The following is a 72,089-nucleotide window of genomic DNA, read 5'->3' on the forward strand; positions in this document are numbered from 1 at the left end:
AAAAAAGGCACATTCTGAATATATGACAGGAAACGGAAATTTTTAGATACAAAAAAGGAAATGCACAGTCCACGTTGAATAGCCAATTAGAATTAATGCAGCATAGCATTCTAGCTAATTTTGATTGTTTATACTATTAGGTATTAGTACGTAATAGAATTCTGTATTATTCTCTGTTGTAAAAGTAGCGACCCAGCGCTCCTAGTTAGTTCACTCTTGTAAAGGTAGCGACCCAGTGCTCCTAGTTAGGAGTATATGACGTCACACTGTCGACATGAACAGTTTCCGTTCCGCCAGCCAAGTAGTCTCTCTTTGTCCTTCGTGAGGTCTGGTATTACTTTGCCCTACACCGGGACGCTCTGCCATCGCACCAGTGAGACTCTGCCACCTGATATGTTCCACATAGAAAATAGTGCCACGACTTTTTAAAAAATTTAGCGTCTTCTCACTGTAGAATTTTTTGTTTTCTTTTTACACGCAGGAAAATTTTAAAACATGGCTCTGTAACAGCAACTTTCACCAATCAGCAGTTTGTCCTAAATGAATGGTGTACGCCTTCGTTAGCTTTTGCTCGCCATAGGATCGAGGGATAAACCTATGATGGTTTAACGTTGTGAGTATATTTTAGACATTCCTTTATTAATCTTAACATCCAAAAAAGGTAGTGACACTGAACTTTGGCCTTTACCTTGTGAGTTGCACGTGACGATGCGATTTTAGGCCATGAAACAACTATTTCGTCAGCTGTTAGCGGAGTTCTTACTAATATCACTCCAACAGATGTTTAGTGAGCTCACGGAACAAAACGTTAGTCAACCCTTTACAACATCACACTGGTCGCTTTGGACCATCCCAGAAATTTCTAATCTGTAGTCGTCTCTGAGTGGCTTCGGCTGAAGAAATTTGTGGACCCTCATCCTCGTGGAAATGAGGCCCTTACCGAAGCTAGAGGCTGTGAGGATTACTATCTTATGTGCTGTGCACTTATGTCTGTCTATCGAAAATGACGCCATTCCGTATCATAGGAAGAGGTAAAAAGTATTTTAGTTGTTAACAGGAAACGCGGAAATGATTTCAGAGAAAACCGAGCGAGGTGGCCCGTAGATTAAAGCATCGTGCCTACCCAAAATCGCTCAAAACAAATGCCGGGATGGTTTCTTTGTAAGGGAGCGACCGATTTCGTTCCCCATTCTTGACACAATCCGAGACTCTCCTCTGTAATGACGGGACGTTAAACCCAGTCTTCCTCCTTTCTTTCTTCCTTCCTTCCTTCTCTACTTCTTCCTTCAGATTTCAGAGGAAGGTAATAATATGAAATTACAATTAAATCAACACCATTAGCTGCTGACGGGCGTTGATATAAATCAACGGGGACAGTTGGGAAATGTGTGCCCCGACCGGGACTCGAACCCGGGATGTCCTGCTTACATGGCAAACGCTCTATCTATCTGAGCCACCGAGGGCACAGAGGATAGTGCGACTGCAGGGACTTATCGCCGATACGCTCCCCGTGAGACCCTCATTCTCAACTTATTGTCCACACACTACATTCGTAGTGTCCCTTCCATTATACCCATTACTCGCGGCAGACAGTCCACCGAGTCCCGTAAGAGTTCAGAAATTCGTGTGCTTCCGCACTGAAAGGAGGTCATCGGCCGGTTAGCCTTAAGGGGGGTAGGACGTCAAACGGGCCGACTTGGAGCAGGAGAGGCATCACAGGATATTTTAATTTCCAGTGTCTATACTTTTACAAATAAATTCATAAAACTTTGTCAGCATGACCAGGAAGGATTCAGAATTCACACTCATTGCAGTGGAAGTTCGAAAACATTTTTTTACGCGTGAAATTTCATCATTTTTTCACTTATTAACGGCTGCATTTGTTGCTATACGTACACTTTTCTTCATAAGTTAGAGAGATTCTTCGATGAATTTTGCGCAGCATACATACCATATTTACAGGTGAATGAAACTCTACAATTTATTTCATTTATGAAAAAACAAATGAGCTGTTATATTTTAAACTTCATGTTAAAAAAAACACAAATTTTATAGTTAATTACCTCAATTTTCACCACAGTTTTTAATAGTGTGGTGTGCGTGCTGTAAGACCTTCGGCACACACACCATCAGATTATTTGACTTGTCGCTCTAACGAAGTAGGCGAGTGTCAGCAATATGTGTCGTGGTCTTATCGTGGCGTGTTTATCTTCTGCCGTTAGGTCAGACGATAGAAATGCCACTTGCATGCTTAGAGTAGCAGATTGACGGCGACCAACTTTAAACGGAACTTGATTAATTTTCACACACATTTATTAAAATAATAAAAAGCGTAGACATTACCTAACTTGATACTGGATGCTGTTTACACTTGACAATCTTAAGTTCCTTTGGTCTTGGTACGTTACTCTTATTCTCACATCTCTGTGATACTGGACAAAGTGTCTAGTCATTTATCTTAATGGGGAATATGGTAATCTTATTAGGCGCAGACTGAAACTTGACTATAGACTGGTACAGACTAATGCAGACTGACTAATCGGAGGCGTGTACACTCATTATAATACCTCACGTGTTCAGGTACCACTGCGCGAGTGTGATCCGCGAGGAGAAAAGGTTCTATGTTAGCAGCACTCTCATTGGCTGCGTTACATATTAATACGCGGATCGGCGGAAGCAGAATTTGGTCCTTCTCTATGGCAGCGCCATCTCGTAGTGCGGAGACGGACGAGCGCTGCGCCTGCGCTGTTGTGCTTAGCGGGGCGCGCTCCAGTGGGAAAGTTGTGTACGCGCTGACTACGTGGAAATATGTACACAACAAATAGATTTCGAAAATTCTAGAGTTTCGTACACGTTTAAGTATGGTTTGTATGCTGTGCAAACTTCATCGAAGCATCTCTCTTACTTATGAAGAAAAGTGTATTTATAGCAACAAATGCTGCCATTAGTAAGTGGAAAAAAAAGATTTTCACATGTAAAAAAAATTACTTCGTTATGTTTTCCAACTTCCACTGCTATGAGTGTGAATTCTGAATCCTTCCTGGTCATGCTGACAAAGTTTTATGAATTTATTTGTAAAAGTATAGACAGTGGAAATTAAAATGTCCTGTGGTGCCTCTCCTCCTGCAAGTCGGTCCGTTTGACGTCCTACCCCCCTTAAACGATATGAAGAAGGCATCTGTTCTTTGGGACATACGGCGTCCGAACGTCCTCCAGTCCTCGCAGCCCATCGGCGGGCTGACGGCAGTTCATCGCGGCGCAGTCACAGCTGCGGTCCAGCAGAGTGGCGCGTTGCTATGCGCACAGTACGAGCTGGCGACTCGTCGCCGATCACCCACCAGCGACCGCCGGTGCCACCGCCGACTCTGCCTCCGCTACTCTACTTGAAATGCATAGCCAGACCCGCGCAGCCGCTGCGTGCTGTTTTCACTCGCCATCGGCAAACACCGGCCACTCGTGATACACGCGGCCCGGAAACCGTGCTGTATGCACCCAAGTCTGCCCACTCGCTTTTGTTCCGAACTGCCCGCTCTGAGCCGTGCGTGCACGTGCTGCCAGTAAGAGACACCTCAGGTAAGCGGGCACGTTCCGATGTCACTGAAACAATGAAGTATCGATGCTTCCGTTTTAATGCTTATGCTATCAATCTGGGAATGAAGTTTTCGACAATTTCATAATGAATTACGAAATACTTGAGTTTAATTATCGGTGGTAACGAGTAGTGTGGGAAACCAGTAGTAGTAATTTCTGCAGAAAACTTTTTTTCCTTTTTATTATGACGGCTTCCATCTATCTGACAATCTCTAGATATGTTCCATGAAACTACGGGCGTACAGCCGCATAAATTTCTTCTTCTTCTAATGTTTCGGCTGTAGATCATCCAGCCGTCTTCAGATTACGCCGAGGTGACTGACGCTCCAGCACTTGCTCCGTCCTTTTAAACCCGCCAACTGGGCTTCTGTGCATGAGGCCTCAAAGGCAACGGCGCCAGAGACGTTGACTGGCGGCAAAGAGGTGTAACATATCACAAAATCTTTTACATGGCTGCACGTTCAGAGACCTTGAATAGTTACAATTGAAAGAAAATCAGCCCTCAGTCACTATTTTTAACAAATTAACCTGGTTTCGACACTGCTAGGAGTGTCTTCCTCAGAATTTAAAACAAAGAATGGTCTATATTCTATAACATGGTCACAGAATTATGACTAAAAATGTATGATAGAGTGTAAGTACGGAAAGACTGGCAGTACTTATATGTCATTTATAAAATAATAAATCTGCCAAAAGGACATTAGTCACAAAGATATTTAAGATAAAGAAAACTGTTATGGCGAGCGACTAAGGGCTGCCCCTTACATTGCGTGGTGGAGGTTGCGAAACGTAACGAGCAACCCTTTGGTTCGCCATCACAGTTTTCTTTATCTTAAATATCTTTGTGACTAATGCCCTTTTGGCATATTTATTATTTAATAAATGACATAAGTACTGCCAATTTTTCCGTACTTATAATCTAACTTTTTAAGTCATAATTATGTGACCATGTTATAGAAAATAGACCATTCTTTGTTTTAAATTCTGAGTAAGACACTCCTAGCAGTGTCGAAACCAAGTTAATTTGTTCAAAATAGTGACCGAGGGCTGATTGTGGTGTAACATACGCCTGAAATTAGATCCATGGCTGCGCTGTCGATCCACACGGTGATATCGATGTGTCACTGCGGGCTGGGCCGTCGCAACGTCTTTTGAATTTTTTACAGAAAGTGCCGGATTCCAAGATTTGTCCAAGCTGAAGCCGCTTCCCCCTGTTAATTGAATTCGTCGCCAAAGTAATTTCAATTACCTCTGGGCTCAGTAGTGAAAGAAGCAACTGAAATTCGGTTGGCGACGAATTTAATTAATGAGGAAACCTCTATTTCAGCTTGGACAAATCATGGAATCCGACATTTTCTATAAGACACGAAGACATCGCGACGGTGTAGCTCGCAGTGATATAGCGGTATCGCGTGTGGAGCGACAGCGCAGCCATAGATATAATTTCAGACATATGTTGTACCTCTTTGCCGCCAATCAGCGTCTCTGGTGCCACTGTATGCACAGTAGGCGGACCGCGTGTGTAAAAGGACGGACCAAGTGTTGGAGCGTCAGTCACCTCGGCTAACTCCGAAGATGGCTGCACTGTATGCAGCCGAAATGTTAGAAGAATGAAATTTGTGCTGCTGGTTGTCCGAAATTTTATGGAACAATCATTGCGCAGCGAAAATATGATTATGCAAATTAGCAGATATGTCTGTTTTCCCAAAGTAATTTATAAAACATAGAGAGCTTATATCCAACATAAGTAACGGCAACAGATGAAAAGTGGTTATAAAACAGTGATAAACACAACAGACCCATAGTGCAGGTTCACCGTCAGCATACTGGGTCATGTTTTGTAAGCACCTTCGTAAGTGGAATACTTGAAATACCCGTTTCCCACCGATGAATATATAATACGAAAATAAAGGAATGTAACTGTCAAAGAATTATGAGTGTACTTCCAGAAAGATTTCGTAATTAGGTAGTTGCACTAGATAATATGAAAACGAATAAGACTACTTCTGATAAAACAAACCTCGAAGAAAGTCTACTGGTGGAAAAACGGTAGGGTGGTTAGAAAGTGTTAAAATGTTACCTCTTATCAGAGGGTCTCAGATGTAAGAGGCAGTGATAATCCTGATATGCATGTACGCGAAACAATGTCAAACAAGAACAGTTCTAAGCAAAGTACACTCTAAGACAAAAGAAAAAGGAAAAAAATCCTCGCACCACGTAGGAGCTATACAAACTGGTGACAAACTGATATTCATACAGTTACTGAAGGACAATGCAAAACTGTAAACTTTGGTGGCCGATGGATGGATGCGTGATGCTGCACCGCAGCAAACAGGGGACATGTCGTCGTCAGAGAGACACTCACAGCCCCGAATTCATCATTATCACTGATCCGACACGCATGTAATGCTTCTGTGACCACAAAGACCATTACGGAGACTTAGAAAGGAAAAAAGTTCACATTTTTGGCTTTTTATCTCATTATAAAATTTGCAATTTTCCGAATTATATATATATATATATATATATATATATATATATATATATATATATATATCACTTACAAACTCACATGGGAAGTATTTTATTTTATTTTTTTAAAATATCCGGTTGAAAATGTTAAAATTTTTACTTGCATTACTTCAAGATCCAATAAAATCGGTAATTTTTTTATATAGAAGGCTGTGATTGCTGAGTTACAAATAAAGGTTAAATTATGTGTTTGTATTGGTAGCACTGTCAAAAACAGCATCATATCGTTTCATAGTACAAACACGCTTTGTATGTTGAAGTGCTAAAGGTTTTTCCGATAAAAAGTGACAGATAGATTGGTAAATCTCTCAAACAGTAAAGTATGACGCCAAAATGAAGTGTTTTTAAGAGGCGTGGGTTTCATGGTAATAGATTTTCGAGTAAAGGGTATGAAATACAGGCAAACTCGTCAGTATCTAACAAAACATCCATTAGTGCTTCGAAGATTAAAATAAAACGTTGTGATACACAATTTTCTCAAAACTAAAATGATGTAAATGTTATGATAGGTTATATTCTGATAGATTTACCCATCCTAACACGGGCGTTAGATGAATATGTGTGTTGTAAAATATGTGGAGGGTCAGCTAGTTTACCTGAAGACAGTGAGGTATCAAATGGACATTAATTGTGCCAGTTGTAAATATACTCATTCATTTTGGAATTCTGATAAGTGTAAAGGTAATTATTTTGAATTAAATGTTAGGTGGTTTTATGTATTTAGAGTTAATGGCAAAGGACACACTGCAGTAGAGACAACGTGTGCTGTGATCAATATGCCACGCCCACTTGTAAAGTCGACAAGTATGCAGGATTTATTGGAGCTGCTGAGGATTCCGTTGCACGTGAATCAATGAAAGGTACTTCAAACGAAGCTGTTGAAATAAATGTTGGTATGACCGACATACCAGTAGCTTTTCATGGCACTCGGCAGAAGCGCAGCTTCAGTTCTAAGAATTCTGTTGCTATGAGGACCAGTGTGGATACGGGAAAGGTAAAATATTTCCAGATTTAACCAAACATTGTTATAAGTGTAAATCAGGGAATGAAGAAGGGCATATCTGTGACAGAAATTATGAAGGAACAAGTGGTGGTATTGTGGTCTCTGTGGCTTTTGAAATTTTTAGTTGATCTGTGAACGAAAGGCGAGTGTGTTACACTAAGTTCTTAGGTGATGGAGACTCAAAAGCATATAACAGTGTAGTAGCCGCTAAGCCTTACGGTGTTAGTCTTGTCCAGAAGAGGATGGGCACCAGGTTGAGGAAGTTGAAACAAAGTTTGAGAGGCAAGAAACTTTCTGATGGTAAAACCATAAGAGGCAGGCAGACAAACAAAATAACTGATGAACTACAGCAACATTATGGGATGGCCATTAGAAATAATACCGAGGATTTGTTGAAAATGAAGCAGGCAGTATGGGCTACCTTCTTCCACAGACTGTCAACAGATGAAAAACCAGTACACCACCTTTGCCCTCCTGGACCTGATTCACGGTGCAATTACCGAAATTCCCAGTACTCAGTCAGTACATACGGCCATAAACACTCCATCCCAGCAGCAGTCACGGATATCATACCAGGAAAATCCTGAATTACTGGAGAAGTTTCTGCATGGTGAGACTCAAAATCCCAATGAGTCGTTCAATAATCTTGTATGGACTCACTTACCAAAAAATGTTTTTGTTGGAATGAAGAAGACACTAAAGTGGGGGAGGGGGGGGGGGTCAGTGACACTATTATTGCTTTTAATGATGGCAACATTTGTAGGGTCAAAATCCTACAACACATGGGAATTAATCCTGAAGAAAACTGCATCAGAGAACTTTAATGGAGGGACAAGGCTCGCATTGATAAAGCAGAGTATGCAGCACAGTTCGCCACTAAGGACTCCAGAAAGAAGAGAAAACTTGGAAAAAGATCAAAAGGGTAATATACAGTATGGTGCAGGGTGCTTCTGAGTGACTAAAAGTAAAAAAAAAAAAAAAAAAAAAACATATTATAAGTGAGTTACATTCTTTTGAAACTTTGGAAGCTATTCCTGAAAATTTTCTGTTGCATTTTCCCTAAATCTCAGAAACCACTTCGAGCGGAGTATTCAAATTTTCAGGGAGTAATAACATACATATCCTATGTCTACTGAACTAAAGGAAGAACATAATGTCATGTACAATTAGAATTATTTAGGATAACGTACAAAAAATATTAACTGTGTAATTAAAAAATTGTATTTCCGAAAGCGGTGGCTGAAATGCAATTATTGTACTTCAATAGACTCAAAAATACAGTTTAATGTCCTGTAAAAGTTTCTCAATGGCTAGAGTAGTTCCTGAAACACAGGGTAGCCAAGTCACTAAATTCAACATTGTCGGGACAGAGTGTTCCAACTCCCCGCAACAGGCGGCTCACAGAAACGGGAGCTCCCGACGCCCCTTGCGCCGACTGCCACTGACCTCTGTACAGCAACAACACCTTCTGCAGCAGTGTTGGGCACATTCGGCCTGGAATCTCATTGACTGGAGCGGAATTGTCTTCAGCGATGAGCCCCGCTTTGAATTGAGCCACAATGACCAGCACAGACGTGTCTGGAGACGCCTCGGCAAGCTATGGGGTACCAACCTGATTGCGGCGGTTATACTGACTGAAACCAGGATGGCATTTCATTTCATTGGACGATATTATACATCCTGTTTTGTTGCCCTTTATGGCAAGCCATCCTGAGTCTACATTTCAGTAAGACAATGCCCGGCCACACACGTCGAGAATTTCCACTGCTAACGCCTCCCTTGGCGTTGAAGTATCCCCAACTCTCTTCTCGTTCCCTTTTTAGGTACTCCACGTCGACGTCTGCTCGCAGATACGTATCGTCGGTAGGTTTTCAGGCTTTACTTCCCGACGTGACAGCGATGACTCTTCGTTGAGGTGCGGGCCTTGTGTTTTGTTATTACTGCGAGTCTTGTACATATAGCTTTTATTTAGTAATTTGCCCGGCTAAAACTCACCCCTTTTATGATTAAGACGGCCTGCCCCAACTTTCGGAGGGAGTGGGGACGTCAAAGAGTCACAAAAGTACATATTAAGCAGTCCGTAAAACACGTAAACGTTCACTTCAGTTAGCGTGTTAGTTAATGCCTGCGCTTTCCGCTAGATGGTGTTGACTTACTGCTGAATAGCTTTGGTTCCGTAAAACCTTCACTGATTAGTAGTAGGTAAATGAAATAAGTACAACACTCTTGTGTTTCACTTTCACTCTATATTCAAGGATTAAGATGGTGATGGATGATGGTCTATTTAGAAGGTTCCTAGCCTCGAGGAATCTAAATAGTCCGCAAATGCCGATATGCACGCGCTCTACGTCCAGATTCGTAACTAACGGCACACGACACTTTCAAAAGTCCACACGTTAATATCTGAATACCGGTACCTCTGAATTCACTCGTATCAGCAGATAATTTGAGCTTCTGTCGTCTATATGTCCGTAAAGTTCCAATCTAGCACTAAAGTCCTAAAATCCTCTTAATACTCCGTTGCTACTAACAGTCAGAGATCGTACACTACATCACTTTTAATATCCGTAATATTCTAAGAGTTTATCGTGAATCTTAACACGATAAAGTCCAATCTAATTATTGTCTCGCTGACTGACACGGGTTCCCCACCCTTTAACGAAACAATCAAGGAAAAAAGGCGGAAATAATGACGATCAGGCCTTTTTATAGGTTTGTCATCACAAGAGTTTAACTTCACTGCATTCTCCATGACGGAGCTTCCGTGGCTTTGCTGTAGTTAGACGTTAAACTACTTGATGATATACTATAATTTTGGTCTGCAATTACCGAACTCTGATTCTACACTATGTTCCCCTCTAAAAATTCTATTCTTAATTTTAAATTATTCTTTCTATAGCTTTTATCACTGTAAACTGAAACGAGGAATTACTGCGTGTAAGGTCGCCCGATCTCTCCCCAATTGAGAACGTTTGGGGCATTATGGGCAGGGCCCTTCATCCAGTTCAAGATTTTGATAATCTAACGCGTTAATTGGACAGAATTTGGCAGAACATCTCTCAGGAGGGCATCCATCAACTCTGTCAATCAGTACCAAGTCGAATAACTGCTTGGATGAGTGCAAGAGGTGGACCAGCGCGCTACTGGAATTTATATCATTGTGAGATAAGACGATCAGTGCCTTCATGGAAAAATGTTTGTGGTTCCCTACGGAAACATGATTCTAGCTGGGCGTGTACCTCTTAGTCCGAAGCAAAACGGCGGCCACGAACGTCTTTCTTCAGGGTGCCGAAAATATGGATATCACGTTGGGGGAAATCGGGACTGTGTGGATGATGTGTAAGGGCTTCCCAGCGAAAGGACTGCAAGCAACTAAATGGGCGCATGTGTTGTTGAAGTTGTGTCGACTACTCTGCAGAAGTTTCGCTGGGAACCCCTTACACATCCTCCATTGATTTCCGATCATTTCCCATGTGATCTTCGTACTTTTACAACCCTGAAGAAAGACATTCGTGGACGTCAAATTGCTTCGGACGACGAGATGCACGCCTGGGTACAATCATAGTTCCATAGGCAATAGCAAACATTTTTCCTTCTTTTTTCCTCTCACAGTGGGATAAATGTGTTTACAGTTACGGAATTAATTTTGAAATAACAACAGATTCATAACGACAGATTCCTTACTTTTTTCCATGTGTCTGGTTTTCATTTGGCTATCCCTTACAACGCGGAGTGGAGTACTAAACAATGTAAACTCCTAATGTGACGCTACGAGTGTTTTTCGTGTCTTACATCGGAAGTCATCCAGTCCAAAAATTCGTTATGCAACTATGAAGAATGATTTAGCTGTTCAATTTTTATAGACCGTCATTCGGTGTTTTCGGTGGACCATATGGTCATCTAAAAGTAAAGCTTGCTGATACTGTCCTGAAACCATTGCAGGTGCGCAGGTTGACTGAACAGCGCAGAAGACATCACAAATTACGTATTCCAAGATGATTAAGACCCAGTTCCCACGTTAATAAATGTATAAAACTGGTTTCATGCAAACGAGGGTGAAATAAAGCACCTACCCCGAGATTTACGTTCTTGATATTTCAGTAACAAGCAAACAGCAGTGGCATGTTTTGCTACTACAGTAAGTTACTGAACCCATTCCTTTGTGAGACCGTGCAACAGATAAATATCCAGAGAATTCAGTGCCTACACCGAATATGGGTGGCTTCCCCTTTATTGTATGGGTCCCCAAGCACACAAATCATAACTGGTTTTGCAATTTCTATGTGGAATGAGTGTTCTGCGGTAGTGATTCAAGTCGTTGGAGACTCCAGATCACTGGTAATAAAATGGATTTTGTTAGATAGTGGCCTAAATATGAATATAACTGTGTCGGTAATGATCCAAAATATAAGAGGCTCACAGGCTATGCAGAAACTGGCATCACGCCAATCGCACTAATGTTCAAGGGATGACTACATTGTGGGTTATGAATAAATGAAGCTCACCAGGCACCATATTTCACCCCTAATTTTTACTTACTCACCATGTAATTTATTAATCATTAGTGTCATTCGGCCTCAGGGGCTCCAATGATATTTTGTGCCACTTGATGTCACTATACAAATTTACACACCATTTCCTCAATAGAAGCAAATTTATAGCCAACAGTTTTTACCCTCCAGCGAGACAGTCGCAGTATATTCTGCGACAGAGCAGCGATGAAATTCGCTGTTATCACAAGGTTATTTGCACGCAGTTGGCGGGTAATTGTCTGGTGACCTTTTCTACCTTTGTGTTACGAGCGGTTGCTACATTCCATTATGTGTAGCTGCGTTACACGTGTTTACACCGTGTTATTTCAAACAAGAGCGTTTATTATATTCGTTTAAATAGCGAAAAACGCAGAAATAACTTACCTAAGGCATTTTATTCATGTTATTAACAACTCTGACTTCCAGAAACTCTGTATTTCGGTGTGAAACATGTTTATCTCACGCCAAAATAGTAGGCGCTGCTCACAGCAAAACTATACAAGCAAAATTTTAAAATCAGTCCAGTGTATCGTCATTTATAAAAACGGAGCACTACCCACTAATTACATTTATCCTGCAAAGACATTCAGATATTTTTGATTTTTTTGTCGAGTAGGTATGATTAGTATGTACAGGAAGTCACCGTGGAAGGTTACAAGGCGTCTGGCTTGCCTCCTTCTATTTGTATAAAATTTGTCTGCCCGTTATCACCACTGAAGGTAGACGGGACACTTTATTTATATCTACTTACCGTCTCATTATGTTGATTTATTACAGACACATGAATTTATAAAATTTCAGTGGTCCTCGGTGAGGCGGATAATATTTCCAGTCTGTGAATACGTGAAAAATGCACAGGTTGCACACTGCTCTGGATGCGGCAGGTGCGTCGTAGGCATTCAAAGCTTTGTGCTGGCTTGTGCGTGTCCAATGACCACCGACGGAAGCTCAATCAACCTACCGGCCTTTTCACTAAGTCGGGGTTAGCGGCCTATGGCACGACTCGTCTCTTGAGATGATCGATGGCTACATTTTCAAGTGATTGCTGGGACACTACAATTTATGGCAGAAGTCTGGGAATATGGTTTGGCCTAAGGAAATTCAGAAGTTTTAAACTACACTCTGATTCGCCCATCGCCGGCTAACATCAGAAGGAAATTCCTAGGACGAACTAGCGAGGATTGGCCCATGACTGACACTCCAGGGTGGGGATTTGTTAACTGTGGCACTGGCACGCTATTGGTGAAAAAGAGTAACAGTTTCCTGATTGGCGTTCCCGGTCAGACTGGCGCAAATCGCCAAATCGGGAGCTGGTGGAAGAGGAAGCTGCCCTCTTGGTTTGTTGGTCGATGGAGCCAGGTCGCTGGTTTGAGACTTAGTGGCGCTTGGAAGTATCCGAGTCCTAACGAGTGAGATTCTGATTCTCCTCTACGAGCACGGTCCTACGACTTACCGTCACAACAGACAGGTGAGAGTATACAGGAGGACTACTCATTAGATAGGGGTCAATGTTTACACATGTGGCGTGGCGTCACTACAGCTCCGCTAAACCCAATTCATGCCTTATTATCGTTTCATTTGCTATCCAATCGGCAACTGGAATTTCTAACTTAATTGTTGGATTGTATTGGAGTAATGATTTAATGTGCAGCCAGAACACATTAACCATTCCTCCGTTTGCCCGCATCTCGTGGTCGTGCGGTAGCGTTCTCGCTTCCCACGCCTGGGTTCCCGGGTTCGATTCCCGGCGGGGTCAGGGATTTTCTCTGCCTCGTGATGGCTGGGTGTTGTGTGCTGTCCCTAGGTTAGTTAGGTTTAAGTAGTTCTAAGTTCTAGGGGACTTATGACCACAGCAGTTGAGTCCCATACTGCTCAGAGCCATTTGAACCATTCCTCCGTTTAGTTGCCGTCAACAATTATTTTCGTTTCTTTTTTCGTAGACCGCTGATGGTGATACTTTGTAACTGATTAATATAATAAATATATAACTAATAATAATAAATATGTTTCTGCTGCATTTTTATTTGAAAGAGCGCGTAGTTCCCTTCAGTTCACTGATTTATTCTATTGACTGAATGGATACTTATAAAGTAGGATTATTGCATTTGTCCACCTTATGAATCTATTTTAGGGAATTTCAAGATAGCTATTCCTTTGCGTAATTTACAGTTAACGTGGGGTCTTAAGAGGAGTGTGACGGAGTCTGGGTAGGTTCATTACTCAGATCGGTTTCAAAATCTCCCACACCGCGGGTTATTGCAACTGCACGTTCACAAACCTCCATTTTTGGAAAAAAAGAAGGCAATTCCAATGTTATAAGTTACGGGCTACATGGAAGGGGCAGAAGTGCTTTGTAGGATACCTAGGAAAACAGTTGGTACAGATTGGCGAAAGCAATATCTCTTTGACAGAATCAGCTATTCCCTCTCGATCTTGGATGGTGGGTGACCATTGCCGACGTGGGCGCTCTTTTCTGAACTCTGCTCCAGAGGGCAGGGGCAAAATATGCTTCATAACAGCCGTTACTGTCCTACAGCGTGGCAGTTATTGACTACATGAAACAATTAATTAAAAACTAAGGCGCGCACACACTTTATTCAACATGTAAACGTCGCTCCCGATATTCGGATTTAGGTTATGATATGTTCGATGTGACTGTCATCATTGACGATGATGTGGCGCAAACGAATAGCGAAATTCTGCATGATCCACTGAAGAGACGGAACATCGATGCTATCATTGGCCTCTGAGTGGCTGTTTTCAGCCCAGCAATGGTTTGGGGTTAATCACTATAAAAACAAATACCACATGTAATTCAGTTATCGCGCATTTATCTGCATTTGACATCCTGTCAAGCTTTCATAAAACATGAATGTCGGGCTGTCCCTAATAACCGGTGTGTTCAGAGGTAGCATGCCTGCCTACAAAATAATTTTGAAAGCTGGCTGGCTCTGAGCACTATGGGACTCAACTGCTGTGGTCATTAGTCCCCTAGAACTTAGAACTACTTAAACCTAACCAACCTAAGGACATCACACACACCCATGCTCGAGGCAGGATTCGAACCTGCGACCGTAGCGGTCACGCGGTTCCAGACTGAAGCGCCTAGAATCGCACGGCCACATCGGCCGGCAAAGAGACTAGTAGCATAATCTTTCCTCATATAGAGAATACACACTACTTGGCAGTTGCTAAGGGACGGAGACATTCTTGGACATGATTAATCAAAGGAAATGATGGAAGACATGAAATTCAGTTCATACGTAACACAGGTTGATTGGTATACATACAGTGGTACAGATTACACCACATGGAAAAAACAGTACAACAGATATAAATAACGTTCATGTTTGACACAGATCAGACTCCCAACGTAAAGGCTGATATCGGAGTCTCTGTAAGGAATATGCCCTCCTCGGATGCTAATGCACATTTAGCATCCGTTATTCACTCTGGTACCAAACAGTTGCGGAGTCCTTGAGTGCCATTGTCCCACATCTCTCTCAAGCTAGTTTTCATTTCTTGAACCACTCCGGGAGGAAGTATTCGTTGAGAAACACATGAACAAAGAGCATCTCAGGCATGTTCTACAGGGTTTAAATCCGGGGAGTACGCAGGCCATTCTATCTGTTCAGTATATTCAGTGTGTCCGACATCACAGCAGTCTTATGTGAGTGCGCACTGTCGCCCATAAACGGGAAGTCGGATCCTACTGCACCCCGGAACAGAGAGACACGTTACCAGATAATGTCTCTGCAACGGTGCCTCGTGCAAAGATGTGCAGTGGTTTTCGACTTTTGTTTATAATGGCTGCTCACACCATAAGGCCTAGGCCAAACCGATGACGTTCATGAACATTCCCTGGTGTGTAATGTGTTTCTCTCTTTCTCTCTCTCTCTCTCTCTCTCTCTCTCTCTCTCTCTCTCTCTCTCTCGTCACACTAACTGGTGGTCAGAATCACTTGCCAGTGTGAAGCGGGGTTCGTCAGAGAACATCACTCTGGACCACTGCTGCTGACCCCCAACCGACATGCTCCATGCAGCAAGAACTCTTTCTCGACGAGGGCGTATTTGAAGTGGGATGCATTTAACAGGCTACCAAATGTACAAACCAGCCTGATTTAATAACCACGAAATGGTTCTGGTCCTTTTCGCCACTAGCTACGTATCGATGCGGTGTGTTCGTGGGTCTACGACCAGCGGCATTCATTCAAACTGCCTTTCAGCCTTCAATGGTCCTCTTTAATCGCGAGATGACACTTTCGGACACATCGATTGTTGTGGCACAAATGTTGCCGTGCCACACGGAATGTCGCGCTAATTGGTTCCACAACCACCTTCGTCTGACAATGTGCTGCATGATCTGTCGAACGCATTTAGAGTGTTCGTCTACAGGCTTCGTTGCGGTTAGAAGGTCCCGCCCTATACATTTCCTTTTACTATCATTGGTCGGATGTTCCGCAGCATTTGTCGGTAGTTACGCAGAAACTGTCGGTTGTTCGGTAGGAAATGTCTGGTGTTCCGTAGCCAGTGTCAGTTGCTCTTCAGCGATTGTTAAGCAGTGTTGATGGCATTGCTCATACCTACTGGGTGGGGTTATACTGAAATGCTAAATATTTGGATATCTGAGATGTAGTACACTTCACGCCAAATTCACGTTTGTTACTGAAGTGTCGGCAGAAGTGCCAACACCGTGTTGTTTGAGGAAGCCGAAATGCACGCTATAAGCTCACGCAGGATGGCGTGAGGTCTGAAACAGGATACTTAATGAATGCTATAAATAAAAGTACGTAGCTGCTGGAATACTTAACTTTAATCCACAATTGGTGAACATTGGTCTTGTTACTGTACATGCTTCATTAGATACATAGCAAAGGATAAATGGCGCCTTGCTAGGTCGTAGCAATTGACTAAGCTGAAGGCTATGCTAACTATCGTCTCGGCTAATGAGAGCGTAATTCTCAGTGAACCTTTCCTAGCAACGTCGGCTGTACAACTGGGGTGAGTGCTAGTAAGTCTCTCTAGACCTGCCGTGTGGTGGCGCTCGGTATGCGATCACTGACAGTGGCGACACGCGGGTCCGACATATACTAATGGACCGCGGCCGATTTAAAACTACCACCTAGCAAGTGTGGTGTCTGGCGGTGACACCACAGTTACATTCCGTCTTGCGGTTTTGAAGGCCAGCAGCGTGCTCAAAAATGCAGTTGAAAGACCTGTTGATATTTTTAAAAATATTTAGAATCCGATACATCGATTTTAAAAACATACCAGTGTCGTCCCTCGATATACCGAGGAAAAATATCGATGTATCGAGAGAAAAGGTATCGACGTACAGGCCTATATAAATATCGACTGCACGTTATACAGCAATGTTAGAGCTCCATATTTAAGAACGTCCATCGCTCGTGGTCTCGCGGTAGCGTTCTTGCTGCCTGAGCATGGGGTCCCGGGTTCGCTTCCCGGCGGGGTCAGGGATTTTTACCTGCCCCGAGATGACTGGATGTTCTTATGTCGTTTCCATCATCATCATTCATCCCCGTTACGGTCATAGGAAGGCAATGGCAAACCACCTACATTAAGACCTTACCTAGTACGGCGGTCCGGGTGTACCCCTACATCTTTCACGATATGTTCTTCATGTAATTACCTTACCTTCTGATGAAGTCACCCTTAGGGGTGACGAAACCTGGTCAAGGTATATAGATAACCTATGCAACCGGTTGGCTGATTTTTACATATTTTTCAAATTTGTGTATACGGTTGCTGCAAACGACAGCCATGTTCAAAGTTGTACCAATTTATTATTAGATATTCTGTACATCAACAAGCTAGCACCCTGCGTACCCTCGTTATAGCAAGAATTGAAAGTAAAACGATGCAGGTTCACGCCTGGCCATAACTATTTTGCTATCAATGGTAACTGCATGTAAATGGCACAATAAAAGGTGTCTGATGGGTCCAATGTTAGATTTCATCGCATACCGGATTTGTCTGGAACACTTCATACCAACCTCCGTTTTATTTTATTATTTCTGCAAACGCCAGCGACCCAGCAACTGTAGTTTCAAAATTGCGTGGTGGAGTCAAACGTTTCAGTTTCTGTTGGTAGCGCCGAGTGCCGACTCCTTGAGCGTTTCCCCTCACACACCTCCGCCCAGGGCAAAGACCAGGTTTGTAATTTAGATTTTTGCTCACCACTTTCAGTAACTGTTTTTGAAGAATACCAATGTGAAGAAATGGCACACTAGTTGCGTAAAAATTGTTTTGTAACACAACTGATGTGCAGTTTCTTCACATCGGAAATCTTGTTATTCCTTTCACACCGCCACCCTCCAGTGCAATCGGGCTACCTCTTTTGTGGCACCTATATATGTTTCACACTGTCAAAGAGAAAGACTGGACGGCATGAAAGCTCAAAAAGTACTAAGACTCCTCCAAACAGTGAAAATACAATTATGTTCTATTACAATTTCAAATATTTTCCGAAAATTGGGAAAAAAATTTAAAATAAAATAAAAAGATCGGCACTCGGCATCGCCAATTCTGGATCGATGTTATATATATCGATATTTTTTGGAAAAAGTATCAATGTATCGATATTTTACTGTCGGCACTAGCTGAGACTTGCTCCACGTATATGTAGTCACTTTCATGACACCATGAACTTTCTACGGAAACTCGAAAAAGAGAAATTGCCACAGTGCTCTCCGACTGTAGTGTTTTTCGCAGGTGGCGCTGCTAACTGGGCTGAGGATTTTCAGTCGGGGACACTTTCGCACAGGTTAAGAGGGCCGCGGCAATCGGGTCGATACATCGATAGATTAAGAAATGTATGTCTTTATATCGATATTTATGGAAAAAGTATCGATGTATCGATATTTTACTTTCAGTTCTAGCTGAGACTTGTTCCACGTACGCAACAGCTACCCTGCTGCAGCCCCGGACATGTAGTCACTGTTATGACACCACGAACTTTCTACGGAAACTCGAAAAGGAAAAAATTGCCACATTGCTCTCCGACTGCAGTACTTTTCGCAGGTGGCGCTGCTAACTGGGCTGTGGACTTTCAGTCGGGGACACTTTCGCACGGGTTAAGATGGCCGCGGTAATCTGGCGGCAGGCTGGCGCGAGCGGAACGCAGCTCTGCAAACGTGGCCGCCACAGCCGCTGCCGGCGGCACACAGCGGGCAATAATTGATCTGTCAGGCCGGTGGCGCGTCACGGCGCGCTTTGTGCACTGTACAGCCGTCACCGAGAGGGCGGAAAAAGTCTCCGCCGCTGGCAGCTGACCGGCCGGCGGACTGGCTGGCTGGCTGGCTGGCTGGACGGCCGGCCTTTTACTGGCAGCGTTTCAGGCTCATTTGCTCAACCTGCGGCAGGCCTGTGTACACTCGCCCTCTGTCCGGCCGTTCCTCCATTCCCCTTTCTGTCCCCGTTCTCACTCTCTCTCCCTCTCACCACTGTGCTCTCGATAGTGAACCCCACGCTACCACCTGCACCCAACCGCAGACACAATCACTGACTCACTAGCCATTAACCGCTCACCCCCCCCCCCTCTCTCTCTCTCTCTCTCTCTCTAACACACACACACACACACACACACACACACACTTATTTCACCAGCGGACAGCTCCCGACATTCCAAAAATATTCTGGTAATTTCACTCACTACTTACGAAGTAGTAAAGAATACATGTAGAGTTACTACGTATAGATGTAGGTGTAATGGTTCTTTATTTACGTGACCATTACGGCGCTCCAACCCCAGTTCTCGATACCAGTAATATCGTACTACTTTTCTGCGAAGTAACAGACATATTTTTGTGACAATATTCACATTTGGTTTTATTAATGTATAGGTACTCCCATGTATCGATATATTACAGTGATATGGTTCTTGTATGTATTCATTTCTGTGAGACTGTCATAATCTTTGACTTACTTGTAACCGTTTTGGCACGAATGCGCACAGAGAGCAGTCTTTGTTTCACTTTGTCATTTCGCTTTGTAAAAGAACAGTCAAGTCTTGTGTTTGGTTAAAGTGGAAATTAAATATATGAAGATTGATACAAAACTGTTTTCTTGATGATGTGACAATTAAGAAGAAGTATATGTGAATTTTCAAGAAGTTTAATAAAAATGTGGATCTTGAACACCAAGTCAAAAATTATTTCTACCATACCATTGTTCTGATCTGGGATTGTTTCATCATTAAGAATTTCCTGAAAAACGCATTTGTTAGGTCTTCAAATATTGCTAAAATTCAAATCTGGACCTTCTAGCAGTCAAAGTGGAATCACCCTAGAATCAACAAGATGAGCCATAAAAACTTCGACGTAATCGACGTGGGAATCCATTCAAGGTAAGTGCCAGAATTAATGACTTTGTTACAGTGACTTCATTATTTCTATTCTGACGATACCATCCACAGTCAATAACTTTGTTGTTGCCCGATAAAGCGAACATATGCTGCGTGAGCAATATTATTAATCTGATTTCTAATCTACTTTGCAAGTGGTGGTATTGTTAGATAGGGGAGGGCGCAAAGCTCGCCGATTCACAAATATTATAAATAAAAAAAAACGTGTGTGTACCCCCACATTTACTACTGAATGAGCAAACTCAATTACGCACCTCTTTTAGACAATCTTACAGCATGTATGTAGGAGGAGAACCTTGATGTTTTAATTCATAAATTGTTAATTACACCATTTAACTATCTCTGTGCACACAGTACCACTCCAGTGTATGCTTATTTATAGTTAGTGCAATGCTGTCTTAAATATCGTAAGGTTGTACATGGTCCAGTCATATTAGTGTGACCATCTGTCAGAATCCCGGATAACCACATTTTGCAGCACGGACGTGCAGAAAGAGAGTCAGCAACATTCTGGAAGGTACCGTCATGCATGTGTAGCCATGTAGACTGCAGAACTGTGCCCAGCTGCACTAGGGTTTCTTGGCTGAGGAACCACTACGTGAACAGCCCGATAGATGTGGCCCCACAGTTTCTCGAATCGATTGAAATCTGGGGAAAAATCCGGAGAGGCTGGCAGCCAGGGGAACACGGTAAACTTATCCTGGTGCTCTTCGAACCACGCACGTACGTCATGAGCTGTGTGACACGTTGCGTTGTCCTTCCGGTAGATACTATCGTGCTGAGGAAAAACAAACTGCGTGTAGGGGTGGACATGGTTCCCAAGGATAGATGCATACTTGTGTTAATCCAGTGTGCCTTCCACAATGCTGACATCACCCACAGAATGCCACGAAAACATTCCCCAGACTATATCGCTCACTTCTCCGTCCCGGGTCCTTCCGACGATTCTTGCAGAGCCTTACACACAAATGGCCATCTGTCTGGTGGAGCGTAAAATACAGGGTGTCCCACTCAAACCTCCCTGATTTGAAGGACCCAGGAGAGAAAAACCACAGTAGAAACGACAGCGAAAAATGGACCACATTGAACAGCACCTCAAAGAGTTTATACTCCAGCATCAGAAGTGCCAAGTACAGTCGCCAGAGTGCAGCATGGTCGCATGAAGTGAAAATGGCGACTCCACAGCACCGCGCAAGCAGCAGTGTGGTTTGCAGAAGCAAAATCGCCGATTACTGTGCAAAGAAATTATCGTCGTGTGTATTAATGTGAGCCATCTGATGTGAAAACAATTAAGAAATGGTACAGGAAGTTTCGGGCAACAGGAAGTGTTCTGAAACATTCTGGCGGTGCACGTTACGGAGTTTTTAGATGAGACAGTAGAGACTTCAGACAAACGTTTCTCAGAAGCCCTCGTACGTCAGTTCGTCAAGCATCTAGGCAATTTGATGTACCTCGATCAAGACTGCATCGTATAGTTCACCAGTGTCTTCGTATGTGTGCTTAGAAAGTGCAAATTTTGCAACATCTGACGCCGAACGACAAACGACGCCGACAACACTTTTCTGCGGACACAGGGTTGATAGAGGAAACGGAAGGTCCAAGAAAAACCAGCGCGTTCGTAACAGGTTCACTTGGTAAGCACGAGAGCTTCACGCACATGCCCAACAAATTCTAGCGGCAGACGTTTCAAGGGAGGCGTCACACATCAGGGTATGGTTTACTGTTTAAATTGCGAGAGGGGCATTCCTCAACCAACATAGTAGTTCCTCCTACGTACATCTCACGAAATTACCATGAACCTAAAATCGGAGCGATTCGAGCTCACACGATGTCTTACCAATATTTCTTACCGTTAAGCTATAATAGGAAAAATGGGAAGTGGCAGCTGACACAGAAAGTACCCTCCACCACACGCAGTAAAGTGTCCTGCGGAGTGTAGGTGTAGATGTAGATGTCAGGTAAAGATATTACAACAATTAAGATAATCCTATTCACTTCTTCGGCAACAAACTTCTAAATTGTCAATTTCCAACCGAACGTCGATCATGGAGAAGGAACTAAAATTATAACGTGGTTCCTATATGGCCAAAACAGTGATGGAAAATAGTCGAAGAAGACAGGGACGTCCCTGGAAAAGATGAAAGAAGCAGTGAGCCGGCCACGACTACACGCCTGCCCTTAGCCCGGACGCTGACAATGATGAGCAACACATTCAGGATCGTTAAAAGGAGTGCAGCTGTGATACTCTAGGGGCACTGCTACGTTCTCGCCAGCATTTGTCTCATAGGTTTGATCTAGATGCAGCAAGAGTGGACCGTAGCATGTGTCAAAGTGAAACAAATAGAGGCAGCAGGAGTGAAACTTCCTGCGGTCGTAGTGGGGAATATACTTAATCTGCCGATATCGCTCGTCTTCTTTTGCCCTCCCTTAAATCATTAGATCCATAATAAAAATCATAGTTAGTCTGATGACATTACGTTCGTTGGCTACACTAACTCAAAGCCGTGTAAACGCTATTCAACCTAACATAGATGTCGGGCTTCGCTAAACGTCAGAATCTCACCATAGCTAAGATTTCGCATGTACATTGGTTAGTTTTGCCATTGCACGTCCAGATCATCATGTTCAAACCTAAACTTAGACCTCGGAAAAGGAACTGAAATTCTAAATCTTCGTTGATCCATTATGGATTGTGGGACGACGGCTGGCATGAACTTCTTGATGCAATAATTTTCCAACACCCGTATGTATTGTAAAAATTTATTTTATTTTATGAACTTCTATGTGCTACCAGTTTCGGCATTACATTGATGCCATCTTCAGCCCGACTCGTCATAGTCGTAAAATCGCTACACACGGAAGGAGCCATATAACTGGACCCGTGAACCAAATCGTCCTGCAACAGCTCTTGGTGGCCAGGCGACACAGACTCTTATATGGCTCCTTCCGTGTACAGCGATTTTACGACTATGACGAGTGGGGCCTGAAGATGGCATCAATGTAATGCCGAAACTGGTAGCACATAGAAATTCATAAAATAAAATAAATTTCTACAATACATACGGGTGTTGGAAAATTATTGCATCAAGAAGAAATTCTAAATGTTCTATATTCATGGTTTTACCATACTATTACATGATTTAGCTACCTTTGGTGTGCACAACATTTGTGTTTTATGATGTGTTTATGTGCTACCTCATGTAAGTGCCTCAGTATGCGCCTCACCATCTGAACAGTTTTACCCACTGACAAGAAACTACTACAGCCCCCTTCGTAAAGTATATGGAGCCCATTATAGTTCTACATCCTAATGAATAATCTCATGAACATTCATTCAATTTGTGTGCCTTGTCTGCTCGTAACTATTTGCCGTAAGGTTTCTCATTTTAGTGTATAGCTCTTACCTCATGTCATGTTAACGTTTTAACGCTTGGTGGTCACATATGACAACTGAAATTGTGTTAGTTTAGTGGAATTATGGGGATGAACTGAAAAATAATGCCATCGAAGTCTTTGTTCTGTTCTCAGTATCAGTTGCGATATTATACGCATGCATATTATTCAGTAGACTTCCCAGTTTCGCTGACGCAAGTTGCAGCGTTCTGTCGCTGAAGACCTCCAAACTATAGCCCGTAATATAGTGATGTGTAACGCAATAATGTCAGCGCGTGATAAAGAGCATACTGTAACCCGAACTTTACGGGTTCGAGGACCTCATCCACACATGGAGCATCCTCTTCTTCAGCAGACCACACACGAGCACTGCGACATCTTCAATTCGGCGCCTTGGGTTCACTGTCATCAATCATCCTCGATACAGTCCCGACTTGCCCCCATCCGATTTTCATCTGTTTCCAAAACTTGAAGAACACCTCCAAGGACTTGACTCTGATAGTGAAGAAGCGGTGCAGGCAGAGGCGTGGTTGTGGATCCGTCAACAAAGTCAGACATTCAAATGTTCGTCTCTAGGGTAACTATGTGGAAAAAAAAGGCGTGAATAAAGATGTCTTATTAAAATTATTATTTTCAGCAGGCCCTACACTGAGCAGCAAAAACATTACGATCACTGCCCACCACGACGTTGGATGTCGCCTCGTGGTGTTGCGGTCACGTTACGCGGTAACATCAGTATGTAATCAGAGAAGACACGGACGGGGATCACCCTAGCAAAGATATGGGCAGTAGATGGGGCAATCCGTTGAGATAAGCGACTTTGACAAAGCGTGGATTATTATTACGCAAAGCCTGTGAAGGAGTGTCTCGACAACGGCGAAGTTGGTCGAATGTTGAAGTGCTACTGTCGTGAGCATCTACGGAGAGAGGTAGAAAGGCAGTGAAACTACCACTAGGCGCTAAATGTTTGGACGTCCACGAGTCGCACAGTCCATGACTGCAGCGCCTGAGACCGCTCGGCTAATCCCGCGCGGCTCAGAACGTGGCGTTCGAAGACTTATCTGCTCTGTGGTGTAGGATAGATGGTCGAATGTTGAAGTGCTACTGTCGTGAGCATCTACGGAAAGAGGTAGAAAGGCAGTGAAACTACCACTAGGCGCTAAATGTTTGGACGTCCACGAGCCGCACAGTCCATGACTGCAGCGCCTGAGACCGCTCGGCTAATCCCGCGCGGCTCAGAACGTGGCGTTCGAAGACTTATCTGCTCTGTGGTGTAGGATAGATGGTTATCTGCGGCATCGTAAATTGTTGCACATGGAGCTCAGCAGCAGATCACCCCTTCGTGTTCACATGTTGACTCTATGGCATCGTCAAGTAAGATTACAGTGTGCACGAGACCACCGGAATTCGACCGTCGATCAATTGAAACGCATCGGCTCTTTGCGTAAATCGCATTTTCGCTATACTAGATCGATGCTAGTGGCCACAAACGCTGCGACAGTGATGAAAGGGCCGGCCGGGATGGCCGAGCGGTTCTAGGCGCTACAGTCTGGAACCGCGCGACCGCTACGGCGCAGGTTCGATTCCTGCATCGGGCATGGATGTGTGTGATGTCCTTAGGTTAGTTAGGTTTAAGTAGTTGTAAGTTCTAGGGGACTGATAACCTCAGATGTTAAGTCCCATAGTGCTCAGGGCCATTTGAACCATTTGAACAGTGATGTACGGTGGCTCTAAACGCGCATTGCGCCGCGGATGTAGGGTGCTGGAAGCTGTACCTTGCATGGGACGTAAAGTAGTAATCGAAGACATGCTGGCATCTGCGAACCACTCACGCTTGACGTCTTCTCCGACTGCGATGACATGTTTCAGCAGTCTAATTGTCCCTTACTCGGAGCCAGAACCGTGCTACAGTTGTTTGAGAAGCGTTTTAGTAAACTTACCTCCGCGACCAAATTCGCCTGACGTAATGCTATAGAACCCATGTAGGTCACTATCGGGCGGCATCATCGCGTACTCAAATCAGCGGCCCGTTATTTACGCGAATTACATGACCCGTGCGTAGATATCCAAAACCACATACCTCCACAAACCTATGAACAAACTATCGGCTCCCTTATACGCAGAATCTGTGAGGTGTTTCATTCCAAAGACGGACAAAGAAGCTATTAAGCATGTGGTTATAATGTTTTGGCTCCTCCCTGCACGTTTAAAATAGCTACACATAGTACGGTACTAAATTTTATACAGTTTTCACAAAGATTTGTTTATTGTATTCAGGGGACAGAAATTGATTGCAAATAAAATACGACGTCGTAAATACAACTGAACGTACCATTCCACCTGCATAAAGATATAGTGCGAGTGTGTGTTGTACTGTAGCACACATTTTAGACTTTCGCCTCTAGCCAGCCCAGTAACAGAAGTTACACGTCTTTTGATATTCCATTTTTAAATGATAGCAATCATTTTTATGTGCTGCAATATTTCACCAAAATTATAATGTCGCACTGAAATTAGAAAGCTTCGCATTGGAGAAATTTTTGTCGGAACTGTGATTGATTAATCGCCTGTCTGTAACGTTATCACCCTAATACACACCAATCATCAGTAAGAGAAATAAAATTAAGGAAAATATTATCAGAAACCAGTTACAAGTTAAACACGTTCTGAAATATAAGGCGTCGGGAATCAATACATATTGCCTTTTTCGAGATAGTAAAGTTGTTAAGAAATTAAAGTAACTCAGTTCACTTGGAATTAACGCATGGCAGAAGACTATTCTGTTTCAACATACAAGGTGGTTCACGGTCGATGAAATATGACTTAAGCGTCCACATGTTACATCAACAGTTCCGTAAATTATAGCATTTTACTCACCATAAAATTCTGAACCTGAAAAATTAACAAAATATTTCAAATAGCTTTAATGTACTGCACAAAACATAACATCTTGTCTAACAACAACGAAAACTGCAAAAAAAGCGGTAACTCCTACTGACATTCTCTAGTATACGTTACTTCGTGTGATTCTACACTACTGGCCATTAAAACTGCTACGCCAAGAAGAAATGCAGATGATAAACGGGTATTCATTGGCCAAATGTATTATACTAGAACTGACATGTGATTACATTTTCACGCAATTTGGGTGCATATATCCTGAGAAATCAGTACCCAGAACAACCACATCTTGCCGTAATAACGGCCTTGATACGCGTGGGCATTGAGTCAAACAGAGCTTGGATAGCGTGTACAGGTACAGCTGCCCATGCAGCTTCAACATAATACCACAGTTCATCAAGAGTAATGACTAGCGTATTGTGACGAGCCAGTTGCTCGGCCACCATTGACCAGACGTTTTCAATTGGTGAGAGATCTGGAGAATGTGCTGTGTGCTGTGAGGGCAGCAGTCGAACATTTTCTGTATCCAGAAAGGCCCGTACAGGATCTGCAACAAGCGGTCGTGCATTATCCTTCTGAAATGTAAGGTTTCGGAGGTATCGAATGAAAGGTAGAGCCATGGGTCGAAACACATCTGAAATGTAACGTCCACTGTTCAAAGTGCCGTCAATGCGAACAAGAGTTGACCGAGACGGCCGGCCGCTGGTGGCCGAGCGGTTCTGGCGCTACAGTCTGGAACCGCGCGACCGCTACAGTCGCAGGTTCGAATCCTGCCTCGGGCATGGATGTGTGTGTTGTCCTTAGGTTAGTTAGGTTTAAGTAGTTCTAAGTTCTAGGGGACTTATGACCTCAGCAGTTGAGTCCCATAGTGCTCAGAGCCATTTGAACCATTTTTGACCGAGACGTGTAACCAGTGGCACCCCATACCATCACGCCGGGTGATACGCCACTATGGCGATGACGAATACACGCTTCCAATGTGCGTTCACCCCGATGTTGCCAAACACGGATGCGACCATCATGATGCTGTAAACAGAAACTGGATTCATCCGAAAAAGCGACGTTTTGCCATTCGTGCACCTAGGTTCGTCGTTGAGTACACCATCGCAACCGCTCCCGTCTGTGATGCAGCCTCAAGGGTAACTGCAGCCATGGTCTCCGAGCTGATAGTCCATGCTGCTGCAAACGTTGTCGAACTGTTCGTGCAGATGGTTGTCGTCTTGCAATCGTCCCCATCTGTTGACTCAGGGATCGAGACGTGGCTGTACGATTCGTTACAGCCATGCGGATAAGATGCCTGTCATCTCCACTGCTAGTGATACGAGGCCGTTGGGATCCAGCACGGCGTTTCGTATTACCGTCGTGAACCCACCGATTCCATATTCTGCTAACAGTCATTGGATCTCGACCAACGCGAGCAGCAATGTCGCGATACGATAAACCGCAATCGCGATAGGCTACGATCCGACCTTTATCAAAGTCGGAAACGTGAGGGTAGGCATTTCTCCTGCTTACACGAGGCATCACAACAACGTTTCACCAGGCACCGCCGGTCAACTGCTGTTTGTGTATGAGAAATCGGTTGGCAACTTTTCTCATGTCAGTTTGTTGTAGATGTCGCCAACGGCGCCAAACTTGTGTGAAAAGCTAATCATTTGCATATCACAGCATCTTCTTCCTGTCGGTTAAATTTCGCGTCTGTAGCACGTCATCTTCGTGGTGTAGCAATTTTAATGGCCAGTAGTGTAGAATCAGTCACTGGACTGAAGTATCGAACAAAAAAGCACCTGTTCCTAGTTATGCCAAGCTCTCCTAAAAGCTGTCGTTCCCCGATCTACTGCAAGGCGGATGTTCGCAAGAAATGAAACTATCACGCGATAGCTAGCTGGCCGTAACGGAAGGGGAAGAAATTTTAGGAAGACTGGGAGGCTCTTCAAAAAGTTCGAAGGGCTCCTAAGGAACGTTAGAATGGTTCGAATGACTCTGAACACTATGTCACTTAACATCTGAGTTCATCAGTCCCCTAGAACTTAGAACTACTTAAACCTAACTAACCTAAGGACACCACACACATGCATGCCCGAGGCAGGATTCGAACCTGCCACCGTAGTGGTCGCGCGGTACCAGTATAAAGCGCCTAGAACCGCTCGGACACAACGGCCAGCGGAACGTTGGAACACAATTGTGCTTGGCCTAGTCCCTGATGCTGCTAATGATGAAAATTTGGTTGTGTGACAAAGGGAATGTGGAGGTTCTCCGCAGAATCGACGAAGAAAGAGCCCATGAAAAACACTGAGCCGACCGGGGTGGCCAAGCCGTTCTAGGCGCTACAGTCTGGAACCGCGCGACCACTACGGCCGCAGGTTCGAATCCTGCCTCGGGCATGGATGTGTGTGATGTCCTTAGGTTAGTTATGTTTAAGTAGTTCAAAATTCTAGGGGACTGATGACCTTAGAAGTTAAGTCCCATAGTGCTTAGAGCCACTTGAAAACACTGACAAAAACAAGGGACAGGTTTATGTGACAAGGAACGAATTCCATGGTAGCAGAGGGAGCTACAGAGTAATGCTGTGGGGAATGACAGTGGTTGAATGATTAATTAATTACGTAGGGTGTAAGTGGGAGGTTCTGTTGAAGAGGGGTAAATCGTACGGATCGTATCGAACCAGTCAGTAAGTTTCATAGAGCCTTAACTGTGGTAAACTAGGAACACCACTTCGAAAGATTCGGCCTTTGTTCTGTAGGTGTGATCTAGATGTAGCAAGTAAGCTGGCGCGTCCTTGAGACGCAACTGTCGCAACGCGAGCACGGCACCGAAACCGAAGGTCGCGCCGCGGGTGTAGGGTCCTGCGGCTGTCGGCTGGTGGGTGCCACCAGGTGACACGCCGGCGTTTTTGCGGGCCGCTCCCCGCGCAGACATCCGCCGCCTCCAAGGCCGGCCGCGCCGTGCCAGCCGCGCCGGCCTTCCGGCTCACAGCGCGTCGCCTCCGCGCCACTATAAGAGGGCGCGGCGCGCCTCCAGCCGCCAGAGTTCAGCTTCCAGCCAGCAGCCTCCAGACATGCAGCCACTCTCTGCCCTCAGCGCCCTCCTGCTGGCGCTGGTCGCTCCCTCCTGGGCCACCACCAACGGCCGCGGCATCGTCTACGAGATCCACGAGGTGCCCGACAAGGGCGAGGCCATCGCCACCGCACAGAGCTACCCCGTGGGCGTCGGGGTCGGCGTCGGCGTCGGCGGGCTCGGCTTAGGTTACGGCGGAGGACTGGGAGGAGCAGGTGAGTCAGTGTGGGGCCGACGTTCTGGTGCTGCAGGATTACTGACACACTGAACCATCAGGTGCCGTGAAAAGAAATGTTTATTACACCTGCCAGTTTCGGTTGTGCAAATCATCTATATCTACATCCATACTCCGCAAGCCACCGGACGGTGTGTGGCGGAGGGTACTCTATCGGTTCTCCCTCCTATTCCAGTCTCGTATTGTTCGTGGAAAGAAAGATTGTCGGTATGCCCTCGTGTGGGCTCTAATCTCTCTGATTTTATCCTCATGGTCTCTTCGCGAGATGTACGTAGGAGGGAGCATTATACTGCTTGACTCCTCGGTGAAGGTACGTTCTCGAAACTTCAACAAAAGCCCGTACCGAGCTACTCAGCGTCTCTCCTGCAGAGTCTTCCACTGGAGGTTATCTATCATCTCCGTAACGCTTTCGCAGTTACTAAATGATCCTGTAACGAAGCGCACTGCTCTCCGTTGGATCTTCTCTATCTCCTCTATCAACCCTATCTGGTACGGATCCCACACTGCTGAGGAGTATTCAAGCAGTGGGCGAACAACCGTACTGTAACCTACTTCCTTTGTTTTCGGATTGCATTTCCTTAGGATTCTTCCAATGAATCTCAGTCTGGCATCTGCTTTACCGACGATTAACTTTATATGATCATTCCATATTAAATCACTCCCAATGCCTACTCCCAGATAATTTATGGAATTAACTGCTTTCCGTTGCTGACCGGCTATATTGTAGCTAACTGATAAAGGATCTTTCTTTCTATGTATTCGCAGCACATTACACTTGTCTACATCAGGCGACTGAAATTTTTCAGTTACAGTATTCGCATGTATGCATGCATGACGTTCAACTGTACTGCCTTTTCAGTTTCTTTATTTTTAATTCATCAGTCGTCTGACTTGTTTGATGTGGTCCGTACGAACTGCCAACCTCTTCATCTGAATCTACCCTATCTCCCGTAATTAACAATTCAACCACTTTCTTCTCCACACCTTTACGTTGTGCAGTTCCCTCTAGTACCACCGAATTCATGCCCTGATGTCGCATAAAACTGTCCGTTGATCTTTTCAGTATTTTCCATGAGCTTTTTTTTCGACGATTTTGCGGAGAGCCTCCGCGTTTCTTAATCACGCCACCTAATTTTCAACATCTTTCTATCGTACTATATCTCAAACATTGTATTCTCTTCTACTCCCAACACAATATTGCGCTCACAAAATTCATTGTCACAAATTCATTCCTAAATTAAGTCCATGTTTGATAATAGTTGACTTCTCTTGAGCAGTAATGTCCTCCTTACCTCTGGTAGTGTTCTTTTTATGACCTACCTCCTGCTGTTACAAGATCTTTAGCTTCCACGGTACTGTAATTCCATACATCATCTACTTAGTGGTCCCTGCATATCATATTAAGCTTATCACTAATCTCATTTCTTGTACTCAGTGGATGTGGATATGGATAAAGCATGTGGTCAGCATACCGCTCTCCCAGCTGTCGTCAGTTTTAGCTACGGGAGGCACTATCTCTCAGTCAAGTAGCTCCTCAACTGGCACCACATCTGTCAACAGCTCTCGGGAGACCTGTACAATCCAACTGCTAGCCAAACCCAACTGCGCATAGCTTTGGTGATCCGAAGCGAACCGGTGTTACCACTGCAGAAATGCTGTTGACATGTTGTCAAAGGATTAGTCTAAATATATATATACAGGTTTAGCTTTTTTTAACTTATCTTCTATGATAAGTGGAACAGTCAGCATTTCCTCGTGTGTTCCCACCTTTCCCTGGACCTTAAACCGATCTACCTGTCATGCCTCCTCTAGTTTCTCAGTTCATTGATAAGTAATTCGTGTCAGTATTTTCCAACCATGACCTGTTAAGCTGATAGTCCGGTAAAATTCACGCCTATCAGGCTGAGTCTCCCAAACATCTCAAAATTTCTGGGGGAATATCGTTGACTTCACGTATCTTCCATGTCATCTTCACGTACTTCTCTATCTACAAAACTATTCTCCGTTTCTTTTACCTTCTGCGTATTTCTAATAGCCTTCTGCATTCTATTCTTTGCTTGCCACCTGCACATCTTGAAATTCATACACTTGCTTCCTTTTTTTTCAGAAGATGTAAAGTGATAGAAAGCTGTGAAGTAATGGAATCACAGACTATTTTGTAGTTAAGTGGCTGGCTGTGGCAAGTTGTCAGAACCGCTCGGTCGCAGGTCTGGGCAGCTACTACCCCGTGGCCGCCTACGGCGTCGGCGGTCTGGGCGGCGTCGGCGTCGGCGGCCTGGGCGGCGTGGGCGGCGTGGGCGGCGGCGGCGGCTTCGCGTCCGGCAAGGCGCTCAACAGTTACGGGGGCGGTGGCTACGCCGGGGGCCTGTCCGGGGGCGGCGGCCTGGCGCAGAGCGGCGGCTACGCGGCCGGCGGCGGCAAGAAGGGCGAGGCGGGCGCGCTGTCCAGCGTCGCCTTCTCCGGCGGGCAGGGCGCGCGCGCCGTCAACAAGGCCGACCAGGGCTTCTACGGCGGCGCCGCCGGCGGGCTCAACAACTACAACCAGGGCGGCGCCTTCCAGCACGGACTGGCTCGCGGCCAGCAGGGTGAGTCCTCACACGGGTCTCTGGCAGGTTATTAACAGCACGCTGCAAAACCACTGCCAAATGTTCCCAGCTGGGAATCTCTACGCCCCACTACCACCTCGCCCGATAGTTGGCTGAACGTCAAATGGCATGGGATAGGCTGTTGGCATAGGATAAGCTACACTAGATTCGGTTTGAATAGGCGTCGGAAGGCCGAACGGTAACGATTGACCGCCAAGTCAGCTGACAGGCGTCACCAGATGCTAATATGGGCATGTGGTCAAGAGACCGTTCTTCCGGCCGCTGCCAGTTGTCTTGACAGGAGCCGCTATTTCTTAAGCAAATAGCACTTCAATTGGCGTCACGAAGCTGAGTGCACTCCACTTGCCAGCAGCGTTCGTCAGACTCGGACACTCACCCATCCAAGCACTAGCCAAGCCCGACAGCGCTGAACTTCGTCGATACGACGGGAACCGGCGTTACCACTGCGGCAAGGCGTTTGGATACCTATTGAGGTATGGAACAGGAATTATACAAAACGAACTTAAAAAAGCGCCACTAACCAAGGCAGACCCCTTAACTGCTACCTGGCCGTCATGTCACTCCCCCCCCCCCCCCCACTACTGATCTAAGCCAGTTCAGTTAAGTGGGTTGTGTCAGGCAGGTGGCTGCATGGAACTACTGCAGTACTTTGGGTCGACATGGAGACGTCACAAAATGGCAGGATGGATATCGTACTGCAGTCCTTGTATTGTTCTAATGCACTTCGCCGTGTCCTTCTGACATACATGCAAAGTACATAAGAACAAAAAAGGCACGGAGTATTTCACGCCAAATAACTGGGCTTCATCTCTAATTATATGTCTGTTCCTGTAAGGGACTCTTAGCATCTGTGCGAGTGTAGGATTTAGACTAAAGGGGTGACGTATGGAAGTTTGGGCCGATATGAGGAGCGTGTGCGGGTGGCCGAGACGATCAAAGCGAAAACATGCGTTAAGTGGAAGATCCGCTTTCGAGTCCCGGCTCGTGCTCCTATTTTCGTTGTCACCAATGCATAGTGCAGCCAAATTTTAGCAATATTCGCAAATGTGAATATGGTTTCGTATGGAAGAAAGGAGCTATAGTGTTCGGAAGTTAGTAAAACTGCACTATTTGTTACGTGTCTACATCGAATCATGTACCAATCGCAGCCACCTAACACGGCCTAAGAGATCTGTACGTAAACAGAACTTAACCGACAGGGACCGCCGAGCAGTTTCATATCTTGTCGACGGCAGCAGGTTTCAACCGTGACAGGAACTGGTGCTGTCAGTAACTGCAAGTCCACCTTCACTAGTTTCTGAGCGAAAGTTTCTAAAGTAACAGAATGTAACAGACATTTCGAGTCGGTTATTTCGCAGTACGCCATTTCCCAAATTGGGACACGAAGCTGCACGCCTTCAATGGGCCACAACACAGAGATTTGACAGTAGCTGGATGGAAGTGTTTAATATGGTCCAACGAGTCGTGATTTTTGTAATAACAGTTCTGAACTTTCCATCGATTGGATCTGACAGATTTCATGTAACACACACAGAATTGCTGAAGAAAAATGACGAAAAAAGCGGATAGAACAAAAGAGCAAAGAAAGTGGTAAACCGTGAGTCTAAGAACTGAAATATTGTGGGGATCGAATCCCGGCCGGACCATGGAATTTTCAGTTTGCTTTCAAACTAGCGTTCACCTGCCAATCACGAGAAAATTGGCCACGAACGACTCGTCGCCCGGACTCCGCATTGAAGTGTGGGTCCTCTTTCCTCCGTAGACCGGTTGTGAAGCAACAGAGCGTTGAGCTACGAGGAAAAAAATTCTGCGCAATATCGTTTGGCATATTTGTGTGGAAGTGTAATACATGATATTTTAAGAATGCCAGTAGCCGCATGGTTCTGATTATTGCCTTTATACGCGATGCCATACATTTACTTCAGACTCCAAAGTAAAGTAGCTGCTATTTTACTCCTATACACGAGGGTGGTTTGAAGGTATGTCGATAGCTTCAGTGAAACTTTTCAAACACCCGCACAATGTTTGGTTCTGGCTATTATTACGTATTCCGCATGATGTCGTTGAACCACATATTCATGTTCATAAATATAGGAGAAACCCATTTAGTGAAGCGTGCCACATTTCACGGAAGCTTCGATACAGAGGCCAGTATGTAATTGCAAGCTCGGATACCGTCAGACAAATTGCCGACATCATGTGGCTTCAGGTGTATGGCTAGCGTCATTTGTCACGTGAGAATGACAGCAGCGCAGAAACTAGTAACGTAAGTGATTTTCCAGTATCGTAACGGGAAACATGTGTTCGGAACGAGACCAACGCCGACAGTGACGGATCGGACATTAAGGTCCTGTTACTTTCGAAACAGAATGCGTTATAATTAGCTAACGTTTCAGTTAACAGCCATCGCGCAAGTACGTAGGTGTGACAGTGAAAGCAAATTTACAGTAGTACACGAGACGGACATCTCAATTTCAAAATCCAGTGCGGGAAACGTTTGACAGTGTGACAGCACATGGAAACACCTGCATGTTGACTAGGAGAGTTGAAACTCAAAGTAAGATTTATGTGGTGAGGGGACCTAAAATTTCAAGTAATTCATAGGAGAATGTTACAAAGACACGATCACAGCCTCATTAGCAAGAGACTGATTTATCAGCGGGCAGATGGATTTAAAAGCGGACGTACATGTTGACAAGCCATGGATGTGTCTTCTCTAGAAGTTTGCGCCACATGAGACTGTGGATCTGGCCTGACGCCATGATGGCTAACTATCGACCTGTTTCTTTAACTGGTTTGGGTCACGAAACCGACTATCAGTATCGGATTTGCTCATATCGTTGGTGTGAAGCATCACGATCTCTGTAAACAGTCAGCTTCGCAGACGTCTTCGATGAAAAAAGACGACGCGTGTGTGTATATTACATTCCACAGTCTATTCATTATAGTTAAACTCAGGCCGAACGTGGGCGGCTTGGTGACATGTGTTATAACAGTTGACAGAACCTGGGTACGTTATTATGAGCCAGAGAGCAAAAAACGTCTGGCGGTACCCGTCTTCCCAAGTATATAAAATTTTGAAGTTTTGACCTCTTCAGTTAGTCGTCCTGTAGAGAACCGCTGCAAAGACGGTCGAAATGTCAGTTGCTTTTACTGTTCTGTAATGACGAGGGATAGTACCAAAAATAATTTCATTACAAATGGTACCTTCCCCTTATAGGATCATTTCCACGGTCCTCCGTAGTAAGAACAGCCAAATACTGACCACTATGGACAGCGTGCGGCACAATGCAATGTTGGAGAAGGAATTATAAAAAGATTCTTTTTTTGGAGTCTTATTAAAAATAAGTGTTTTCTACTAATTTTTCCTCTTCTACTTCGTGTTCCTGGTCTTCAGTTTGTAAATCTGGTGGACCTGAAGCCCCTTGTAATAAGCCAATGAACAAGCTAACGCATTTCCACGTCGGCAGGACACGTGAAATGGTGATCCCTGTCAAAGATAGCCATATACAAACAAACTGAGTCAGCAAAGCTGTTTACCTCGCGTTTTTCCAGAACCGTTTAAGGTATCAGAATTCCATTTTCACCAAAATGAATTGCGAAAAAGTGGGGACCAAATGACTAGTCTCTTTACGGGGATATCGGGATCAACTTAAGATTTTACAAATGGAGTTTCTGGTGCTAGTACCGCAATCCCAAAAAAATTCAACGGCGTTTCACTCTTCAAAATACGATTACTTGCGACTGGTTTTGAGCTCAATTAGATGTGGGCTTAATAGGAAGTTTACATTTCAAACACATTTGTACAAACTAGTACAGTGATTCATATTCGAGCCGATGGCGTCTTCTACCCACACTTCCGCAATTATCTCGCGAACGCCATCTGAAGCTGATGCTGAGTGTTTCTGTCTGAATCAGTCCTTCCTCACAACGCTTACTCCCAGAAAGTACAGACAGTTGCTGTAACTTTTCACGCTAGTACGGAAACTTAAATTTCCGGTACAGTTGAGCACGACTACAGCTCTGTCACCGCATACCTGTGGCCAGTACACAGTCTTAACCAGACCACCACCGACAAACTTTCAGAGACGGCAATATGGACTAAAACAAGACAGAAGAGTTGTGTAAAGTGCATATCGTAAAAGCTGTGAGTACTTGTTCTTCTTCGTTACTGTGAAACGTATCCATTCTATGCAAAGCTCCTTACTTTCCTTGTCTTTAGAGGTGACGGCGTAGACGGAAACAGGAGAAAAATATCAAGTTAACATGGACGAGCTACAATCACTTGTTCACTACTGTGAACACGTGGTTCTAACTCATAAAGTATGCACATTAGAGCCCATGTTTAGTAGACTTATTTTCTTGGTTTTGTCCATACTAGCTCGTCTGAAAACATGGAAAGGAAAGACGTTACACTATCAAAGATGAACAAGTACTCATAACTCTTAAGGTAAGCATTTTAGATTCCATGGTTGCCGGACATGTTTTTCTTGTTTTGATCCATACTAGCACCTCTGAAAGTTTGTCGGCAGAGATATGGTTCACCCTGTATTTTCGCTTCCCGCCAAGTTTTTAAAGGTTCGCATATACAGAGCCATCTCGGGAGCAAATTCAAGATTTACATCTGTGAGATAAAAGAACAGCCACCAGGTGAAAACATTGCTCCAGACGGACGCGGTTTTTAAGGCGCTGGCCTCCGCTTTCGGGAGCGTCGCGGCCCCCGGCCGGCGGCAAGAACGCGCATAACAAACTAGTTAGCAGGCGGCGCTTGTGGTAACACCTCACGTAACTCATCTGGCGGCAAATTACGTGGCGGTCCGGGCGGCGCGCGAATATTAACGATAGCGGCGGACTCGCCTATTCTTGGGAAACGTCCGGCGGTGATGGAGTGGGGGCGCGCGCCCTATCTCTGGGCGGCGCCGCCCCGGGCCAGGGGCTATATTGCAGCACAGCACAGCACGGGCCGGGAAAAGTAGACGTCTCATCCAGCGGATTGTCACCCAACAGCGGCAGTGGGGATGGTCACGTCATCACAGCAGAAGGCATCGCTGTCAGTCTGACTACCTGGCAAGGCAAGCGTATACACCCAGTATTGCTTGTCTTCCAAAAGGCTGTCAATTCTGCAACACACCGACACTCATTAACCAAAGTACGATCATTTGGAGTATCAAACATGGGAGTAAGTGCGATTACTCCTGGTCTTACTCAGTATGTCACCTGGCGTACAATTACCAACACTTCAAAAATTTCGCAGATCATCCGGTCGTCTACGTGCTCCAGTCACATTAATGTGACCTCCCCCTATGGTCGACGTCAACGATCACTCGAACACAGGCGGGAGGTGGCAGCACTAGCAGTCTTACTTCTTCTTTTCCTTGTGCGTTATTGCCCGCGGATACGCAGGGTCGGCATGGTTAATCGGATGTGGCAATGTTAGTTGAAGGGGTGGCCAGATGCCCGTCCTGCCGCCACCTCGTACTCCCTGGGAAGGAATTAGTGTACCGCAACTGTCTGCGATGAGTGTAATCCATGGAATAGTGCGAAAGTGTTCAGATGTCTGCGAGCCGTGTGACTGAGGCGGGACGTGGGGACCAACCCGGTATTCACCAAGGGGGATGTGGAAAACCGCCTAAAAACCACATCCAGGCTGGCCGGCTCACCAGCCCTCGTCGTTAATCCGCCGGGCGGATTCGATCCGGGGCCGGCGCGCCTACCCGAGTCCAGGAAGCAGCGCGTTAGCGCGCTCGGCTAACCTGGCTGGTTGTGGCAGCACAAGCAGTGGAGGGTATATAATAGCTGTCGAGGGGATGCGGATAACAGTGCAGTTGTTTTCATAATGCGGAAGCGGAGCGAAAATGATCATTGGTTTTCGGGCCAAGTATGTAAACATTTCTGAAACGTCTAAGTTTGTAAACATTACGCCTGCCGCCGTGATTAAAGTATACCGTGTACGGTGGAATGGCGGTATCCAAACTGACGTAAATGTGGTGCACTGCAGACCATTGATGACAGGTGTGAATGACGGCTGCGGAGAGGCGTATGGGCTAATAGACGCGCAACCGTTGAGCCACTGACTGCCCGATGAACCAAAGGGGCTACCAACAGTTTCTCCTGAACGACTATTCAGCGAATGTTGCTGCGTATGGGCCTCAGCGCCAGGCGCCTGATTCATGCACCTATGCTGACTGCTGTTTGCCGGAAACGACCGGAATTTGCACGCCAGTGCTGCAACTGAAATGGCGGGAGGATAAAATGAAAATACAAACTCGCTATGTTCGCCAAAGCAACTGGTCAGACTGTGGCTGATATACAGTGGCTGACGTTCAGTGCGTTGCGCAGTATACCGGTATATGTAGAGGAAAATGTAGGAAGCTCTAGAAGAGGATGTCATGTGTAAGATTAAGATTCGAGACTGGTATGACGATAACAAAGAAACAGAATTAGGTAGCGCACAGTTATTAAAACAGACATCAAATTTTTAGTTTTGTAGTAAACAAAACTAAAATCTCACAATGATACGAGTGTCCACAATGCAACTCATTATTTTGAAAAGACGACCCTTCGCGTACAACAAGCGTCGTTATTGGTGTTTCTTTTTATTTTTATTTTTTTTTTTTGTTACGTGGCATCACAAGCTCCTCAGTAAGTAATTCTCCATTTTTTAAGATAGCTAAGGGGCTTATGAAGAACGCCAAGCAAAAGAATAAGACCGACTGGAATACATAATATGGGGGAGGCTCAGCACAAGATGCTAAGTATTTCTTGTAACACGGCGGAAAAATTACTCAAGTTTTAAGAGAAACCGGGGAGCGTGAGGTCTACGTCAGGCAATGCGTGGAACAGACAATCTTTAATATACTCGTATTTATTTTGATTGTAGGACCACTATCAGGGGAGATTAACTATGAAATGCTGAGGCGGGTCTAACACATCTTAATGATAAACAGTAACGCGTAAAGTTATGGTATTGGCTGTTTCGTAATATTTAGCCCGATTCAAATGGCTCTAAGCATTATGGGACTTAACATCTGAGGCCAGCAAACCCCTAGACTTAGAGCTACTTAAACCTGTCTAATCAGGACATCACACAGAGCCATTCCCGAGGCAGGACTCGAACATGCAACAGTAGCAGCAGCGCGGTTCCGGACTGAAGCGCCTAGAACCACTCGGCCACTACGGCCGGCTTAGCTAGATTATTTTACTGAAACTATTGCATAGTGATTGTACGAAGAAACAGTGATTGAAAGGGAGAAAAAGAAACGGAGGTAGTGTGAAACGATTTGACTGATAATGCTACAAGAGCGAAGGATAGGAAATAAGCAGTATTTCGGTATTGTTTTTAATAACCTTGCTTAAGTACCGTAGTAACCTGAAATTTGGGATTCGTCAGAAACTGCTAAGAACTGTTTACAATTGCCTCCTCCTGAAACGCTTTGACAGTGGACGTAACTTCCGCGGGTAATTCAGGAAAGCTATTTACACAATCGTGCGTTGCTGAAGCGACATGTATAGCTCACAACCTTTTAATTAGTGGGGTGACTTGTATTTTCAGCCCTCACCGCTGGTGCGGTGAAGGCCGGAGGTGGCCATCGCAAGGGCCACAGCAGCAAGGGCTTCCAGAACTACCACCACAAGGACGAGTCGGGTCAGACCTCCACCTTCTTCGACGAGGCCAGCGACGAGGGTGACCACTTCAAGTACACAGGCCAGCAGGTGAGTGCCGGCGCCACCCGTACAGTAGTCTCGTAGTCTGCGCTGCGATCCTGAAGGGCTCCACTCAGATGCTACGTCTGATCCATTTGAATGTTACGTGGAACTACACATTCTCTGCTCTTTCGTTTCCCGAGAAGTATCTTTTCCCCTAACTGGCGCTTCTCGAAAAAAAAAAATATTTACACTAAAAACATCCAGCAATCTGAAACGGATAACTTACTTTATAGCCTCTTTTATCTGATGATGGGTTGTTTAATTAGTCACCTCTTCCAATTACGTCGGGGAGATTGAAGTACTGTCTGCAAATGCCACACCCTCCGCCTGCATTTCTCTAGTTTGCATCACTCCTTTCATATCTCGTCGCCATTCGCTAATCGCCATATAAGAATACAATTAAAGACACAGGGGGAGACTCCACCTGTCTGTCTTTTAGACGATATATATTTCGATACAAAATGCAGTACACTGATTAGGGAGACCCGCATCCTCATATACCTGCCACGATAAATTTCAGGAGCGTTTCCTCTTACACCACATGTCTATTAACACATTTCTTGGAGTGTCGTGGTGGGTAAATTTGACATAATTTCTTAAGTGAATTCAGTACAATGGCAATTGTTCTTCAAACATAATTTTTAATTTTTTGTAGCTGTATAAACTGTAACGTCTTTTTCTCCACCTTCTGTTGGTACCGATATATTATTTTTCACATATTTTGAGGAGGCTGTGATAAAATACATAAAGTGATAAGTAGTACGTGTACTGAAAATTTTAAGTTTATATCTCTAATAGTTCACTTGAAAATGGGAAGAAATAACATTACGTGAATTCATATTAATGAAATCCCAGACTATATAAGAATTTGTCTGAGTCACTAGACAACTCTTCACCTATTCTCTTCGAGCTTTCGTATTTGGCTGGGTTGTCTCTTCATATACTTCTGCTTCATATTACCATTCTTCTTCGTCACGTCTTTGTGAGCACTAATCGTATATTTTACAGAGCCCATGAAACCTAATAATATTTACTTTTTGTGTTGATGGCAACAGCATCATATCGTCCAGTGTGTAGAGCATAATACACTCCATCTACAGAATTCCGGCATTTACTTATAGATGTAACATGTCCGAAGGGGCGAAAGACTTGGATGAAATACAACAACATAGCAACGATCGGCCCATGATTATACTCAAAGCCAAAGTCCATAAGAAATTGTCATGGACGTTATAATGCGAATTTTCAGACATATTTGCTACCCTACATTACACCGAGAAATGTCTTTATAATCATACAAAGTCAGACTGGAACTGTGAGCAATGTGATTTCACATAATATTCAGAATCATGAAGCTCCTTTGCAGCTGTTGTTGGTGTTGATATGTTTCCGCACACAACTTTGCTACTGCCAGTAACATTGTCCACATTATCTTAAGCTGGAGGTTTGTTCTTTTTAAAAGCTCTTTTACTTCATACCACCTCCTTTGCACTAAACTAGCAATACAGTTCACAAAGCAATGACGAAGATATTATACTATTACATCTTTGAATGATAACTCGTGAGAGTACGGTGGACTGTTGCAGAATTCCGTCATTTTCGACCAAACATCCCAGTAGATTACGGAATCACAATCGAGGTCCATAGTTTGGCATTCGTCAGGTGACCAAGGGAAACATAATTGTTTGCCAGCTGTGGCCATAGTTTCGACGTCATATTCCATTTTCTGTAACGACACATTTCAGTAGGTCTGCACTGCTGTTCACTTCACATAGGTACTCATGAACATCTTGCTTTCACCGTGTTATTGTTCGAAAGTCAACAATTTTTGAACATATTATGATGTGACACGTTCCAGTTGATACGGAAATATCATCAGCGACTTGCTGATTGTTCATGACCTTTTTTCGAAATGCTTATATCACTCAAAAATCCTTGTTTTACTGATAGCAGACTCACAAAAAGCAATTTTTACATTTCTAATAATTCACTGATCCATTTTTATAGAAATTAATCGCCGAAACTATCAAAGCACTTGTAAGATTTCGGATACCCGACAACAGACGAAGTACCTGTTATGGTTAACGATGTAGATATTTTCGAGGCGTTTACCAACGCAACAACAAAAAAATCGCGCGAGGACAACACAGAACGTAGAATTATGGAATTGCCGTTGCTCATCTGACACGCCTCGTACACTACGAAATGCAGACGAACAAAATAATTCCCTGCCCCCTTCCTCTAGTCCACTCCCCGGCTGCCTCCTTAAGAAGTGCAGAAACGTTTCGGCCGGTGACTCATCTTCAGCAGTGTAAAACGTGGCGCGCCTCGCATGTCGACAGGGCGGCTTCGGCGTGCAGGACGGGTCGCAGTACGGCGGCAAGCTGGAGGATGCGCGCTTCGCGGCCGAGCAGGCTGCGCGCAAGGGCGGCTTCGGCCACGGCTTCGCCGTCGACGACGCCTCCGGCCACAAGGGCTCCCGCGGCCAGCAGGCCTTTTACGGCGGCGAGCAGGGCTACGGGCAGAGCGCCGCCTACGACGACTTCGGCAAGAAGGTGGCGCAGCAGGGCCAGCAGTTCGGCGGCCAGCACGGCGCCTCGTACGGCCAGGGCTTCTCCAAGGGCGGTTACGGCGGGGTCGGAGGTTACTACTAGGGCCGGCAGTTACCTGCTGCCGCGGAAAACGTGTACATACAGCGGAACCCCGCCAGAGGCACTCTTCGCATCACACTGTCTACACTGTGGTCCGTTCCAATCCACACAGTCTTCTGTACTGTTTGAGGTGCTAGACGTCTTTAGTGGGCAGTACCTACTGCACTAAGTTTAACAAGTCTTGCCCAAATATACATTCTTCAGATCTATTAACAATTTGTCCATTCTCTCACTGCCTCCACTACAAAGATTAGCTTCTGTCAGTCCGAGCAAATGAAATTCTATAGGCCGATCACGCAGAGTAGTGTCTCGAAATCGTAATAGCACTGTGGAGTGCCGTGCCACTTTAAGCATTCGTGTACTCGGGGCAAATGAAAATAATCCTAGGTACCTCTGCATCCACAGCCACTGTAAATGTCTTAAATGAAGTAGTATTGCTGCCCCCTTGGGCATCATTGGGTTATACTGAAATAAAAATTATAGTGCTGCTAAGTTAGCGCGCCAACGGTCTTGCCGCAGTGGTAACACCTGTTACCGTCAGATCACCGAAGTTAAGCGCAGTCGGGTTTGGCTAGCACATGGATGGGTGACCGTCCGGCTCTGCCAAGCGGGGTGCATTCAGCAATTGAGGAGCTGCTTGCTTGAGAAGTAACGGCTCCGTTCACGAAAACTAAGACCGACCAGGAGAGTTGTGTGCTAACTACATGCTTCTCCGTATCCGCATCTGGTGATGCTTGTCGCCTGAGGATGACACGGCGGTCGGACGGTACTGTTAGGCTTTCCGAAGCGTGTTTGGACGGAGTGGAGTAGTGCCGCTAAGTTCCTTGATATGCATCCCATTTGATTTCAAAACGCTGATCAGGTCGTGTGTGTTTCCACTTCAATATTTACGGTAATGCATTTTAGTGAGGCTATCACATTTTGCAATTCCCTGCATCGATGTGTGCAACAGTGATTCAGCTTGTCAATTTTTATTTTTATTTAACTTCATACTGTCCAAGGGTGCAAAATTAACAAATTGTTAAAGTGTCCGTTTCATAGTAAATGAATTATTTGCGCAACAAAATGACTTCCTTAAAGAAATTTCAACACTGAGTATAACGTTTTCATTTCACCTTATTATTACTAGAGAACGAATACTTCGCTGGCGTTGTGCGTGTTATGAATTTTTATAAACAACCAACGCCTTTCTAAACAACACACACTTTGCTTGGTCGGGCTGTTGGAGAAAGTCACCTCCACTGCCGTCTTCCATCGAGTGATATTCATCCCACTCATATAGTAACATGTGTATATCATTCGGCGTAAGGCTAGATGACGCAGTGAGAGGAAGAAGATCATATACAGCTGCTCTCACATGATTTGAGAGCAACAACCGATGCAAATTCTCAAAGATATTTTTCTGTTGACTATCGTTTCTGAACTAAAGGCGTCGTCGTATTCCCTACAGACTTGTGCTTGATGTGAAGAGGAATATTTCTGTAAATTTGTTAAAATAATGCAAATGAATGACAAAGAATAAAGAACGATTTTGAACAACAGAAGAAAAGTTTGCTTCAATTAATCACTACCTATTCCAGTGCCCACAGAAACAATAACGTCTCATGGTGTGCTTTCTGTTATCCTATCTATCGTGTTTTATATAACCGCGATTGCGAACGGAATTGCCCGTGATTACACGTTTTGCCCGTGTGACGCTGCAGAAAATAATTGAAACCCTGAACGTGATGGCTTTCACCAATAATTGCATTTGCATCTGGTGCCCGCAGTTGGATCTATGAAAAATTATTCAATTATCAGACTTTAAAGGCGCACACAATGCCCGTATTTCGTAACGACATGGTACGATGCAAAAAAGCTATAGCGGCACCTGGGTTGGCCGCACCCATGTCATGCTGTTATCGTTTGCAGGTGCCGCGGCTTCACCTCTATCGAACACACATTGCAGCACACTGGCTTCACTCGGGATCAGGCGTAACAACAGGGAAAAAGAGTCACTGAAGACAGTTTCCTAAGCTTGTATAAAATACTTTCTAAACGATCTTTATGGTTTATAAAGATAAGAAGTACTGAATTATTAGGTTTAACATCTAGTCGACCGCGAAACAGTTTGGACAAAAGTCGGTTTCATTACGATGAGAAAATCAACTGAACGTGGTCTTTTTAAAAGCACCATTGCGGGATTCGAGTCGAGCTTCTTAGAAAAACCGTAGAAAACTCAATTCTGGATGTCTGATGGAGATTTGACTCATTTTCTACCCAGAGCCAATTAAGTATCTTGAACACTGTCTCACCTCATTCGGTAAATAGTGTGGAAGTCAAGTACACTTACGAAGTCAGTTCACAGATATTTCACTCGAACAATTTCAGAGACATAACTGTATCGGAAATACGTTCATCTCATGTTTTACTAAGTAGATGAAAGGAGTCGCCAAACTGTAATGGATGATTCGTGTATTGCTGCTTCGTAACCATGGAGACTTGCTAAACAACTACAAAAACATTAGTATGTCCGACCAGAGACACCAAAAAATCCGGCGATGATTTCTAGGCGAACTAGAATTTCAGTGCGCTGAGAGTTTACACAGCAATATATCAAAACAATTAACAGACTACAATATCGCTGTTGGAGAGTTTAATTGCAGCCATGCGTGTAGCTTGATCACCATCGCTCACTCAACTTCATCCTTCTGCAGTCTTATCATAATACACACATTACAAGCTTCCGTAAGGCCCGTAATGTTAGCCTTCTCTACGGATGAACGTTGTGTGAAAGACCATTGATTTTATTGCCAGTGTGCCTGTGTGTCTATTTATCTGTATCCAGATCCCGCTCCAGCTAATGCCGGGTCTGGGTGCTGACGAGTCCTCTCCATTTGGCTCGGTCCTCCCACCACTTTTCTTCTTCTGCTTGCTGTCAGGTCACACCTCTCCTTTCCACAGATATTCTGACTCCCGTTTTCCACCGTGTTTTTGGGTGCCCCCTAGGTCTTTTTCCATCCATCTTTAGTTCTTCAATAATTTTGGGGAGTCTGTTCACACATCCTCTTAACATGCTTGTACCATCTTAATCTCTTTTTTTTTTCAATTTCTTCTCTCATACTTTCTTGTTTAAGGTCCTTTCTGATAACTACGTTCCTTACTCTGACCATTCTTGTTTTTCCCTTAACTCCTCTGAGAAATTTCATTTCCCCTGCTTGCAATCTGCTCCAGTCCCTTTCTGTCATTGTCCATGTTTCTCCTGCATAGGTGACAATAGGGAAGTAATACACTCCTGGAAATGGAAAAAAGAACACATTGACACCGGTGTGTCAGACCCACCATACTTGCTCCGGACACTGCGAGAGGGCTGTACAAGCAATGATCACACGCACGGCACAGCGGACGCACCAGGAACCGCGGTGTTGGCCGTCGAATGGCGCTAGCTGCGCAGCATTTGTGCACCGCCGCCGTCAGTGTCAGCCAGTTTGCCGTGGCATACGGAGCTCCATCGCAGTCTTTAACACTGGTAGCATGCCGCGACAGCGTGGACGTGAACCGTATGTGCAGTTGACGGACTTTGAGCGAGGGCGTATAGTGGGCATGCGGGAGGCCGGGTGGACGTACCGCCGAATTGCTCAACACGTGGGGCGTGAGGTCTCCACAGTACATCGATGTTGTCGCCAGTGATCGGCGGAAGGTGCACGTGCCCGTCGACCTGGGACCGGACCGCAGCGACGCACGGATGCACGCCAAGACCGTAGGATCCTACGCAGTGCCGTAGGGGACCGCGCCGCCACTTCCCAGCAAATTAGGGACACTGTTGCTCCTGGGGTATCGGCGAGGACCATTCGCAACCGTCTCCATGAAGCTGGGCTACAGTCCCGCACACCGTTAGGCCGTCTTCCGCTCACGCCCCAACATCGTGCAGCCCGCCTCCAGTGGTGTCGCGACAGGCTCAGGAGGGACGAATGGAGACGTGTCGTCTTCAGCGATGAGAGTCGCTTCTGCCTTGGTGCCAATGATGGTCGTATGCGTGTTTGGCGCCGTGCAGGTGAGCGCCACAATCAGGACTGCATACGACCGAGGCACACAGGGCCAACACCCGGCATCATGGTGTGGGGAGCGATCTCCTACACTGGCCGTACACCACTGGTGATCGTCGAGGGGACACTGAATAGTGCACGGTACATCCAAACCGTCATCGAACCCATCGTTCTACCATTCCTAGACCGGCAAGGGAACTTGCTGTTCCAACAGGACAATGCACGTCCGCATGTATCCCGTGCCACCCAACGTGCTCTAGAAGGTGTAAGTCAACTACCCTGGCCAGCAAGATCTCCGGATCTATCCCCCATTGAGCATGTTTGGGACTGGATGAAGCGTCGTCTCACGCGGTCTGCACGTCCAGCACGAACGCTGGTCCAACTGAGGCGCCAGGTGGAAATGGCATGGCAAGCCGTTCCACAGGACTACATCCAGCATCTCTACGATCGTCTCCATTGGAGAATAGCAGCCTGTATTGCTGCGAAAGGTGGATATACACTGTACTAGTGCCGACATTGTGCATGCTCTGTTGCCTGTGTCTATGTGCCTGTGGTTCTGTCAGTGTGATCATGTGATGTATCTGACCCCAGGAATGTGTCAATAAACTTTCCCCTTCCTGGGACAATGAATTCACGGTGTTCTTATTTCAATTTCCAGGAGTGTAACTCTTATACATAAGGAGTTTTGCTTTTCTGAAACTTCCTTATTCCAAATCAGGTGCTTTATTGTTTGGTAGAAATTGCCTCCCTTCTGCAAAAGCCTATAAATTTCGTTGGTTATCCGTCTATCACTAGATATTTCACTCCCGAAGTTAGTGAAACTGTCTGTCACTTTGAGGGGTCCTCCATTCAAAGTAATATTTCCGTTGATCCCTTTGTCTCTTCCAAATACCATTACTTCACTCTTATCTTTGTTTATTTTTTATCCATACCTTTTAATTACTTCCTTCAACTCATCAAGTTGTACCTCTATCATCTTTAACTGTCCTATTCATTCCCTCCATCTGAACGTTAATATGTGCAGGAGATAGAATCCTTCCTTGTGTAAGTCCTTGTCTTATTTCGAAGTATTCAGAGTTCCCCAATGATGTTCTAATTCTACAATTTTGTCCTTTTTACACTGTCTTTATTACATTAAGGTATCCACCTTCTACGTCTATTTTCTTCATTTCTTCCCAGAGTCTTTCCCTGTTAAGTGAGTCATATGCCTTTTCTATGTCAATAAAAGCCATTATCAACCTGTTGTTATACTTCCAACTTTTTTCCATCAGTTAACAGGTAGAACACGTCAGGTCGATTGTGCTTCTTCCTCTCCTATACCCATGCTGTTCTTCACTCATCTCTTTTTCTATCTTTTCACTTATTCGATTTAGTAAAATTCTTTCAAAAATCTTGGCTTTATGACTCGTAGGGGTTATTCCTCTGTAGTTTTTATTGTCTTTTTTTGAAGATGGGAACAATGTCTCCAATTCTCCAATCGTCAGGTATTGTACAGCCACTGCATTCCCACTGGACCAAATGCTCTTATCATGTCCACTGATACTTCGTCAGGTTCTGGGGCTTTCCCCCCATTCATCTTCTTCACAGCTATTTCCATTGTTCTCGCGTAATTTGTCCTAATTCTGCTTCCCAGATTCTCTCAGTTTCTCCATTATTTGTTGTTTCCTTGTGTACCTGCTCCTCAGCGTTTAACAGTTTCTTAACATGTTCTTTCCAGAGATCTTTTTTATTCCCCGGGTCTTCAATCGCGTTACCGTCCTCTGTTTGCATCTTTCTGGTACTTCAGAAGCCTCCCTTTAATTTTTCATCATTTTACAGAACATTTTCTTATTGCTCTTCACATCTTTTTCAAGTTTTTTTGTAAACTCTGCCCATGCCTTTTTCTTTGCTGTTTCCAGTATTTCTTTGCACTTCTTCTTTTCTTCTATATATCTTTTATGGTCCTCGTCATTTTAAATTTTCCACCACTTGCTCCATGCTCCATTGTTTCTTCTAACTTCTTGGATTTTGGTATATCCCACCAACCTATCTTACTTCTTCTTTCCAAACGTCCTACCACATACTTTTTGTGCTGCTTCGACTAAAGTGAGTAATCTCCATTCTTTTTCTACATCGCAGAAAACTTCTTTTGGAAATTTTTGTGTGATTAAACCTCTATACTTCTCAGCACTTTCACTCTCTTTCAGTTTCCAATCCCCTATCCTCATCACTTTCTTCTGTTTTCTAGTTTTCACACACTGACACATTTTCCATTGTCCCGCCAGTAATCTATGGTCTCCATCTGCACTCACACTTGGAATTACCTTCAAATTTGTTACTTTCTCTCCCTATTTCCTATCTACTAGGATATAATCAATATAACACGACTTTCTCTCTTCATAAACCAGCTGTTTGCTATTTTCATTCCATTTCTCTGGCACAAATCCAGGAGTCTTTCCCCCTCCTCATTTCTGCCTCCATATCCAAAACATCCCAACACTTGCTCAAACCCCTTTTGGTCTTTGCCTACCTGTGCATTAAAATCTCCCATCACTATGTTAGCACTCTCTATACGGTTCTCTAACTCATTTTCAAAGTCCATCTTCTCTTCTTCGCTACATCCCACCTGAGGAGCATAAATCTGGATAACTTTTAGTGTTTCTTTTTGAGATCTTAGGTTTAAGATTATGATCCTGTCTGATATATATCTCACACTTTCAATACAGCTTTGTACACTCTCATTCACCATCACTGCCACACCATTTCTTCCAAACCTGTTATTACCACTCCAGGACAGTTTTTCTCTTCCTCTCAAATTCATCTCACCTTTTCGTTTCCACTTGGTTTCGTTTAATGTCAAAATATCTAACTTCCTCTCAGTTAGTACATCTGTACGGGTGCCTATATTTAGGTTATTTTTTAGTGCATTTGGTTTCATCTTCTTGTGCTGATGAATATCATGAGGTCTCCCATCACTCGCACCAGTACTTGACGAAGCAGTGGAGTCAAATTCTGAGTGTTTCGTTCCGAGGCTCGTCTGTGTTTTGAAAGCAATAAATGAAGACTTTCCTAATGGTTTGATAGTCCTAACGCAAGAAAGGATTTTCTGTTGCGGTTGTCTCCCTTAGTCTTTGGAGTTTCGCCTCCACCACAAGGCAGTGGTTCCCTTCTCATTTAATCCCCAGAAAGGAGGGTTGCCTTATCTGCCAGCTACGCCATTCCGAAGTCTTTCTTTTCCGTCGTTGTTGCCATTAAGGTCTTCACCCGTAACCCTGGGCTTGGGTTCCGTGTTATACCCCACGTGTCTAAATAAGTTTAATGCATGCTGTGACATGTATACGGAGCTGAAGTATGGCTACAGTCTGTTCGAGACCATTTTTCAACACAAGCTACATTTCTTTTGGAGCTCCAGTACCCTCCTACCCCCATAGACATTAATTGCCTTTCCTTGGGTTAATTCTAGTAATCGCGGACATCTGTTGTTTTGTAAGTACTAAGCAGATCTTTCTCTGCAACAGATATCAAATTTTTAATCTCACTCCAGTGCCAAATATTAAAAGAACGAATAATTCAATTCCATTTAAGATAATTACTGAGATCTTTAAAAGCTTTTAGTGAAGGTCGAAAGAATTACACCCAATGTGTTGTTTCACCTTGGATAAAAATGGGCTATCTGTTAAATCGAGAGGAAAGAATGACTATATAAAATTTCTGTTTTTTCAATAATGGTTTCAGTTTCCATCGGGAAAAATGGGGCAGATCTACAAGAAATGCGGTCTAATTTTCAACTGACGTGTTAAACGTCAGCCATTTTTAAACCTTGTAAGTTGTATGTTACATATGACGAAAACTCACCAGTAAATTGTGATATCTAACATGCTTGTTAAGATACCTAGGTGCTTGGGTGCAATATTAGCCCATTTGATACGGACATAAACAGGTGAAGTGGGACATGCGTCTTACGAACCTAACTACATCCATGTTTCCACCTAATCTAGGAGTTTCATAACTAAATTCTTTACAATGATCTCATCAGGAAGGCAGTTATCGAAACAGTATACAAATCAGTACCGAAACACATATATTGTCCTGACAATGAATAAATATGAAATATTGCACACAAGTTTTCTACACAACATTTGGAGATGGCTTTGACATACCATACACCATCGTTTTCTCATTCTATGAAGTTTTCCGGCACATATACGTCTACTACACGCAAATTATGTACAAACCAGCATTATTACTGGCATGTGGAGCAGTGCTTCGAAACAACGTCTACGATATTTAAGAAAACACAATTGATCGCTTCACACATTCTTGAAATGGAGAGCATGGTGATTTGATTTGATTTTCATGGAACACACATACTGTAAACACACGGCACCCATTTGAACTCTCACAGCCCTCTATATATCCATTCCATGGTCTGTAGCATTTTTCTCTAAGTTCCGAAAGTATCTCGCTACATGACGGATATGAGATATAGTAATTCCAACGTTCAAAACTGCGTATTATTTTGGTGAAACATATGTGCCCAAACGAGTGGGTTCAACCGGCCCTGATTGTGGCATTCGCTGCGACCATTTTCACCTAGACGGCACGGTGATCGTGCAGCAGCGGCTCTGTTTTACTTTACAGGACATTTCATGTCAACAGAACCTCTGTATATTATGAGTATTACACAAAGAAAGAATGTAACGGCAGCGATAAGATATGCGTCTGCAGATATCTGACTTTCACCACGTTTGAAGAAAAGAGAGAAACTTGTAATGGAACAGCAGCGGCATAAATCGCAGTAGGACAATGGTTTTATTTACGTTTCAGTCCAGGAAAGTATAACAACAATACCGTGGGGCAACCAGAAGGATCCGCTGAGGAGGTATGTGGCGTCAGTTATTCGAATTAAGATGGAGCCTCTATAGGAAAGGACAGTCCACATGCAGTGAAGACACAAATGGTAGTGGAAATATAAGCCACGACATGTTGGGATGTACTAAGTGGTCCACGCCAAACTGTGGAAAAATCTCATTATATGTAAAAACCCTTTCAAAACAAATGTTAAAAATGTAATACATATTGCGTATATGTTCCACATCTCCTAAACCACTGGACTGATTTCAACAAAAACGGTACACATACTACTTATTGTATTCAAATACATACTGTGGTGTAGGAACCACTTATCTCTCATAGGAGGGGGAGGGAGGTGTGAAGGGTTGAAAAAGGGTGACAAATATGTGTGGAAGGGTGTGGCAGAGCAATGAGAAGGAAGAGGAGGAGATGAATAGTGATAGGGGAGAGGATGAGATGGGTACAGGAAGGGGAAGGAGAAGATGGACAGATAGAGGTGGGAGGATGAGATGAACAGAGAAAGCCGTGAAAGGAGATAGATAGGGGGATGAAGAAATGGACAGACAGAGTGTGAGGTGGAAATGGACAGTAAGAGGGAATAGAAGCAGATGAAAAGACAGAGGAGCAACAGTAGAATAGAGAGACGTGGGGAAAGAGGGGCAGGGAGATGAGAGGAGGAGATAACCAGTGATAGTGTAGGGGAAGAGAATGGCCAGGGAGAGGGGGGTTCAAATGGTTCAAATGGCTCTGAGCACTATGGGACTCAACTGCTGTGGTCATCAGTCCCCTAGAACTTAGAACTACTTAAACCTAACTAACCTAAGGACATCACACACATCCATGCCAGAGGCAGGATTCGAACCTGTGACCGTAGCAGTCGCACGGTTCCGGACTGCGCGCCTAGAACCGCGAGACCACCGCGGCCGGCAGAGAGTGGGGGAAAGAGATAGAGAGAGAGAGGGGGGGGGGGTTAGTAGATAGAAGTGTGAGCTTGAGACATTATTGTAGGCATGTAGGAGATGGAGAGGGGTAGGGGGCAGGTACAAAAGAGAGATAGTGTGAGGAGGCAGGTCGAGGGGGTATGAGGTTGTGAGCATGCAGGTGGACAGTATTTGAGGAGGCAGGTGGAAGGGGAGCAAGGTGTGCTGAGGTAGTAGGAAGAAGACAGGGTGGGAGCAGGCATGTGGAAGAGGGACAGGGAATGAAGAGGCAGGTGGAAAGGGGACAGCTATATGAGTGACAGGGTGTGAAGAGGCAGATGGAAAAAGGACAGAGTGTGGGGAGGCAGGTGGAAGAGCAACAAGGTATGAGGACGCAGGTGGAAGAAGGACGGTGTGTGAGGAAGAACACAGAAGATGGCGTAGAGAAATCATCTTACTCCTTTCTAATAGAAAACTAGAATAAGTGCCCACGCAACGCCTGGTACTCAGCTAGTAAACCTCTAAATTAACAACTGACTACCACATTTCCAACAATAAGTAGACATACAGCTCTGACATATCAGACACAGACATAATAACTGTGTATATTAATAAACAGTTGAAACAGTAACCTGGTCACGCATACCGTTGCAGGTTGCCTTTCGTACGGCTTCCAAATTCGTCGAAATATTTTGTTTCAAGTATCTCATGGAATTATTGTCCGATTTAAAAAACTGAAATTTGTTATATTCAGTATATAAAAGGTACAATCTTTCGTTAAAGATTTAACACAATAAGTGAAGTATAAAAATTAGAACCTGTGAATATGCCTTAAGTAATCGCAACTCATAATGTGCAAATCACCCAGTCTAAATTCGTCCATTATTTGAGAATGAGAGAATTTCACGACTTCCAGTTTCAAACGTTTTCGATAGTTTTTGTTGTTGACCTCCTCCAGAAATAATTTAAGGGCACAAGTCCATCGCTTATTACATTTTCGTTGTTCATGCAATAAACTTTCAGCATCAGGGTACTACTAACTCTATTCGTAACACATTTTGCAAACAACAGTAGTACTGATAAAATAGCGGTAGGCTTAACATCTAAATGTCCTCACCAACGTTGAAAGTACTTGTACTGTTTGTTTTACAATTTATGTTACACATTTATAGAGGTTGTAGAGGGGACTTAGTAGATCAACTTTCACATAGGAACCCATGTCCACAAACTTCATCCATCGACGATACAGAGCGTCGAAGCTGTACGCTTGTAAGTTTATGCGTACATAGGGTAATTCTGTGATGATGTTACAAACTTTCTAAGATGAGACATAAATGTACCAAACTGGTGTAAGGGTCCGTGTACCGGAAACGAACGAGCCGAAAGTTAAAAGCGAAAATGTATAAGAAACTATCGGCCTCAATTTCGGTAATGACACCAACCTTTACTTAGGTTTCAGCCCAAATAATTGAACCCCTCTTAGACAAATTATAAATTCAGGTATATCTTCTGAAGAAGGCACAATTATTTGGTCTGAAACCTAAGTAAAGGTTGGTTTCATTACCACAATCGAGGCTGATAGTTTCGCATACATTAGATTATCACGATTGCTGACTGGGCTGCAGTGTTGAAAGTACAAAAACAGAAAATCGTTCTGATACCTCTGACAGTGAAGTACATGTACTGGTACTTTGTTGCTAAGACTGTTGAGTAGCCAACTTGCAGAGGTGGTAGTACTGTCCGAAACAACAAAAAATGTCCATTGAGCATGTGCTCTAGAATGCATACCTGAGGAGCTATGAACACTTGTTCATGTTCGTTAATGACACACACATCTCCTTTACTGTTCCTTTTCTCTTTCCATTGTAAACTGCGTCCCCTCGAGCTACGGCCGAATTTTTCAAAAATCTGTATTCAGTATTGCTGCAGCCACCATGACGCAACGTGAAATTCCCTTCGCTTGGCGGCACCATTCGCCAGTCACTCTGCAATGCATGTTTGAACGAACCGGCGCTCGTCCAAAACGCAACTCACACGCACCCCCGCCCGCAATTCTCGTATTAATTATCTGTAGGCTTCAATTAAATCATTATAGCTTTAATTATAAAATTAATCTGCTGTTCATCCAATTAAACGAGTGACCGCCTAATTTGCGCTGGGTCGGATCGCTCTGGTTGCGCGAACAAGAGTTTCTCGTTCCAGCTGCGCGCTGGAGATTCGGCTCGCGGTGATGAAAACTGGTGGACATCGGCCAGGTGAACACAGAAAGGCAACGAGATTAACTCTACCCCAATTCTGCGAGGCGGCGATGCAAATTGCGGAATGACAGAGCCTCTTACCTTTTCTTGTGTTTAATTAAAACCACCTCCGTTGTTTTACTACACACATATTCTGCTCCATTATGTTTTGTTATAAGAACATTTTCAGGTTGCCGAGCTGTGCTAAAGTCATGGTACAAATAGATTGGTTATGGTATGTGATGTTAAAGATTAAAACCGGAAACAATGATAACGAACATTCTGCAGTATGGCTAGCAGGCACGGCGTGCTGCATTAAGTTAACTGTCCAGACAGGGCCGGTCCACGAGAGAGGTAAACATGTAAACACAGTACTCGGCCTCTGTCGGGTGCTGTAGTCGACTGTCACACTGCACTCGACAGAGGCCGCCAAGTACTGTGTTTACATGTTTACCTCTCCCGAGGACGGGCACTGTCTGCACGTTTACTGTAGGCAGCAGTGTGCCGTACCTTCTCGCCATACTTCAGCCAGGTAGTCGGCAGAATGTTCGTGATTATTGTTTCTAGTTTTGATCTTTAACGTTACTTACGACAACCAGACCATTTATGCCATGACTTTAGCACAACTTGGCAGCTTGAAGATGTTCTAAGAACGAATCCGGTTGTAGCTCAATAAGTGTGTAATAACACAACGGAGGTGGTTTTCATTGATCGTTAAAATTAACGTAAACTGTGATATTCGACGATATCGAGATTAGAACCACTCTGTGACACAGTGCAATTTTGTGATAGTCACAGATAAAGCATCCTCTGCAAAAAATTTAAGAGGGCTGCTCAGATTGTCCCGTAAATGGTTTACATATATTAGGAAGAACATAGTGCCTGTGACGTCTGTTTACGGAACGCTAGATATCATTTCTGTTTTACGCGATGGCTTCCCGTCAGTTGCTACTAACTGGGACCCTTCTCCCAGGAAATCGCGATCCAGTCACACAACTACGACAATACATTAACTATTCATAACTGGGATTCGCAGTCATGTGAAATTTGTTGAAAGACATCATGTTTACACCACTGACTTTTAAACTTTTTATTTACACTATTCCAATTTCGACCTTAGGTCATTATCAAGTGCAGTTGTTTTGGCTTTAAGTCATGTCTACTTTACACATGCTGACACATTTATATGTCGTTGTCATTTGTATATAGCAAATGACAACGACATATAAATGTAAAGTAGACATGGCTTAAAGCCAAAACAACTGCCCTTGAAAATGGCCTAAGGCCGAAATTGCAATAGTGGAAATAATAAGTTTAACAGTCACTGGCGTAAACATGATGTATTTCGAGATACGACAATAAGTTTTATTAGGAGTAGCTTGTGAGGAACGGCATCAAAACCTTCTGGAATTCTGGAAATATGGAATCGATCTGAGAAACCCTGTCGATAGGACTTACCACACCACGCGAATAAGGAGCCTGTTGTTTCACAAGAACGATATAGTGTGAATCCATGCCACGTGTCATCAGGTCGTTCCCTTCGAGATGCTTCATAATGTTCGTACACATTGTATGTTCTAAAATCCTATTTCAAAGCAAGTAGTTGTAAACCTCTGTGCAAGATGTTATTTCTCTCATTTTCTCTGCTTGATCGCTGTGGGATGGATACAGGCAGCTGAAGAAGGGATGCTCCTTGCAGAATTACGAGCAAGTTCTTGTCCGATTTGCATGTTATACCCTGTCGCACCAAGATCTAACAAGCCGTTTTGCATGACATGCTCCTCCCGCTAGTGCAAACTGATATGAGTTCCGTAGGCATGAGCAGAATTCTAATATGGTCTGTATAAATGTTTCTTCGGGTCAGGCGAAGTAAAACTGGCCCATAAAACATTTCACGCTCTTTAAGCCGGACAACCCAAAGTATATTACCGCCACCTGGGATGGATGATGTACGTTGGGTTGCGTATCTTAAGATACATAAAATGATATCCGGACCAACATTATTTTGTCCACTCTATAAATAATCTCTTCTGTAGGCAAATTGCAGCTCACCAGAGTCCTATTTTCAATCATCGAGTGTACACAAATCCAGAGTGAAACGATCTTTACGCTTGGTAGAACATCGGTTTTTATAAAATGCGGTGTTGTGCAGAGCAGCGTGGTTGTTTGTATATGGCGGCTTGAGGTGACGGTCGCCTCGAGAGAGTGGAGCGTAAAATGGTAGGTCCGCTTGGTTGAGATATTATCTTTGGAGTGGACGAAGGTGGAGCGCGCATTCGTCGTCAAGGTCGCCCAGTCGTTGCCACGCAACGTGCATTCCGTACCCATTTCAATACTGCACCACCTGAAAGTGTTCCTGGCCGGCAGTCGACTGTATTGCGAGAAAACAACTTCAAGGAAGCTAGTCATGTGAAGAAATCAAGCCTGCGCTTCCACGAACAGTAAGGTCACTCCAAAACATTGACATGGTAAGGCTTCAAGTTATGCGAACCGCAAACAAGCAGCTGCTGCTGGGTTAGCGCGTTGTGTTGGGTGAATTCTTAAGAAGAACTAACATTACGTTCCTACAAAATTGACTGTGGTGCAGGAAGTCAATCAATGCGATTTTGTTGCTCGAGAAAATGCTCGTGAGGCATTTCTTGGCGTGCCTCAGGACACATTCGTTTTCTTCATTGATGAGGCGCTATTGGACCCCTGAAACCCCCCCCCCCCCCCTCCACAGTCAACTTCACCAGTGCCCCCTATATTCACGAAGCTCCAACTGTCTAGTGCATGTTGTGTCCAGGAATCCTGCATACTCGGTTCGCTAGACAGTCAAACAGCTCGTATTAATGAGTCTTATTATAACAAGACAAACACAACACTTATCTTCGATAGATGTGTTGCAAGCAAAGGTCGATATACAAAATAATCAGCCTTCTTCAGTATAGACAAACCCAAGTCTGTGCTATGTAGAGATAGCTAATGTTGGAGGCTACAATGCTTTGGCTAACCAAGTGGCAAACGTTGAAGCTGCTATCGAAGTGGCCGCCTCCTGTCGGGCGCGGCGTTTATGCCGCTGCTGTTGCGTTGTCGTCTTGGAGGGAGGTCGGTCAGTGTGCGATTGGCTGACCTCTTCTCACAGGCGTCTCTTTTCTGTCGTTCCCGACTGGCGCGCCAGCGCTGACTAAACGCCGTAACAGTGCGCAGCATAGCGATGTGGAATAAATGGTCCACGTTTCTTGAAGAAAACTAATGGGCAGTGTCGGTGGCTTCTGACTTATGTTCATGTGATTCAAGAGCGTTTCCCGCCAACAATCAACGAGATGCATGTGGAGGACGTGTGATTCCAGTAGGACGGTGTCGTGACTCACACACACTAATGTGCCATTCACCGTTTTGCGACAACACTTCCTAGATAGACTCGTGCTCTGGAGGAGGGGAAAAGGGGGGGGGGGGGGGCACGGCGATCTGCACTGGACAGCACAGTCGTCTGATTTAGCCCCATGCGATTATTTTTTATGGGTATATCTTGTTTACAACGATCGTTCTAGGTCCCTGGCTCATCAGAAGAACAACATTCGTCAACATGTCGCCAACATACCCCTCGATATATGGCTCTGAGCACTATGAGACTTAACATCTGAGGTCATCAGTCACCTAGAACTTAGAACTACTTAAACCTAACTAACCTAAGTACATCACACACATCCATGCCCGAGGCATGATTCGAACCTGCGACCGTAGCGGCCGCGCGGTAGCAGACTGAAGCGCCTAGAACTGCTCCGCCACACCGGCCGGCCTACTCCTCGATATACTGGAAAGAGATGAAGAGAAGTTCCGAGGTCGATTGACGCAATACGTTGTTAATAATGGACTACTCCTGCCTGATACCATCTTTAAAACTGTGTAAACATAAAATTTAAGTTTTGTACTTGATGCTCGTCAAGGAATTAAATATATAGGTAAATTACTTTCTTAAAATGAATTTATTAATAAGCAAGCTACTCTGCACCATCCTATAATTTTTCTTCGATTGTAGCAGTTTAAGCCGGGGTACTTTAATTGTAAGTTCATTAATTGTGAGTTCAAACATATCCACAGTGGAAACGAGTCAGTCCTCTGTATGACAGCACATTTCACGAATGAATGTCGGTGTCTCGCCCTTACGATGGTTGTGTCCCTCAGTCACGCATCTGACCTCATCGCCTCTGCGAAACGGCCGCTGTGAAGAATGACGACGGCCCCGAACTTGCCTATCCGAGCGACCAGATGTCAGTGGGCGCCCAGCTGTGTGTGAAAAAGCAGCCCGCTGATCCAGCGATCAGCGGCTCTACCAGCTAAGCTCTAATTAAACGGCCGCCGGCAACTGCATTGCGACGCGCATTCACCCTCCAGCTTTACACCAATTTGGCAACTTTCCCTCCCGTTACATCCAACGCATTTTTAGGATGAATTATTCAACATAGGAAAACACCACGTGATTGAAAGTAAGCGGAATTGACCAGTAGATGTCACGAGAGACGGGCCTGCCAACACAGAATAAGACGAGGAGTATTGTTTTGTCAGTAGAGAAGCGGTAACAGCGGTATGAGTTGGTCAGGAAAGGTCAGAGACTCCGCATGTGGTTTGGTCGTTGGATGTCATTTGGATAACAGTTAGATCAGGGACATTTACATCTTTCTAAAGCTGCCCAAGTCGAATGCTGGTGTTTTAACGGTGACGCGGAAATGTGAAGGAGCAACGACGGCGTGTGTGTGAGGGTGTGTGTGTGTGTCAAATTTTATGGGACTTAACTGCTAAGGTCATCTGTCCCTAAGCTTACACACTACTTAACCAAAATTATCCTAAGGACAAACACACACACCCATGCCCGAGGGAGGACTCGAACCTCCGCCAGCACCAGCCGCACAGCCCATGACTGCAGCGCCCTAGACCGCTCGGCTAATCCCGCGCGGAGAACAACGACGGTGAAACGCCCGCTAAATCCGCTGGGCAGAACAGGTAATAGGACTGTGGAAAGGGCCAAGGGTTGAAGTCAGTTTCTGCTTCTAATTGTCATTTATTGTAATTTAGCAACTCTTTCACGGGTGAGGACCTCCAACAAGAAATCTTAACAAGATAAAAATCCAATTAAGATAGCAATAAAATAATTTAAAAAAACATATGTAAAGTGCAATACAAATGGCTACAAATAATTTCCAAAATTTTAGAATATATTGCCATAGACCTTTAAAGGCAGAAGGCCAACAAGGAATCTTTTTAAAAAAATCAAAAATTCCATTAAGATAGCAATTTAAAACCCAAAAGGCAACATGTACAAGATGCAACACAAATGGTTGAGGGCCACAAATAAATTTCAAATCTTCAGAAATATATTACCATAGACCTTTAAAGGCAGAAGACCAGCATGTTTAACAACAAGAAATCATAAAAATCAACAAGATAAAAATCCAATTAAGATAGGAATAAAATAATTTAAAGAAACAACAAATGCAAGGTGCAATACCAATGGCTGAGGATCACAATCAAACTTCAAAATTTCAAAATATATTACCATGATTTTTAATGGCAGAAGGCCGCAATTTTTAAGCTTGAAAGATAAATTTAAAAATTAATTTGCAAAATTTTAAGAAACAAACAATAACCATAAGCCTAAAATTTAAGATAGCTGACAACAGATAATTAAACACCGGTGGCACTCAGAAGGCCTCTACGGAGGTCGGTCTGCCGTCGTTCACTTAGGTGAGACAGGTGGTGAGCCCAACTATACTTGATCCGTCGGAACCCAACCAGGGGGCAGCCACAGACCGACTGACACAACAACTTGTTTCCCGTCAATCAGTACAGGAGAATCCCAACCGGCAATGTTACAAACGTGATAATCCACAATGGAGTATGTATTAGCTGTCAAAATTACACACCATGTTGGACAGCGACAACAGGTGAGGAAAGGACGCTGCCTGAAATTATGTTAGTGACAAGGGCAGGTAACCGGAACACTAACGGCCACTAAGCAGAAAATTCCGCTGGTAGACTTGAATTTGAAACACGGTAATAGTTAACTCGCTCAAAAGAACACTGCCTGAATTTACGTCAGTGCCAGGGCAGGTAACCAGAAAATAACGTCCACAAGACAGAAAATTCCACTGGTGCACTCAAATCGTAGTCGACCAAAATAGTTAATTGCACCGCATAGCGGCTACATCTCAGCAGTAGAACCATTCGGTGTTGCTCACCGGAAAACCTCCCCAACAGCAAACCACCGAAGCGAACCGCCACAACATGAATAGACGTGGCTTGGGTAGTTGAAACACTACTCAAGTTTGACGTCCTGAGTCGGCGAACCACAAAGCTAGTAGCGATCGGACATCTCCACATACGCTCCGACACAGCTCAGGGGCTGCCAGAGAGGCCCCAGCCGACTGCACTCCGCGAGCTTCCCTCGTCCGCAACAACCGACCGACTCACTCCAGACTCCCTTGCCGGAAACTATATGCATCAAACCAAAGATGGTACACGGCGCAAATATCGATACACTTGACTGCTGCCACACCTAGAAGGGAGAAGAAGCACGACGTAACCGCGATAAGGGCAGGTAACCAAACACAGACAGCGAAGTTCACGAAAACGCATGGTTGGGAGAAAGCACGGCTCAGACAGCTATATCAAGATGAGGCCAACCTCATGTACTGACGGACTGGGAGCGTCGAGCATTCCGGAGGAGGGTTGTAAAAAAAGTGTTAAATCAGCTGAAGGAATCACTCGTGAGTTCCCAAGTCCTACCAACAATGACTGTGCATGGGGAGTAACAAAGAATGGGGTACAAAGATTGTACAACTGCTCATCAGTCACACAGCCCAATAGTCAATGCTAAGCGAAGCATGATGATGTAGAAAAAGCGTCACTGGATAGTGGACGACTGGAAACGAGCGATTTGGTGTGATCAGTTCCCTTATATTCTGTGGCAATCCAAGAAAGTGTTTCACCTGGCATTATGTGTAGCAGCAACAGTGATCTACGTTGGGGGTGGTTTTAAGATATGGAGGTGTTTTTCATTGTTGGGGTGCGGTCCCCTATTGTGCGTAACAAAAACTGTATGAAGACACTTTACAGCGTCGTGCACTGCATACAGTAGAGGAAGAGTTCGCAGACGGTGATTGTCTGTATCAGCATGACAGTGCAGCCTCTCACAAAGCAGCGTCTGTAGGGCAATGGTTTCAGAACTGTAAAATTCTCAAAATGGTGTGGCCTGCCCCGAGTCCTGACCTGGACTCTTTGGATTCAAATGGTTCAAATGGCTCTGAGCACTATGGGACTTAAATTCTGAGGTCATCAGTCCCCTAGAACTTAGAACTACTTAAACCGAACTAACCTAAGGACATCACACACATCCATGCCCGAGGCAGGATTCGAACCTGCGGCCGTAGCGGCGCGCGGTTCCAGACTGAAGCGCCTAGAACCGCCTTTGGGATGAGTGGGAACGTCCACTTCCCTGCAGACCCCAGCGTCCAACATGACTGTCTTCTCTTGTTTCGGCTGCTGAAGAATGGGCTGCCATCTCACTGAAAGTTTCTGCACCAGAGTTCACGCCGTCATATAGGCTGAGGGTGGACACATCACATGCTAATGCCCACTGGCAGGTGTCACGAAAACTGACAACGGCCGGTAGAATGAGGTGCTGACAACACATACCTTCATACCGCATCCAGTGACGCTATTGGTGGAGAATAACACAGCGGTCGGTCAGTGCCAATGGCCCCGCTAGGGCCTGTGGACTGCGAGGTACTTTATCTTGTGATAGGACTGGGACGAGATCCAATCTGCCTAATGACGAAGAGAGAAAAAAGAGGGAAAAAGAGAGAGAGAGAGAGAGAGAGAGAGAGAGAGAGAGAGAGAGAGAGAGAGGACGCCCAATTTGCTTCTAATGAGGGGTTATTGTTCAATCTATACGTCTGAAAACAACGACGTGAATAAAGGAAAGGTGCAAGAGTGCCATTAAAATCTAGGGGGAAAGGATATCAGTGATAAGACTCGCTGATGACGTTGCTATCCTCAGTGAATATGAAGGAGAATTACAGGATTTTTTGAATGGAAGAAGTCTATTGACAGCAGAACATAGACTGAGAGTAAACCAAAGAAAGACAAAAGTGAATCTTTCTGGCAGACAGATAAAAAACTGTGTACCGAAACGAGACTCGAACTCGGGACCTTTGCCTTTTGCGGCCAAGTGCTCTACCATCTGAGCTACCCAAAGACTACTCACGGCCCTCCCTCGCAGCTTTATTTCTGCCAGCACCTTATCTCCTACCTTCCAAACTTCACAGAAGCTCTCCTGGAAACTTACCCCAGGCGGTGGCTAAGCCAAATCTCTGCATTATCTTTTCTTCCACAAGGGCTGGTCTTACAAGTTTTGGAGGAGAGCTTCTGTGAAGTTTGATGGGGAGGAGTTGAGATAGTGGTGGAAGTAAAGCTGTCGGGAGGGGTCGTGAGTTGTGCTTGGGTAGCTCAGACGGAAGAGTACATGCCTGAGAAAGGAGAAGGTCTCGAGCTTAAGTCTCGGTCCGGCACACAGTTTTAATCTCTTAGGAAGTTTCATACCAGCGTACACTCCGATACATAGCGGTAATTTCATTCTGGAAAGACATAAATAATGAGAAGCAGATGAAATAAGAATAGTGGAGAACTTAATATAAAAGTTAGTGCCCACAAAGTGGACGAAGTGCTACTTCCCTGGAAGCAGATGAAACAAGTAGGACATGAAAAGTGGTCTAACATAGGCAAAGAGGGCATTCCTGACCAAAAGAAGTCTGCCAGCATCACACATAGACCTTAATTTGAGGGAAAAAATCTTAGAATGTACGTCTGGCGCACAGCGTTTATGGTAGCTAATCATGGGCTACAGGAAAACCAGAAAAGGAGGGAATCGAAGCAGCTGAGGTGTGATTCTACAGACGTACATTGAAACTGAGGTCGTAGGGAGGAAGGAAAATTTGGGTTTTACGTCCTGTGGACGTGGAGGTCAATAGAGCGGAAGTACAGAATGATTTGAGGATGCCCTTCCAACTGCACCGACCCAGCATTTTCTTGGAGTGACTTAGTGAAATCAAGGAAAACCTAAACCTGGGTGGTCGGACGTGGATTCGAACAGTCGTCCCACCAAATGCGAATCCAGTGTACTAACCACTGCGCCACCTCACTTGGTAGTTAAATGGATAGATACGGTAAGATATGAGGGATTAAAAAAATCAAAAAACTCTTGTTCACTCAAGTAAGAGCAGCCCTTAGCGGCTCGCCATCTTATTTCCAACTATTCATGACGTCGCCTTTCCGGCTTAGATTTTTTAAAATGTGACTTGTAAGTACTGCACCTCTTTCCAGTCAGTACGAACTTTAATTTTAGTAATGTATTATATGCCTAATATGTTTTATAACAGTTAGTTTAATTCTGAAGACGACGCTCATAGTAGCGTCGAAACCTGGTCAATTTTGACTTAATATTTGTGACCGAGGGCTTATTTGTTCTAATATAAGTATGAGGGATTTCTAGGCAGAATTAGCGAAGAACGGAACGCACGGAAAATACTGAAGATACAGGACGACAGAAAATGACGTCAGGAATTACTTTCATGGTATTAGAGAGAACTGTAGAGGGTAAAAACCCTAGGTGAAGGCAGATATTGGAATACATCCAACAAATAATCGAGGGCGTACAGTGCAAGGGCTAGCCGGAGATGAAGACATTAGCAAAGTTGCGGAATACATGGCGGGCCCCATCAAACCTGTCAGAAGGCTGGTGGCAGTGGTTCTGCGTTCTCCGTTTCACCTCTGATGCTAGCTGTGACTGTTGTGTTACTGTCGTCTGTGAGTCGTCCCTGTGTCCTCTTTGAACGACGCGCACTGCCGTCTCAGTGTACAAATGAGAATTAATTTTGCTGTCATCAAACAGTTAGCTATTAGCCTTGGCAATACCTGTCACGATTTCCATACGAAATATTGGAAGTAAAATTAATTACTGTCGAGCAATGCGCCAGAAAACTGATTGACCTCCGTGCGTGTTTTACCCGCTAATCCTAAGCACAGACATTACCTGTCGTAGGCGTGAGATGGGTGATGGAAATGCACCATTTCTGCCGGTCAAAAAAACGGTAATGCGACAGAAGGCGCAGTGTGTGGGTCATTGCACCCGCAGCTGCAGCAAGGTGTTACTGTGGCGTCGCCAGGTCGCGTGCTCACGTTTTAATGTAAATCGGCGCGCCGAACGCCCGCGCGACAGGCAGCTTTTGAATACCTGTCACGCCGACGCATCCGCCGGCGGGCACGCAGCGCCACGCGGACGGAGTGATTTATTCGCGCTGTCCCGTTCCAAATCGGGAAATCTGTCATCCGGCCGACCCTTTTGCTGACCGGCCGCGGCCGGTCGGTCAGGATTCTCTAAACAAAAAACGAAACCGGGCGCGCGCCCTCCCGCCCTGGGTCTAGCGTGGTATGCGCGCAACAGTTAACAGGCCGAAGAATAATGAGAGAGCGGCCGCAATAACGCCCGTCCTCTATCGGGACGTAAATTCCGACAGATAAAATCGCCGGCCGGCGCACAATACTGCATCGCGGCTATTTATCTCGTTTGATATTACGACCTACTTTGTAACGCTTACGCCCGAACACACTGCGCGCGGCAAGAATTACTTCGAAATCGCGCGTTTTTCGAACGCGGTCTTTATGTGCGACGTATGGGTGCCGGCTTTTGGAGCAGGTAAAAACCTCGCACCGTGATTCCTATCGCAATCGGAAGCGCTCCGCGATATTTGAGTTTCGAGAGAAATCTTTTGTGATGCATCGCTTGGTCAAATTTGTCCTGGAAAAGTCGACGGCGAAGGTTGACAGGTAACCGTTCGAACTAAATCCACTTCTATGCCCAGTAAGCCATGTTATGGCATGATCAAAGGGTACACTCCATACCACTTCCACTGAATCGGGTTTGAGTCGCGAATGATAAGCGGAAAGAACGATTGCTGTTTAGCTTATGAGTGAACACGACTGTCTAATTTTGCCCTCAGGGTCTTTCCGCGAGATATCCGTAGGAGGAAGCACCGTGCTGGTCAATTGGTTCACGTGGTTCAAATGGCTCTGAGCACTATGGGACTTAACATCTGAGGTCATCAGTCCCCTGGAACTTAGAACTACTTAAACCTAACTAACCTAAGGACATCACACACATCCATGCCCGAGGCAGGATTCGACCCTGCGACCGTAGCGGCCGCGCGGCTCCAGACTGAAGCGCCTAGAACCGCTCGGCCACACCGGTCGGCGCAGGTTAATTGTTCTAGAACCGTACCGCTCTCGTAATTTTGACAGTAAACCGCATCGCAATGCGTAACGCATCTGTTGTAGCGTCTGCTTCTGGAGTTGGATGAGCATCTCCAAGACCGTTACTAAACGCACTGCTTTTCTTTGTAGCTCGTATCTTTTCTATTACCATTGTCAGTCCTACCTGCTTAGGCTCCCAGGCTGAGTAGCAATACTCATGTTGCGGTTCAAGAAGTTTTTTGTAACCTACTTAGTTCTTGGGTGAACTACAGTACGTAAGGGTCGTTCCACTGAATTTCCGGCTGGTAAGCGTCTTTTTTAATGAGTTTTGGAGCAAGGTGTCCTCTGCAACAGCTTTCCAGGGAGTAGGAACTTTAAAGAACATCTTTGGGGGATGTAAGTGTAGTGACAGGAGGAGTAGGAAAAAGTTCATGGGTAGACGAGGGATCAAGAGTGGAAACGGCGTGTGGTCGTTCGGGACATAAAGGAACGTGAACGGGTTGCGTTTTTTCAGCACTTTATGTAAACTGTGGAGCGATGCAGGACATGAAGTACCTGAGACTTTTAATTTCTTTCATAAAGGAGGGATTGTCCCTGGAAATGGTCATCTCCATTGGAATTCTGAATGAAAAACACCGTCTGGATATCTGCCCTTTTTTTTATTAGTAATGTCCCGTTTCGATGTGACTAGAAAACTAAAACTACCATAGTCTCACCACTAATGAGAGACTGCTAATTGCAAGACTAGATATGAATGTTGTGGGGGAGGCTAACCAAAGGCAGAGTTTTATTGGCAGGACACTTATAAAATGTAACAGACCTACTAAGGAGACTGCCTACACTACGCTTGTCCGTCCTCTTTTAGAATACTGCTGCGCTGTGTGGGATCCTTACAGGATAGGACTGACGGAGTACATCGAGAAAGTTCAAAGAAAGGCAGCATGTTTTGTATTATCGCGAAATATGGGAGAGAGTGTCACAGAAATGATACAGGATTCGGGATGGAAATCATTAGAAGTAGGTGTTTCTCGTTGCGACGGAATCTTCTTACGGAATTCCAATCTCCAACTTTCTCCTCCGAACGGAAAAATATTCTGTTGACACCGTCCTACATAGGGAGGAACGATCACCACGATAAAGTAAGGCAAATCAAAGCTCATACGGAAAGATATAGGTGTTCATTCTTTCCGCGCGCTATACGAGACTGGAATAAGAGAGAATTGTGAAGGTGGTTCCGCCAGGCACTTAAATGTGATTTGCAGAGTATCCATATAGATGTAGATGTCCTATGTGCACTGTTGTTGTTGTGGTCTTCAGTCCTGAGACTGGTTTGATGCAGCTCTGCATCCTACTCTATCCTGTGCAAGCTTCTTCATCTCCCAGTACCTACTGCAACCTACATCCTTCTGAATCTGCTTAGTGTATTTATCTCTTGGTCTCCCTCTACGATTTTTACCCTCCACACTGCCGTCCAATACTAAATTGGTGATCCCTTGATGCCTCAGAACATGTCCTACCAACCGATCCCTCCTTCTGGTCAAGTTGTGCCACAAACTTCTCTTCTCCCCAATCCTATTCAATACTTCCTCATTAGTTATGTGATCTACCCATCTAATCTTCAGCATTCTTCTGTAGCACCACATTTCGAAAGCTTCTATTCACTTCTTGTCCAAACTATTTATCGTCCATGTTTCACTTACATACATGGCTACACTCCATACACATACTTTCAGAAATGACTTCCTGACACTTAAATCTATACTCGATGTTCACAAATTTCTCTTCTTCAGAAATGCTTTCCTTGCCATTGCCAGTCTACATTTTATATCCTCTCTACTTCGACCATCATCAGTTATTTTTCTCCCCAAATACCAAAACTCCTTTACTACTTTAAGTGTCTCATTTCCTAATCTAATTCTCTCAGCATCACCCGACTGAATTCGACTACATTCCATTATCCTCGTTTTGCTTTTGTTGATGTTCATCTTATATCCTCCTTTCAAGACGCTATCCATTCCATTCAACTGCTCTTCCAAGTCATTTGCTGTCTCTGACAGAATTACAATGTCATCGGCGAACCTCAAAGTTTTTATTTCTTCTCCATGGATTTTAATACCTACTCCTACTTTTTCTTTTGTTTCCTTTACTGCTTGCTCAATATACAGATTGAATAACATCGGGGAGAGGCTAAAACCCTGTCTTACTCCCTTCCCAACAACTGCTTCCAAGTGATCAAAAGTATTCGTTATTCATATCAGGTGCATTGTGCTGCCACCTACTGTCAGGTACTCCACATCAGCTACCTCAGTAGTCATTAGACGTAGTGAGAGTGCAGAAAGGGGCGCTCCGCAGAACTCATGGACTTCGAACGTGGTCAGGTGATTTGGTGTCACTTGTGGCATAAGAGATTTCCACACTCCTAAACATCCCTAGATCCACTGTTTACGATATGATAGTGAAGTGAAAACGTGAAGGGACACGTACAGCACAAAAGCGTACAGGCCGACCTCGTCTGTTGACTGACAGAGACCGGCGACAGTTGAAGAGGGTCGTAATGTGTAATAGGCAGACGTCTATCCAGACCATCACACAGGAATTCCAAACTGCATCAGAATCCACTGCAAGTACTATGACAGTTAGGCGGGAGGTGAGAAAACTTGGATTTTATGGTAGAGCGGTTGCTCATAAGCCACACATAATACCGGTAAATACCAAACAACGCCTCGCTTGGTGTAAGTAACGTAAACACTGCAAGATTGAACGGTGGAAAAAGTTGTGCGGAGTAACGAATCACGGTACAGAATGTTGCGATCCGACAGCAGGGTGTTGGTATTGCGAATGCCCGGTGAACGTCATCTGCCATCGTGTGTAGTGCTAACAGTAGAACTCGGAGACAGTGGTGTTATAGTGTGGTTGTGTTTTTCACGTAGAGAGCATGCACCCCTTGGTGTTTTGCGTGGCACTATCAAAGCACAGGCTTTGGTTGATGTTTTAAGCACCTTCTTACTTTTCACCGTTGTGAAGAGCGATTGCATCTTTCAACATGATCGAACACCTGTTCATCATGGCGGGTTGGTTACACGACAATAACATCCATGTAATGGACTGGCCTGCAGAGAGTCATGACCTGAATTCTATAGAACACATTTGGGATGTTTTGGTACGCCGACTTCGTGCCAGGCCTCACCGACCGACATCAATACCTCTCCTCAGTGCAGCACTCCGTGAAGAATGGGCTGCCATTCCCCAAGAAACCTTCCAGCATCTGGTTGAACGTATGACTGCGAGAGTGGAAGTTATCAAATTGAATTCCGCATTACCGATGGAGGGCGCCACAAACTTGTAAGTCATTTTCAGCCAGGTGTCCGGATACTTTTGATCAGATAGTGTATTTCGCTTAAAGATTATGATCCATAGAGCTTACAGATCTTATGGAGGCTTACCAAGAACAGATCTTCTCGTGTGCCAGCTGCGAATGAAACAAGGAAGGGCAGAAGTGATATTGGTAAACAAAGCACCCTGTACCACACACACCAAAACATGGGTTATGTAGTATAGATGCAGATGTAGATGATGATTCCTAGTTATCTGTTCTGGAAATATACGGTTCCTTCTCAGGAAGATGTAGTGATTTGTGTAAAAACCAGTAATGTGGCCGGCCGGAGTGGCCGTGCGCTTCTAGGCGCTACAGTCTGGAGCCGAGCGACCGCTACGGTCGCAGGTTCGAATCCTGCCTCGAGCATGGATGTGTATGATGTCCTTAGATTAGTTAGGTTCAATTAGTTCTAAGTTCTAGGCGACTGATGACCTCATTAGTTATCCCGGGTTCGATTCCCGGCGGGGTCAGGGATTTTCTCTGCCTCGTGATGGCTGGGTGTTGTGTGCTGTCCTTAGGTTAGTTAGGTTTAAGTAGTTCTAAGTTCTAGGGGACTTATGACCACAGCAGTTGAGTCCCATAGTGCTCAGAGCCATTTGAACCTCATTAGTTAAGTCGCATAGTGCTCAGAGCCATTTGAACCATTTTTGAACCAGAAGTGTGAAGTAAAGAATTACGTGTTTACCTTTAGTTTTACCAATAAAATTAGACAATCCGTTTTTAAGGTACACTCCTAGCAACACTGGTGCATTGACGCCACTGTATGTAAAGTCATATACCTAGGTGAAAATATTTTGAAACTTGAAAAAGTTTCCACAGACGAAAGAAAAGTGTTCATTCAAGAGAATTTTCAACAACAGATAGTAACCGCTAACGACAAACACGAACGATATTCTATAGAAAGGTTATATTACTGCGCACCACTAACATTCTATGCCAGGATGAAATTATTGGTGCCAATACGATTACTCAGGTTATCTCGGTGCGTTTAATTAATCGAGCACTTTCAAGTGCACAGGCGAGTCTAGGGAGCGGGTATGCCTAAACCACACAGCTAACAGCACCTGAAGAAGACAACTGTGTCGCTCGTCGAAATATTGTGTATAAAATGGATTCAGGAACTAGCGCACTATTAGTCACTACGTATGTCGAAAATTGCTAAAAAATTCTGGTGTAAGTGAAGAGAAGGAAGCTTTGCATATTCTACAATATTACTTTACTTCGTTTTCGGTTCGCAAGTCTATCACCCGACTATAGTCGTCAAAGAGGATACAATACTGGTAAACAAAATTGCAAGAGATACTACACGTGGTCAATAAATGTCATATCTGACCGAGTACCAGTTACATAATTCAAAATGTCGCCGCGCGGAGAAGCCGCGCGGGATAGCCACGCGGTCTTAGGGCGCCTTGTCATGGTTCGCGCGGCTTCCCCTCTCGGAGGTTCAAGTCGTCCTTCGGGCATGGGTGTGTGTTGTACTTAGCGCAAGTTAGTTTAACTTAGATTAGTGTGTTAGCTTAGGGACAGATGACCTCGGCAGTTTTGTCCCATTGGATGTTACCACAAATTTCCAAATCCGAAATTTTAAACACTAATCAAATGTTGAAGAATAGCTTGATGAGGTAGTAAATACAGAAGGTAATGCATAAACAAGGTACAAGAGGAAACTGAGAATTGTACAGGTAGTGCTTCAACTAAATTACATATCATTGGAATTTATCTTTCAGTGGGGAAGATGTACATACAACAGAACAGAAGAATACGTGGAGTAAATACAGTCACAATAAAATAATAAATACAGCAAAAAGGGGGAATAGACTCGAACACGACGGGCAAAGAAACGGAAAAATGTGGGGCTTCAGTGAAGAAGAAATAGTGAGCTCTGTTTAATATTTTAGTATTAAGTCAGGACTATGTACCAGATGTTGAATGATTTCCAGGGCTTCCGAAATTTTAAGTTTTTGTCCTCTCTTTGGTAAGTGGAGGAATGGGGCAGTGTATGGTAGCAACAATCCTCATTCAGTATAGATGCTCAGCAAACGTGGAGTCAGAGTCCAGCAATCTCCAGGTGCGTTTACTTTCGGACAACCTAGTTGCCATGTCTCTGCCTGACTGACCACTGTAAAACTTTTCTCTATCAAGAGAGACAATTTACATGATAAAGCAATTTTTGCATGATCTGAGTAACTCATAAATTGGAAACAAGCAGGCATAGTATTCCCCATAACACAATCAACTATAAATAAGAAAAGCTCTGTGAAAGCTGTGGCACTCAAAACAGTTCACACGACATAAGGCGAACTAGCAAAACAATCGTGTGATAAACTTTTAAAATTGAGTAACTTTCGTACCAATAGAATGTATGAACTACTACAGTAAGAGAATATTTAAGATTTTCTTAGCCATTTACACTGTAGTAGTTAAAAAAAGGTGGAGATCGGACGAACAGGGAATTTAACGAAGTGGTTTCCCACAATATACACACACGGCGCTGTGGTTGCCTCTGTGCGTGTTTGCAAAACTGTGCCTTGTATGTGTGTTCAGCCATGGCAAAGTATATTTTGTTATACATTGGATAATGTGGAAACATCTGCTCGGTTGTGCGCGTAATTAAATCACTAAGGCACACCACGTAAATCGTGGCTGTCGCAATGCATCCAGCAGTAATTCATATTTCTATGGATGCAGATAAAAATGACGCTGTGTTTGGCCGACTGCCGTTTAAATAACAGTTTATTTGCTAATATGCTAGCTCTGGATGTATTGGTTCTCCAACAATTTGTAATGGGATCACATATTGAGTGATTACGGCCAGTAAAAAT

General features: G+C 44.5%; 1 protein-coding gene across 1 annotated transcript; it reads left to right on the plus strand.

The window, feature by feature from the left end:
- The first annotated feature begins 29,392 nt into the window (after positions 1 to 29,392).
- Positions 29,393 to 44,126, plus strand: LOC126263552 (uncharacterized). The gene is made up of 5 exons (XM_049960645.1): positions 29,393 to 29,548; positions 31,734 to 31,738; positions 32,021 to 32,211; positions 39,785 to 39,945; positions 42,282 to 44,126. The coding sequence occupies exons 1-5, from the start codon at positions 29,393 to 29,395 to the stop codon at positions 42,591 to 42,593; spliced, it is 825 nt and encodes a 274-aa protein (XP_049816602.1). The 3' UTR covers positions 42,594 to 44,126.
- The last annotated feature ends 27,963 nt before the right edge of the window (positions 44,127 to 72,089 follow it).

The sequence above is a fragment of the Schistocerca nitens genome, chromosome 6 (genome assembly GCF_023898315.1).
Source record: "Schistocerca nitens isolate TAMUIC-IGC-003100 chromosome 6, iqSchNite1.1, whole genome shotgun sequence".
NCBI lineage: Eukaryota > Metazoa > Arthropoda > Insecta > Orthoptera > Acrididae > Schistocerca > Schistocerca nitens.

Bases quoted from the DNA above. Each gene is read 5' to 3' on its own strand.
- LOC126263552 (XM_049960645.1), top strand. From the start codon at position 29,393: ATGCAGCCACTCTCTGCCCTCAGCGCCCTCCTGCTGGCGCTGGTCGCT. The intron at 32,212-39,784 runs GTGAGTCCTCAC...TTGTATTTTCAG, and splicing joins ACTGGCTCGCGGCCAGCAGG to CCCTCACCGCTGGTGCGGTG. The intron at 39,946-42,281 runs GTGAGTGCCGGC...GCATGTCGACAG, and splicing joins TCAAGTACACAGGCCAGCAG to GGCGGCTTCGGCGTGCAGGA.